The following is a 72,089-nucleotide window of genomic DNA, read 5'->3' as shown; positions in this document are numbered from 1 at the left end:
ATTGAAAAGTACGAAAGGTTTTCTAAAGTCGCTATCAATTCAAGGTGATTTGAACCACTTATCCAGACAACGTGACTCACACATTTCAGTACACTGGAACTTTAATCGCTTTCATTATTGTCACCATTCTTCTGCATTTCTTGCTGAGATCCGGCACTACTTTCATTCATGTATGACGTCATACCTAGATTTTCCAAATATTTACGAAGTAGGTCACGGCCTTTATGCAACAGGTTTTACGGTGTTTCGTAGAGTATGGCCGTTTCGTAAAAAAGTTAAGATCTACTCCGGTGGCGTAAATCTTATGTTTATGCAATAGCGCTCTGGTCGATGAAAATCGTGATGCAAAATTGACAAAAAATGTGTATTTCAAAATTCCTTAAAATTTATTTTTCTTTTTACCTTAATGCATCATATTGCATATCATTCGACTCGGCTGATGAAGAAGAACACAACGACACCATTTTTGAAGCTCTAGCTTCATTGTCTGTCGCGTTATCTGCAAAAACGTAGTTTGACCCTAGTTGACCTTAAGTGACATGACTGGCTTTGTCTATGATAACATGTTTATTTTCGAAATTTATCTTTTATCTAGGTGTAAACCAAACCTGCTCAGTACCTATTATCTCATGGAAAACAGTGGTTTAGTGGCATTGCTCTCGGTTGGGGGTAAGCTTGGCCACTCGCCCGGGGTTACCCCAATATGCTAATTTTTATTTTAGAACAGCGATATTCGAAAAATGTCATACTTAAGCCAGCCTGCCTCGTCACCCCTCACTACAAACACTTTAACGGTCTTTACATAACATTCGTATAAATATTAGTACTGTATGGTATAACATTAACAGTGCAACATATCTCACTTTTTAGCTAAAAACCCTTAAAATATCATTTTTGCGCTATAACTTTAACAATGTGCAATTTTTGTCAGCCTTAACTTTTTTGCTGGCGTTACCTTAGCTGCCACGCTGCAAGGACAAACAGTTGAGCATTTTATTGTGAATAATTTAGCCGGAAATGGGGTGGCCGGGCTTCCCCCGCGCCCGGGCTTCCCCCGGCTTCCCCTACATATAATTTGAAAATAACTGCTTTATGAATTTGGCTATACTCTTCAGAATGGAATACTCTATTATTTCCATATTCAAAAAATATATCACCTACCAATGTAACTCATCCAGGTAAAATGGGCGCTTTCCGCGTCGTTGGTGTACCCGTTGTTCTATATACCCTGTGCCCGACCAGCCACCACTAGCGCCACCTACTGCCCGTTACAGACGCGGCGCGACCGGCGCGCCACCAACGCGACGGTGGCGCCGCCCGCGGCCGGAAACCAAACTACTCCCGAGGAGGCCGTGCCCTCGCCGCCGGAAATCCAGGTCAGCAGCCAGCATCGGTAAGTGCGTGTGCACTGTATCGGTATATACATCACCCGTCCGTCGCTTCCATCCTCAGGATGCTGAAATCCTTCTCCTCCACGCCGCAACCCCCTCCGGGCTGGACAGGCAACTTTATATTATGCGGGCTGCTCCCTTGGAGCGACACCGGTACCGCTGCTCCCAAGGGAGCGCACCCCGTAGCCGGGTGCAGAGAGTGCTTGGTGTGTGTGTGGGGGGGGGGGGGGGGGGGGGGCTGGTCGGCCTGTCCATTCGGACGAGCTCAGCCCCGGCGACTCTCTAGGGTGTCTGCATACAGAGGCGGATCCAGCTCATAGTTTTTTTTTTTTTTGGGGGGGGGGGCAAACCATAACAATTTATCGATTCTTTCCATGCCTCTTCCAGATAGGCGTAATGATAAAATTATGCCGTTTGGGAGGGGCAAATGCCCATTTCCCCCCCCCCTGGATCCGCCACTGTCTGCATAGACCAATGTCTCCCCTTAATTCCTATCATCCTGATCCTTCCAGCTCTAAAATGGTCTTGTTAGACCGAAAGTGCCTAACCCAACAAAACAAAACAAACAATCGGTATACATATGTACATATAAAACTACCAGAAGGAGTATAAATCTGACTTCCAAAGTAGCACAAATTGGGAAAGTTTTTGCTTGCTTTCCGACATTTGTATTGGATCAACTAAATTTCATGTACGGGCAGGCGTAATATATTAGGCGAGTTTTTTTAAGCAAAGGAAACGGTCAAAATTTTATAAGCAATAATTTTCCTACGTCCCATCGTGTAATGATTTTTTTGTCTGAATCACAAAAGAGTTTGTTACCCGTAATTAAACCCTCGCACTTAGGGGCAGGAGGTCGAACGGACCCAGCTTTCGGTTTTCGCGAATAACTCGAGCAAAAAGCGGCTAATCGCGACGAAACATTCAGAACCCTCGCTTTTTTCAATTTCACACATACCCTGCACACTGTATCACTGTGACCCAAATAACCTTTGACCTGTGACCTGTTTCTCGAGACTATGTTTGGCCGGAATCGCGTTTCGGAATATGTCGGCCCACACTATCCGCGCGTTTGCAGTCTTTCTGTGGTTTTTAACGTTCAACGTGAAATGCTGTTCTCCCATATATTGCGGTGGTTGTTCAGTATTGTAAGACATGTTTATAAAGTCTGATGGCCAAGAGTTGCGAACGAAAATTATAATTAAAATCTAAATCTTTTTGTATTTCAGACGTTTCGACAACACTGTGTCATTGTCAGTAATTGATATAAAATATTTCCTGAATTCACAAATCACATTTTAAAAATAACATCAGCATTAACCCTCGCATGTGTGCGGCGTTTGCCAGCTTCTAATGTGTAGAGGGGGGGGGGGGGGGGGTCGGTTGGACCCCCCCCCCTTGCCGTTTGGCCCCTGATCGAGCTAGAGCTTCGCGGAAAAAACGAGCGTGTTGCCCGTGACGAGAGGAAGCCGATGATACCCAATTTTAAGGTCCTAGGTCATTGGTTGACCTTCCAGGTCAGGTCAATGACCCAAAGTCGGGAAAATCGGAACCTGTTAGAAAGTCGTAAAGTGTGGCTGCTAAGGGGTTCTTCGGGGTGCTGATCACGAATATCGTGTTAGTTTTGATCACAGATGATGTCTTGAAGCATTTAGACCAGGTCGGGTCAGGTCAGGTCAGGTCAACCAGTAGGCGTCGTGACGGGTATTCGTAGTACGTGTCAACCGCCTCTGACAGCTTCGTAACATGTTACGAAGTCACCAAAACTACTTCGTAAATGTTCAAATGGTTGCTAAATTCGAATTCAGCTCCAAAAACTAGCCTAGAAACATGTAAAACTCGAAAAAGTGACCCGAGGTCACCCGAGGTCACCAAAGGTCAATGACCTGACCTGACCTTCAGGTGACCTTGACACACACGGGAGTAACATCAAATCACATGTTTGAACGTTTGAAACCACGAAAAGCTTGCAAACACGCGGCTAGTGCGAGCCGACATACGCGAAATCGCGATTCCGGCCAAACATGGTCTCGGAAAAGAGGTCACAGGTCAAAGGTCATTGGGGTCAGGGTCATGAAATTTTCAGGGTAGGTGTAAAATTGATTAACGCGAGGGTACTTAAAGTTTCGTCGCGATCGGCCGCTTTTTACGCGAGTTATTCGCGAAAAACCATGGGGGGGGGTCCATCCGACCCCCCCCTACACATGCGAGGGTTAAGAAATTACACATGGTAATGACATTTCAGATACCGTGCGCTGTTTGCGAAAAACAATATGTAGGCGAGACAGGTAGGGGCCTAGGTACCCGTGTCGGGGAACACAGAAGAGACGTGAGGGGGCACGTGTTAAGTAATGCGATAGTGGTTCATGTGGATGAGGTCGGGCACTTACCAAGGTGGGAAGGGGCTGAAATTTTAGAGAAAGGTAAACTAAAATATCAGGAGGGCACTAGAGGCTGCACACATCAAGACCAAGAACACACTTAACACAAGAGGGGGATTTTATTCGATGGCAGTAGCGACAGCCAGATTATCAGATAGGCGTTATTACAAGTGTATTCGCGGCCATTGGGGCGACGTAAGAAAAGAAGAAAACAACTGACCCGAAGAACTTTAAACTATCAGTTAGCATGCATCTTTTCCTTGACCTGTAGAGAATTTATCATTAATTGCTAGAGAAAATTGCATTTAAAATATTCCATCTATGCTTTTTTCAACGTTTGCACAATATATTCTTGTATTAAGCTAGAAACACTAATTAGAAATAGTTCCCGCATCATCAAGAACAATAGGGAGCATATTTACGTCTGGACAACGAGTTGCGGGGAAAAGTGCTGATTTTGTTGCAGTTTTAGGAGCCGGTGATTAGGCTGGATTTTTCGGTTACTTTTTCGTTCCGATTCATGTATTTCATAGTGTTTGGCTTTTGAATATTTTAATTCTTTCAGATAAATATTACTTGCCTTACAACTTTTGTAAAAACGTTTCATTTTTTATAAGCCGACCTTCAGAGTCCTAAAAATACATCAGCACTACAATCATTGTAAACAAGCAAATGGAGGACCACTTGGCTCTGTTCCAAGGCGCTTTTTAAGTTTATCTAGTGGTTTCCGTACTCTTGTACGTCGTTTTGTTGGATGTTTTGGATCCATTAAGATTGACTTATATCATATTTAAGAAGCATGTGACTGAAAACAATCCGAAGTATCCAGGAGGCTGACAGAGGTCAAGGTCCTGACTAGTGACTCCTGAGCAATATCAATATCAAGTTGAACTTTAAGCTATTAAATTTTGGTTGATAAACGCAAGTTGATCGGGCTCATATATCAGCAAAAACAAAGTAAAATTAAAAGAGCTTATTGGCCGAAAACAAGCTATAATATTGCAGATCCTGGAGCAATACTGAAGAGCACGCTGAGCAGGATCATGCCAGAAAATGTTGACTGATGAGTGCATATTGATGTATTGGTATGAATATTGAATGATAACTTACAACAGCAAGATAAATTAGTGCTAACTATCAAGTTAAAAATTTAGAATGAATGGACTTTGGCAGCTTTACTATGCTTAGATGCTGTGCAGATTGTAATGTGCATCCTACTCAGTGTCTGGCAAATGAAACATGCGATCATTTCATTGCTACTGCAACTGGAGGAGAAAGCTTGGATCACCAAATCCACTTAATGCTGATTTTGATGTTAATCATTACTGTATTTTTTGAAAAAAAATTGTTATAAAATTGTCAATGTGACAATCCATGCAACGATGTGATCATATGATGTGTTCATAGTCATTCATGATAGTGATTCATGATTGTTGGTCCAATATACAATGGCAAAGCTCTCAGTCTCAGCGTTTCTTCCTGTGGATGGCCAGCAGTGACTCACAGCTTAGAAGCATTAGTTTTCTTCACAGGGCTGGGATAAAAAGTACTGAGGGTAATCTTCCACCAAGGAACTCTACTTTGAGTTTTGACATGGTATGAGATGTAGGCACAAGTAGGTAGGTGCTTAGTTCCTATAGTCAGCAGTTGTGTAGGTTTAGTCGGGTTAGCTTAGATTAGGTTATGCTAGTTTTTTAATTTGCCAAGTGTCCATAAAAATGTGACCTGAGCAATGAGCATACCTGAATAACCTGACAGCTGACCTAACCTCAATCATCACACATATTTGCAGCCTTACCCAAGACCTGCATAGCAGAAGCACCCAGTTATAGGTAGGTACTCACCCTAACTCAATCTTACCTGCTAACCTTCAACTTGCCTATAGTTAGCTCACCTTGCCAAGCTGCATCCAGGGAAACAGTCAACTGAGGAACTGGCTCATTGGGTGGCTGGTGTGAGTCTGTGCATTTAAAGTGTTTCTTCTCTGAAGCTGCTCTGCACTGCTGTATGTCATGTTAGATGCTCAGAAAATGTGGGAAATGATTACTAAGCTACTTTAGTGCTTTGTTTATGCTCAAGACATGAACAAGTACAGATCCTGCAGGGTACAGCTATGAGTTAGGTGCTAGGTGAGTATGTTATGTGAATGTGCTGTTCCCTGTTTGACCATAGTAAGTATACAAACAAGCAAAGGGTCACAGTTATATTCAATCTCCACATAAACATACAACAAAAATGGCCATATAGCCTCACTCCGAACACACCACAAATAGCTTAAGCCTTTGTAAGCACAAAAATGCTTTGATTTACAGGACAGCTATACAATATAACCTCTGTCCTTGGGGATCTTGCTGCCAAGTTGAGGTACGATGACTGAACTTCAGGATTGATCAACTTTTTCTTCTTAGCCACTGCTTATATACGAGAAAGACCAAATGCTTGTTTGTAAACTGCCTTGAAAATTTAATGATCCACCTTCAATTCTGACATGAAGGCACAAATAAAATAGTTCCCACTCCTTTTGGAATACACAAAGCAAAATATTTAATAACTTCTAGTGGATGGACAAGAGCAATTAACATAGCTTCTCCTCAAGTTAACTTCTGGCACTGATGAATCTTCTTCTTCTTCTTCTTCTGACGCTTATTCGCTTCATATTTTGTAACAAACGCGCAAAAACTGCAATATAACAGCACTATATGCTTCTTGACAAAATGCAAAAGTAGTACAAATTTAGCCCCGATGGCATTCATTCTTGGTGGAAACGTAATAAAAAAATATTTTGTAGTAACTATTAAATTCCGGCCGAAAACAGTGCACGGTTTCAAAAAGAATCATTCCAATGGCGGTCCATTCTTGCGGTCCTGAAATCGCCACTATTTCCGGCCTCTCCAACGCAACTCGTTGTCCAGACGTAAATATGCCAATAGGGAAGGCTTGAAGTGAATACAATAATCTAAACGGTGTTGTAATCTATGTGAAGACACTTCTAAAATTGCCTGTAGAAATATTGAAGGCAAAAGTTCAACTTTTTCACAAGACGGATGTCTATTAACCCGCGCCCGGCTGGGGGTCCTGGATTTCCACGCCCTGCTGGGGGGGGGGGGGTGTTCAAACACCCCCCCCCCTTGTAACTCGGCTCCTGGGCCACGTAGCGATACGCGGAAGGCGGCGTTCGAAAGAGCGTCAAAAATAATGACGAAATCACTTCGGTCAATTTTTTGGTCAGGTCAAAGGTCAGGTCACCAGAGGTCATTGAAGGCAAAAATTCGCCGATTTCCAGGTCGAATGTCGAAAATTTCCAAGAAGCTAACGCATAACTCGAGAACCAATAGAGCTACAGCGCCGCGGAAAAGCGCATTCGATAGCCCTTTAAACGCGCTTTCTGAGTAATTCTCTCAGATTTGACCTAACGTCAACGGTTTTGCCTGCAGGGGGCAAAAACTGCAAAAATAGCCGATTTTTTCGGAAACAGTTTTTCTGCAATAACTTTTGACCCAAGCCTTGTACGAGCTTACTTTTACCGGCATTGTGTTCCTCTCGTCAAGACGCATCGAATGAACTATAAGTTGACCTTGAAAGGTCAACTTGAAAATTTGACCTCAGGTCAAGGTCATGACCTGACCGGAAAGGGTCATGTTGCATATTAGTCGATCCGTATCGTCGAGCTGAACACATCTAAGGCGTTTTCATCGCTCTAGCATGCCTCTATCAAAAGTTATTTGCGAAAAACTGTTAGATACCATTCGTGACCTAAGATGACCTCAGGGCATAAACAAGGGTCACAAACACCATTTTCATGTTCATTGTGTTTAAAACACTTGTAATTCGGTGTTTAGGAGTGTTTATAATGTCTTTTGTCCAAAACAGACGCTTTTCAATTTTCTCCCATTGACTTATAATGGGGAGGTCGCAAAATTGACCTGACCTTAGGTCATCGATATCAAAATTCTGAGATATACATTTTGTACATGCTATTACTCTTAGCAATCGCTGAAAGTTTCAAAGCGATCGGTCACTCGTCGTAGCTATGACAGACATTGAAACTTTTTATGAGGTGAGGTCACTTCAAGTAACCTGGTGACCTGACCTTGAATGACCTTGGTCTGAAATTTTCACAACATGTGTAGAATTGATGTATGATAAGGTGTACCAAAAACGGCGGCGCTCGGCGCCGCTGTTTTTGAGATATTCGCGAAAAACCACAAGGGGGGGGTGTTCAAACACCCCCCCCCCCAGCAGGGCGCGGGTTAACCTATTCAACGTGTGACAACTCAGCCGGTATTTCGTCGCCTACAGCCCAGCTTTCCCTAGTGACCGATAGAGGCGCTGCTATCGATGTCCGCCCGTGCCGCCTAACGCCTTGCTGAAACGGAGCACGCTTGTGAGGAACGAACGTGATCGAATGTAAAAACACCGAAATGTCATTACCATGTGTAATTTCTTAATGCTGATGTTATTTTTAAAATGTGATTTGTGACTTCAGGAAATATTTTATATCAATTACTGACGATGACACAGTGTTGTCGAAACGTCTGAAATACAAAAAGATTTAGATTTTAATTATAATTTTCGTTCGCAACTCTTGGCCATCAGACTTTATAAAAATTGCGGTGGTTGTCAAGGTCACGTGGAAGCCAGGTCAGGGCATTGACTTTGAGGATCTTGATTCACTTTTTCGACTTTTACATGTTTCCAGGCTAGTTTTTGGAGCTGATTTCGAATTTAGCAACCATTTGAACATTGACGAGGTAGTTTTTGTGCCTTTGTAACATGTTAAGAAGCTGTCAGTGTTGGCTGACACCTATTATGAATACCCGGCAGTAACCCTACTGGTTGACCTGACCTGACCTGACTCGATCTGGCCTGAATGCATCAAGACATCATATGTGATCAAAATCAATATAAAATTCGTGATCAGCACCCCGAAAACTGCATAACCTCACTTTACGAAGTTTTAACAGGTTCCGTTTTCCCCGACTTTTGGGTTATTGACCTGACCTGGAAGGTCAACCAATGACCTAGGATGTTAAAATTGGGTATCATCGACTTCCTCTCGTCACGGGCAACACGCTGGTTTTTTTTCCGCGAAGCTCTAGCTCGATCAGGGGCTGAACGGCAAGGGGAGGGGTCCAGCCGATACCCTCTCCCCCTATACCTACGTTCGCGGCTGGTAAAACACCAATACGGGCAAAATTTAACCATATTCAACAATGAACAAACAAATGCATTTAAGCGTGCCACAAATCGTTGTATTTATTCCGACCCGATTACAATTTCGCAGCAAATGTTCTTGAAATAACCAGCCTTCTCGGCTTCAGTGCAGTGGCATAATCACGCTCAACAGATTGGTGCGGACAAACTGTCATAGGGACGCCATCCCTCAAGGGGGCGCCACCTGTGGCAGTTTATGATCGGGTCACGGGGAGGCCGTCTGACCAGCGGCCGGTGAGACGCCGCCGCAGTCGCTGCCTGGCGGGGGCCGCGTCTCGCTGTGGGGGGCTGTCTGGGCCCGTAGGGGTTGCGTCCCCCCGCCGCACGAGGCCGGCAGTGCCGCGTCTCGCTGCGGGGGCTGTCCGCGGGTCCGCGGCCCCCTCTTTGAGGACGCCGGGAGTTCCGCTGCCTGTGGTGGGATCAGGCGCCCGTATGTGAGCACGTTGCCCTCCTGGGCCCGCACCTATTTCCGGCGGTGCGAGGGGCCAGTCTGGCTGTAGGTTTGGTGCAGTGTGCACGTGCAGTGAATATACTGGTATACTGGTATCACTATTGCCTAAGTGAAGGGGGCACTTCCCTGTGAAAGAGAGGGGATTCACGAGAGGCCTGCATTCACGAGAGGGGCGCTAGTGAGGCCTATAGGGGTCACGAGAGGCTAGTGAGGCCTATAGGGGCCACGAGAGGCTAGTGAGGCCTATAGGGGCGCTTCTGATGTCTATACGGGCGCCCACATACAAAAGAGATTCGTTGCTGTACGAAAATGCATGCCAAAGAGCGGCGCCCCTAAATAAAGCCTTTGCCTTATGGGCCTATGAAGCCCATAAGGGCGCCTAAGTGCGAAGTCTTCAGGGGCGCCTGTGATGGCAATAGAGGTGCCTCCATGAGAAAGAGGGGTGCCTGTGAGGTCTATGAGAGGCGCCTTTTATGGTCATAGTGGCGCCCCCATGCAAAAGATCCACATTGTCCGTACAGGGGTTTACGCCCATGCAGATCTCATTAGAATTGAATTGAGTAAATGCTGCCCTCCGATCGACGTTCTGCGTCTGCTGTGCTGTGTGCCGAGCTCTCCTGGCGGCGCGAGTTCCGCGGTTGGCCTCCGGCTCCGATCCTGGCCGAGCTGCCGGAGCTGCTGACGCCGTCTGTGGCTCCTTCGTCAGTGGTGCTGGCAGTGGCGCGAGATTCGCGGTCTGGTCCGGTGGTCCCCCTGCGGTCTGGTGTAGCGGTCCCAGGACGTGCGGGTTCGGCGGTCTGTGTGATGCCCCGCCCGGCGATCGCCGCGATGATGGTGTCGACCACGGAGAGGACTGAGACGCCGAGCACCAGGCTGACAAACCCTCCCATCTCGCTGAGTAGACTGGGCAGCCGGTACGAGCGGCGCTCAGTACTCACCTCCTCGGCGACCGAGGCGGCCGCCACGCGCACCACCAGCGGCCTCTTCTTGGTCCAGGTGGACGACACGGGGAACGTCTCCACGCCAGTGTCAGCGACGAAGCTGCGGGTGTGGCAACTGGCAGGCCGGCAGGCAGGGGCACTCGGCCGCGCTGACGGCCAGGGAGCCGTCGCGCTGCGCCCGCCTCAGGACGGTCTTGGAGCACTCGACGAGCTGCGGGTAGTCGCGGAGCATCTCCGGCGTAGAACAGTTCTTCCGCTCGGCCCACTGGTGGTGCGCGCAGTCCATGATGCAGGACTCGTAGTAGTAGTCGTTGGCGGGGTGGCACGGGGCGCGGTTCAGGCTCTCGCGGTCGAGGACGCGCGAGATGAGTTGAACGCTGACGCGGTCGGACGTCTCGGCGTGGCAGAGGTAGTGCAGTCGCAGGTCCTGCTGCACGCCGCGGACTCCGAGACCGGACACCACCGGCGCCCGGCGCGGGTGGACAAACAGCCGGTAGTCGCAGTCGGACCTCTTGGTGTTCAGCCTCAGCTCCAGGTCAACTCTCTTCTGGTCCGCCGCCTGCGCCAGCTGGCTCCACGTCACGTTCGGTGTCAGCGTGTGGCAGAGAGTGCTCTCGCTCAGCGACGGCCACGACTCCCACGAGCCGATGCCGACCTCAACCCGTCCTCCGGGATAGGGGACGCTCTCCTGGGGACGACACGCCGGTTCGCAGCCGGAGATCACCTCGCGGAGCCTCCCGCCGGCGTACCAGAGCGTCTGACCGACGGTGCTGTCCTGCGGCAGGCCCATGGTAAACTCGTGTCGGTACAGTTGGTAGGGTCTGCCGCAGACGGTGACGGACGGCACGGGCACGTCCTCCCGCGGCGTGAACGAGGTGACGACAGAGACCGGTTCCTCGACGAACATCCGCACCAGCATCCAGCACTGGTAGACGGAGAGGGCTGCGCAGCCGGCGACCAGCGCGAGACGCGCCAGCCGCGGCCCCGCTCCCGGCGCCATGGCTGGGCCGCGGGGCACGACGGACAGACACAGCGGACGGACAGACGGGCACAGCGGCCAGCCGCGGCCCAGGCACCGCCCGCGGGCTCTGAGCGGACCCAGGGTCCCTCGGCCTCGCTGCGTCTTCACCTGGATCAATGGCGTACCACCAGCCGTCAATACGCTCCTTCAAAACCATGGGTTCCAGCGCGCGCCGTTAATGCACCATATAGCACTCGTGGGCAGTCACTCAGTTCATTCGATTTGCGAGTCATGGCCTGCAGCGTTAGTGCTCGATCAGGTGGTGTTTGAGGCTGCATCTACGTTCCACCACTTCTGGCACTCCCATACATTGAGTTGGTTGGTCGACCTTAGCGGCTGCATCCACCTTTGACGCTCCGAGGCGTTGAGTGAATGTATTGGCAAGGCGATAAAACGCCATATGACGTCATTGGGACCTCTGCGCAGGCCGAGCGGGCTGGTGCAACTTTGGAGCAGTTGAGGGAGCTGAAAGAACATATGTAAGATAATAATTAACCATTTTATAATTGTAGGTATCTGTTTCTTTTAAATATTTGACAATCGTACCGTACAATAGTTGGTCGTTTCCTCACACATTGTTCATATTTTATTCGCACGGCTTTCTATAGGCAATTCAGGATCCCTTTGTAGTTTGTTAGTAAACGATTCATCATCATCATCACCATCATCATCATATATTGCGAGAAAAAAAAAACAAGTAGGTATCAAACAAGATATGCAGGGCGGTGCAAAAGCACACCGTGCTTATATCGAGGCACCGCTCCCGTCACCCATACATGAATACTGAAGAACTGAAGCCATGACGGATACAAATTGGACCTGAGACCTGGCCATGGAATGAAAAAATGTTGAATACTTCAATATTACAGTTGTGTGCTTGCATCAACCCTCGCCCGTATCGGGGCGGGAGGGGGGGGGGTCGAACGGATCCTTCCTCAGTTTTTCGCAACTAACGCGTAAAAAGCGCCGATCGCGACGAAAGTTTCAGTACCCTCGCGTTAATCAATTTTACACCTACCCTAGAAATTTCATGACCCTGACCCCAATGACCTTTGACCTGTGACCTCTTTTCCGAGACCATGTTTGGCCGGAATCGAAATTCGGCTTATGTCGGCTCGCATTAGCCGCGCGTTTGCAGTCTTTTCGTGGTTTCAAGCGTTCAAACATGTGATATGATGTCAGATGTTGGTCCCATGCATTAGGGTGGGTTTCAAGGTCATCTGAAGGTCAGGTCAGGTCATCGACCTTTGGTGACCCCGATTAACTTTTCGCGTTTTACATGTTTCAAGGCTCGTTTTTGGAGGTAAATTCGAATTTAGCAACCATTTGAACATTTTAAATATTATTTAGTTTTAAATATAAATACAGTTTAAAAAATTGACTTCGGTACTAAATGGGCTATCCCGTCGGAGCTCTTTTAAAATAAATAAATAGATAAATAAATAAATTTACGAAGTAGTTTTGTTGCCCTCGTAACATGTTACGAAGCTGTCAGAGGCGGTTGACACGTACTACGAATACCTAGCAGGACCCTACTGATTGACCTGACCTGACCTGACCTGACCCGAACTGGCCTAAATGCATGAAGACATCATCTGTGAATGTGATCAAAACTAACATGATATTCGTGATCAGCACCCCAGAAACACCCTATAGCAGCCACACTATACGACGTTCTAATAGGTCCCGATTTTCCCGACTTTTGGGTCATTGACCTGACCTGAAAGGTCAACCAATGACCTAGGACCTTAAAGTTGGGTATTATCGACTTCCTTTCGTCACGGGCACACGATCATTTTTCCGGGAAGCTCTAGCTCGATCAGGGGCCAAACGGCAAGGTGGGGTCCAACAGCCCCCCCCCCCTTTATACATTCGCGGCTGAAAAAACACCAATACGGGCGAGGGTTAATTAATAAAGATCGTTAACAATTTTTTTATGTAAACACGATGTTATTACTTTTAACCCTCGCCCGTATAGGGGGGGGGGGGGGTCGAACGGACCCCCCATGGTTTTTCGCAAATAACTCGCGTAAAAAGCGGCCGATCGCGACGAAACTTTTAGTACCCTCGCGATCATCAATTTCACACCTACCCTGAAAATTTCATGACCCTGACCCAAATGACCTTTGACCTGTGACCTACTTTTCGAGACAATGTTTGGCTGGAATCGCGATTCGGCGTATGTCGGCTCGCATTAGCCGCGAGTTTGCAGTCTTTTCGTGGTTTCAAGCGTTCAAACATGTGATATGATGTTGCCCCCATGCATTAGGGTGGGTGTCAAGGTCACCTGAAGGTCAGGTCAGGTCATTGACCTTTGATGACCTCGGCTCACTTTTTCGAGTTTTACATGTTCACATTGCTCCAACAGACGGTAAATAACTTTTGAAAATACCTATCTCCAATTTTAGTGTTTTCTGAACCAAAATTTTGCGAGGAATCCGATGGTGTGGTCCCTGAAATCTGAAAAAATTCCATTTTGGAGATAGCACCTATTTTTTGAAAAGTAAATATTCGTCATGCACAAAAGTCAAATAAATTGAAAATATAATGAGTGAATATTTATGCTAACACTAGAATGTATCGAACATGAATTAGTGATATGTTTTAGCTGAGATGATACTATATCTGCTCATACATGTACATGAATTAGTACATTAACCCTCGTCGGCCGAGAAGGGGTGGGGCGGATGCCGCCTCATAGGTTTTTTTCGCGATAGCTCAAAACACGCTGAGGGAAAACAGCTGAAACTTGGCATACCTAATATTTCATTCAAGCTGGATCTTTTGACACCAACTGCGTTTTCAGGTCAGGTCAGGTCACTGACCTATGACGTCATAAATGAACCTCTGCACAGTCCTCAGAAGTTGCAACTTTGCAACGCCCTCAGTGCCAGAGGAACTTTCACAGGAAGATGAAACTTACAGGACGTGGTATCCTTTAGAGGTCTCACAAATTGTATATCTCAGATTTTTCCCAAATGTCACATGAGGTCAGTTCGGTCACGTGACCTCACCATAATAAGTCAATGGATGGAAATATGAAAACTGTTATTTTGACGCCGGAAATTGTCTAAAAACTGTCCCAAGCACATGAAATCGTGGTTTCATGCACTCTTTGTAAGGTCCGATCATGAAACCACGATTTCATGTGCTTGGGATAGTTTTAGATCTTTTCCGGCGCCAAAATAACAGTTTCAATATTTCCCCCATTGACTTATAATGGTGAGGTCACGTGACCGACCTGACCTCATGTGACATTTAGGTTAAATCCGAGATAAACAAGTTGTGAGACCTCAGAAGGATACTACGTTCTGTAACTTCCATCTTCCTGTGAAAGTTCCTCTGGCACTGAGGGAGTTGCAAAGTTGCAACATCTGAGGACTTCGCAGAGGTTTATTTATGACGTCATAGGTCAGTGACCTGACCTGACCTGAAAACGCAGTTGAGGACAAAAGATCCAGTTTGAATAAAATATTAGGTATACCAAGTTTCAGCTGTCTACCCTAAGCGAGTTTTAAGCTATCGCGAAAAGCCCTATGAGGCGGCACCCGCCCCACCCCTTCTCGGCCGACGAGGGTTAATGTACTAGTTCATGTACATGTATGCGCAGATATAGTATCATCTCAGCTAAAATATATCTCTAATTCATGTTCGACACATTCTAGTGTTGTTACAAAAATTAACTCATTATATTTTCAATTTATTTGACTATTATGCCTGACGAATATTTATTTTTAAAAAAATAGGTAATATCTCCAAAATGGAAATTTTTCGGATCTCGGAGACCACACCATCGGATTCCTTGCAAAATTTTGGTCCAGAAAACACTAAAATTGGAGATAGGTATTTTCAAAAGTTATTTACCGTCTTTTGGGGCAATGTGTGTTTCTAGGCCAGTTTTTGGAGCTGAATTCGAATTTAGCAACCATATGAACATTTACGAAGTAGTTTTGGTGCCTTCGTAACATGTTACGAAGCTGTCAGAGGCGGTTGCTACCTACTACGAATACCCTTACTGGTTGACCTGACCTGACCTGACCCGACCTGGCCTAAATACATGAAGACATCATCTGTGATCAAAACTAACATGATATTCGTGATCAGCGCCCCGAAAACCCCCGTATCAGCCACACTTTACGACGTTCTAACAGGTCCCGATTTTCCCGCCTGTGAGGTCATTGACCTGACCTGTAAGGTCAATTGGGTATCATCTGCTTCTTCTCGTCACGGGCAACACGCTCAGAAAACGGCATCGTCATCGGTATATGATAAGCAGCGCACTTGATATTCAACGGTGACCCAAAACAGCAACATTTTTTAGTTTGACCTGACCTGGAAGGTCAATGACTGACCTGAGAAGGTAAAACTGGGTATCATTGGATTCGTCTCTTCCCAAAGAATCTTTTTGGTCTTTATCGCTAAGCTCTATCTCCAACAGGAACGAAATGGCGCGGGGGGGTGGCAACCCCCCCCCCCCCCCATGTGCGTTCTAGGATGGGAAAATGGCATGTGCGGGCGAGGGTTAACGTGAACGCGGTGGGCATTGGGCACGTAAGCGGATATGGCTTTACCCTTTACGCTCCGTATGTGAAGCGGTCCTTAGGCAAACAATTCCGGCAGGCGACCATTTTTTTGTTGGTAAAGCTGGCCTCAGGCCATGTTTGTAATAAAATGTGTAAACGGTTTGATTAATTTATTAATACATAGAATTGATATAGTGTTTTATCCCAGACGAAGGCACCCTGAAGCCAGAATGTCGGCCGTCGGGTTATTTCAAATATTTGCTTTGATTTTGTATGTGTGTAACTGAACATTTGAAATGCATTCCATGACATCCTGATTCCAGCAATGCCCATGACGTTTGTCATAGCCAAAATGTGGGTAAAATTTGTGGCTGCGGTGAGAATTCGAACCCGCGCTGTCCGCTGACGGCACTGTCGGTCTGTCGCAGCGTGGACAGCTGTGAGTCCAAGGTGGAGATCATCACTCCATTCTGGGCCAACAACACCAACAACGAGCTGCGCGTGGTCGTCAACACGCGGCACTTCCCGCAGGCCATCCAGGCCGAGATCTGCACGTGAGTGACGTCACTGGGGGGGACCGAGAGTGACGTCACTGGGGGGGGGGACCGAGAGTGACGTCACTGGGGGGACCGAGAGTGACGTCAGCCGTACCCAGAATAGTGTCTAAAAAAGCCATAGCTTCACATGAAAATACCTATGTTGACTACCACAAAAAACTTGAGTATTTTTGTTAACACTGGCATTAACTGACGTCTGCGAAATTAAGCAGCACTCAAGTTTACAAGTTGACAGTTGTTTTGATGTTACCTGTGTTTATTTGCAGTACCTACTTTGTTAACATTTTAATTGATTTTTAACGTCTTAGGCGTCTCTTTTTGCAAAACAGACGGTGGCTTAAAAGAGTATGTTTGATTGTTCTGATTACGAGGAGGCTGGTGTATTTTGACTCCTCTTCTTGGCGTTATTCTCAGGAGCACCACGACCGGCTGTTGTTCGAGGGACTGCATCTGTGAGCAGAAGTACACCAATCACAGACTCTTCTCTGTTCGCAGGAACACCACTACTAGCTACTGTTCTGGGGACTGCATTTGCGAACAGAAGTACACCAATCACAGACTGTTTTCTGTTCGCAGGAACACCACCACTAGCTACTGTTCGGGGGACTGCATTTGCGAACAGAAGTACACCTATCACAGACTGCTAGCGTACGACCCGAATAATGACTGCAAGGGAATTTACATTGATTGGTTCCTGTACCCCTCCTGCTGCATTTGCCGCTGCAAACCATAAGATAGGTACCTATACCTAGTTCTTTTTTCCTATGACGGTGAATTCGTAAAACGGAATTGGGGAAAAAGTGTGAGGCGTTATTTTCATAAGTTTACGGAAACATTTTCATGTTTTGTTTTCATTTCTGCTTAGTGACCTCGCTCAGCTGATAACATCTGAGCGAGTGATTATCTGAGTGATATCTACGGGCAGCGCTATCTTAGGTGGGTGTTTTTGGTGGTTGGTAGTTATTTATTCAGATTATTTGACCAGTTACCACATTTTTAATAGGTCAATTTTGACGTTATTTATGTATATAAAGTGTGTGAGTGATGTTTGTAATTCCATGTTACACAATTGGGGATAATTTGTTGTCTGTTTCTTTGTTCTCGTCGTAAAAGATTTGTCGTTCCACGACAAATCGACAAATAAAAAATTAAATTTGCACCCTCATATTTTATTTTTCGTTGAAAACTGGTGTAAGGGTTTGTGATGGGCGGGGAAGCCAGCTGTGGCAAGGATTTTTTTCTCCGAACAACGGTTTCCGAGATATAGCCTCGGGCAATTCCTGGAGGTCGCGCTGCAGCCCTATGTTTGGCGGCCTATAACTCAAAAACTATTGGATTTCTACGATAAAAACTTAATATGGTTCAACTCACAATCAGCCAACAAACATTTTGGCTATCTCGGATTTTCATTTTTTGAAAATTTTGATCACGTGACCTTTTGACCTATTTTTCGAAGAGTGACCTTGATATTTTCCCCACTGAAAGTTGCAATTTTGTCTGATGACGATTAAAGCCTTATCGATTGTCATTCATATGCGAAAATAAAAAAAGTGGATATCGCCCTGCGTTGACCTCAGGTCAGGTCATTTTTATGACCTGTCCATTATTACGAGCGGGAGCGACAGCGAGATCTCGAGAATAAAGCAAGATAGCGACAAGCGGGAAACGGTGCAGGGTACACACGGATAAGGTCTATAATTTTTACTGAGGTCATTTTCAGGTCAGGTCAAAGATGACGTCACAGGAGCAAAAAGGAAGTCAAAATTGCGGCACTACATATATATGAAGTTTTTCTCGAATAACTTTCAAGGTATCCCAGCTAGGAACAAACCAATAGCACCATCGTGATCCTCTCGTCGATCCGCATCGAAACACATGTATGTTGACCTCGAAAGGTCGAAAGGTCAAAAGTTGACCTTAGGTCACGTGACGAGCGGGAGCGACAGCGAGATCTCGAGATTAAAGCAAGATAGCGACAAGCGGTAAACGGTGCAGGGTACACACGGATACGGTCTATAATTTTTACTGAGGTCATTTTCAGGTCAGGTAAAAGATGACGTCACAGGAGCAAAAAGGAAGTCGAAATTGCGGCACTACATATATATGAAGTTTTTCTCGAATAACTTTCAAGGTATCCCAGTTAGGAACAAACTAATAGCACCATCATGATCCTCTCGTCGATCCGCATCGAAACATATGTATGTTGACCTCGAAAGGTCGAAAGGTCAAAAGTTGACCTTAAGTCACGTGACCTAAGGTCAACTTTTGACCTTTAAACCTTTCGAGGTCAACATACATATGTTTCGATGCGGATCGACGAGAGGATCACGATGGTGATATTAGTTTGTTCCTAGCTGGGATACCTTGAAAGTTATTCGAGAAAAACTTGATATATATGAAGTGCCGCAATTTTGACTTCCTTTTTGCTCCTGTGACGTCATCTTTGACCTGACCTGAAAATGACCTCAGTAAAAATTATAGACCTTATCCGTGTGTACCCTTTACCGTTTACTGCTTGTCGCTAGCTTGCTTTATTCTCGAGATCTCGCTGTCGCTCCCGCTCGTAATAATGGACAGGTCAAAAAAATGACCTGACCTGAGGTCAACGCAGGGCGATATCCACTTTTTTTATTTTCGCATATGAATGACAATTGATAAGGCTTTAATCGTCATCAGACAAAATTGCAACTTTCAGTGGGGAAAATATCAAGGTCACTCTTCGAAAAATAGGTCAAAAGGTCACGTGATCAAAATTTTCAAAAATTGAAAATCCGAGATAGCCAAAATGTTTTTTGGCTGATTGTGAGTTGAACCATATAAAGTTTTTATCGTAGAAAACCAATAGTTTTTGAGTTATAGGCCGCCAAACATAGGGCTGCAGCGCGACCTCCAGGAATTGCCCGAGGCTATATCTCGGAAACCGTTGTTCGAAGAAAAAAATCCTTGTCACAGCTGGCTTCCCCGCCCATCACAACCCATTAGACCAATTTTAAGCAAAAAATAAAATATGAGGGTGCAGGGCACTTGTCGATTTGTCGTGGAACGCCCCAGATGCGAGATGACGCTCCTCTGCTCAACAACAAAAAAAAAAACGCGTCAAATCTTCAATTTTTTAGGATCTTGGAGCCGCTTTTACCATTACCTACTGTTCAATGCGCGTTGTGCAATGTGGAATATAGGGCCCTCCAGCAAAAGAGTGGTTGGTTAGCCTATGTGCTTTTGGTGTAACAACTTCAAAATGACAGACACACTCCTGTAAAATGACTCAATAGAAATGAGAAGAGGGTTCGTGCACACATTTCGGCAGTGGTTTTCAACAGCCATTAGACGTATTCATCAATGCAGATCGATTATTGTGATGTTGGGAACCAACCACTACCTACAATACCTACAATACCTGGAGGGCCGTACATTGCAGATCACCTAATCTATTTTGTTTGCATTTTGTGTGGTGATGTTCATTGTAGGGATGCATTGGAATGTAAGAGGGCAATATCCGAAAAAGGATATCCCCAACATCCTTAGAAAAAAATGACGTCCGCGTAGGAAATGTGCTGGCTGGTATTGGGTTCAAATAAATCATCAGTACATCTCGAATGGTGTTTTTACTTTGGCACTAGACCTCATGCACCTGAAATGCACCTGAAATGCGCCTAAATTTCAAATGCATCCCTTTGAAACAGGTTTTGCCATATAGCCTCGCAGTCATTCCCTGCTGTCTGCTTCCTACCTCTCATTTTCCATCCGCACGCGCCGCGGGTACTGAGGTGACCTTGGAAAGGAAGTGGGCCACCTGGCGACCTAGTTGGCCCCAGGCGATCGCCCCGCTCCGGGGGGGGGGGGGGGGCTGGGCAGCGTGCCAGCCCCGTCTGGTAGAGCGGTGCGTGATAGGAAACATGTTGGTTTAGGCCGCGAGGAGCGGCATGACTGACGGCGCGACTGACTTGCGTCTCTGAGTCAGTATGATCTCTTATCACTGAGAGATATCTAGGTTTAATGTCGTCAGAATACAGACTGTCAGAGCTGCTGTGAAGTCGTCAGGTTATTTGACAGGTGCCTGAAAGGATGGCTCGCCAGTCGCCACCCTCCTTTATATCAATTACATTATTCCGAACATTTACCATTTTCTGTTGTAGGACCCCGGTGCGACCTCCTGAACTGCTGATTGTGCTGTTGATGCTGTTGTTGATGCTGTTGACTGTTGATGTGTACAGCACCACGCTAAGGCAGCAGCAGCACCCACAGATCTGTACCTAATCCAATCTTCCCTATCCTTATCCTTCTCTTTGCCTTATAGTATCTTGTTCATCCAGCTCATAGCTGTTCGCCGATTCTTTTGGATGACGTTGTAGTTATATTTAAATTTAAATATACACACGAAAAAACTCTGATGCACGTTTGAAGTGTCCACTGTTCATTACTTACCACCATGTGACAATTGACAAACAGTTGAAGAGAATCTGTGGCCTGTGGGATTCCAACCGCTTAGCTGCAGGGGCTGGGGAACAGTACAATATCTGGTCCCCGTAAAAAGTTCAGTTTTATCCTTCACAATTCCTCCACAGAACTCTCCTCCCTTCAACATGAACCGCATGCAGCTGAGAGAAGATGGGCGAAAAACGAGGGGCGCGAAGTACATAGATGGTTAGTGGTAGGCGGAAAACGTTCTTCAGGCGGACCAGAGCCCGGCCGGGCGGACTGATGTCAGGCGAACGGATATCAGGCGGGCGGATATCAGGCGGGTGGATGTCAGGCGTACGGATGTTAGGCTCGTGCCGGGAGGCCGTCCCACCGCGGCAGTCCCTCTGGCCCCACTGCACTGGTCAGGCGGCCCCTTCCTCTGCGAAGGGTGCCCCGCAGGTTCAGGCGCCCCTCGCTCTGCGGAGGGCGCCCTGTAGGTTCAGGCGGCCCCTTCCTCTGCGGAGGGCGCCCTGTAGGTTTCAGGCGGCCCTCGCTCTGCGGAGGGCGCCCCGTCACGGCAGTCCCACTGGCCCGGCTCGCGGGTCAGGCGGCCACCTCAGCTCTCTGTAGGTCGAGTCAAACACGCCCCAGTTTTGGCGCCGACCGCCGGCTGTTGGCGCCAAAAATAGGCGGCCCGATGGCGCGCCGCCGCCGCCGCCGGTGGCAAAGTCGGTGTCGACGCGAGCCAGAGTCGGTGTCGACGCGAGCCAGAGTCGGTGTCCGTGAGGTCTGCGCCTCCACCGGATCCCGCGAGTCAGTCAGTGAACCATTGGACCAGCCCGAGAGCGGGACCCAGCGGAGATAGGCGTGAACAAACCGGCGCGAAACGGCGCGAGGCAGTGAGGGTGGTGCGGAGAGTGGTTTCAGAGGTTCAGCGTAGCGACGAGTGAGGTGAAGCGAGTGACGAGTGAAGTGAGTAAAGGGGCGAGTGAGAAACGCGAGGAGTTTGGCCACCGATCTTGAAAGGTCCAAAGCTCCAGAGTCCAGACAGCCTTTGGATTCAGTGCTTGGAGTCCAAGGTTCCTGAGTCAGGGAGTCCGGACTGTCCTCAAGTCCCGGAGTCCGGAATCCACCAGGAGCCGGCGCAATGGAAGACGGCAGGTGAGTTCACATGTCCGCGGACTTCCCTTGGATTCTCGGATTCCATCATAGCTCGTGGGATATCACCAGACCCGGCGTAAGACACAGCATTGCATGCAGAATAGCGGGAGTACAGCTTGTTTTCTGTCCTTATCATGAAGTTGAGGTGAAAGCTGAAATCCGCATGAAATTGACACATTTTATATTATATCATTAGACTACCGACCATGGGAATCCGATTATTGCTTGTTCATCAGTCTCGCCCGTATGTATGTACAGCCCACCGCTAAAGTAATGTAGGGTTTTACCAATCTCAACGGTTGGCTTTGACTGGCGATTGTTTAATGCGGAGTGATCGAAAAGAAGATGTCAATAGCTAAAGTTGCAGCTGCAAGGGTGACGATACATATAAGCTACATTCAAAGTTTCACTGTAGTCTGGCTAATCGTTCCTAAGCTTCAGAAGCAGAACATACCCATGACTGAAACCCCACATTACTTGTGCTGTGGACTGTACAATGCGCGTCTCCCAAATAGCTAAATGGCCATCTTGTATTCACACTTTTGACCTTGCAACTGCGTTCCCGGAGAAAAGGACTCGTTCCAAGGTGAAGGATCAGGCATGTGCGGCAGTTCAGTCACGCAGGAACGTGGCGACAGGTAGAGGACTTGTTCTGTGATCGCGCTCATTTCGCGTTTCTACCTCGGTTCTTTCATCGATAAATATCTCCAGCAGCTACCTCACCACCTGGCCCCGGGTGTTATTTGGCCAAAGTTGGCAGCCCGGGCCAGATGTGACTCACCGCTGCTGAGACCGCTAAAACGCTGCCAACTTTACCGTTCTGCCGTCTGCGAGATAAAAATATACGGGACAATGCTGCTGGAATGTGTCATAGTGTGTGTCAAGTACCTATGGTAGTTTCAGGAGAGTTTGAGACAATACCTATACAGGGTGGGTATACCTTTTCATCAAATGGTTTCTCCAATTTACAAAAAAAAGAATCGTTGAATTTCACTTCCTTTTGTCGTTCTGCGCGGTTAACAACCAACTTTTTTCTTTGGTTTTTAAGCTTTCTTTCCATGCGAGGAACACCGGTAACTTCCGTCAATGTTGGATGTTGTGTGAGGGGTAGAAGCCCCAACGCCCCCACCCTTCCCTCCTTGGATCCGCCATTGCGCGAGTACCTATGCAATACTTTAGTCAGTACTTATTAGGTCGTCGTCACTACTAAACACTCCTTCATTTGTGATTTTTTTTTTGAGATTTTATGCCTCACGTGTTCTTTTCTGTTTAGATTTTCGAATGCGCAGCCAATGCGAACGTGTCACCATCGGTGGTAGTGTCCAGTTTGGAATTACGTCTATTGTTTGTTTGTTTGTTTTGTTGGGTTAGGCCCTTTCGGTCGACAAGACCATTGCAGAGCCGGAAGGATGTTAGGAATTAGGGGGAGACATTGGTCTGGGCAGGCACCCTAGTGAGTCGCCGGGGCTGAGCCCGTCCAGAGGACAGGCCACCCAGCCCCAAGGCACTCACTGTACATGGCTGCGGGGTGCGCTCCCTCGGGAGCAGCGGTGCCGCTCCAAGGGAGCAGCCCGCATGAGATAAAGTTGCCTGTCCAGCCCGGAGGGGGGTTGCGGCGTGGAGGAGAAGGATTTCAGTATCCTGAGGATAGAAGCACGGATAGGTGAATTACGTCTATTGGATTTCGGGTCAAGAATTGGCTTCGAACGGTCCTCCAAGTTCGTGACAACCTGCTGCTGAAAATGTTGCTTCACATCGGACATCCAGCAATGAGCACACCCAGTACCCACACGACGATTTCCACCCAAAATCAGCAGGAGTCTGCACGCTGATGGTGAAGTTCACACTACATGACAAATCCACCATCTGGCAAATGACTCATCGATCCCGGGTATCCGGAGCCAGCCCTTGGCGCATTGCCAGTCCAGTCGGCACAGAACCTTGGCGTAAACCCAGTCAGGGTTTGGCGAATTTTTGGTGCTTGGCCAAAGCATCATTCCGTTCGGGCGGCGGGCGAATGTCAAATGCCACGATAAGGTGACGCGGATGTATCGGGATAAGCTTGCATTAGGTTTTCACTAAGAATCCCTAATAAATGTTCATTAAATTAGTAGTGTATATCACACCAATAAACAATGCAATATTTTGTGTGCTGTGTACCTACCTATTCACTTCGCCATACCGTTACTGAAGTCAAGGACCAGTAGGCAGCATTCATAAGCCCTCCCATTTTCTTTTGTCAGTGAAATTATTTTGGCTTTCCTCGCTGTGCAGTCACAACATTTGAACGTGACGCATTCCTGAATGGAAGTGACGCATTCCTGAATGAACGTGACGCATTCCTGAATGGAAGTGACGCATTTTAATGGAATGTCGGACACTGTGCTGTCTGGTATTGTTGTACGTTGCAATAGATTGCAATCGGAACAAAACTTCAGGTACCCTGGAATGTGCCAAAAACGACCGAACAAGTTATTAGTCATGTTACGGCACATAGTCTAAAGACATAGTGTACGGTGTACGCGTGTTGCTCGAGGTGAGCCGCGAAGGTGCCGCCGATTTCACGAACACTGGTGGATCGAACAAGACACCCGGTGCACATGCTTCTCAGCGTTTGAAGTTGGTGATAATTTACCCCTTTTTGCCTAGGACAGGAAACCAATAGGTAGTTTTTATAATGATAAAAAATAGCCAGCAATGTTTATGACTGCAGAACAAAACAAGGCGAATTTGGACGTATTCCTGAAATTACGAGAATTCCGCCCTTAGTGTCCAATAGCTTTATTGTTCCCTATTATCCAAAGCGGACCGACTGGGAAATGTTGATGTGTTACTTTGGATATTAATAATCAATCTTTGGATAGTTGGTTCATAACATTTGCTTTATCACCTGTTAACCCGCGCCCGGCTGGGGGTCCTGGATTTCCACGCCCTGCTGGGGGGGGGGGGTGTTTGAACACCCCCCCCCCTTGTAACTCGGCTCCTGGGCCACGTAGCGATACGCGGAAGGCGGCGTTCGAAAGAGCGTCAAAAATAATAACGAAATCACTTCGGTCAATTTTTTGGTCAGGTCAAAGGTCAGGTCACCAGAGGTCATTGAAGGCAAAATTTCGCCGATTTCCACGTCGAATGTCGAAAATTTCCAAGAAGCCAACGCATAACTCGAGAACCAATAGAGCTACAGCGCCGCGGAAAAGCGCATTCGATAGCCCTATTAAAGCCCTTTCTGAGTAATCCTCTCTTATTTGACCTAACGTCAACGGTTTTGCCTGCAGGGGGCAAAAACTGCAAAAATAGCCGATTTTTTCGGAAACAGTTTTTCTGCAATAACTTTTGATCCAAGTCTTGTACGAGCTTGCTTTTACCGGCATTGTGTTCCTCTCGTCAAGACGCATCGAATGAACTATAAGTTGACCTTGAAAGGTCAACTTGAAAATTTGACCTCAGGTCAAGGTCATGACTTGACCTGAAAGGGTCATGTTGCATATCAGTCGATCCCTATCGTCAAGCTGAACACATCTAAGGCGTTTTCATCGCTCTAGCATGCCTCTGTCAAAAGTTATTTGCGAAAAACTGTTAGGTACCTTTCGTGACCTAAGATGACCTCAGGGCATAAACAAGGGTCACGGACACCATTTTCATGTTCAGTGTGTCTAAACCACTTGTAATTCGGTGTTTGGGAGTGTTTATAATGTCTTTTGTCCAAAAGAGGCGCATTTCAATTTTCTCCCATTGACTTATAATGGGGAGGTCGCAAAATTGACCTGACCTTAGGTCATCGATAGCAAAATTCTGAGATATACATTTTGTGCATGCTATTGCTCTTAGCAATCGCTGAAATTTTCAAAGCGATCGGTCACTCGGTGTAGCTATGACAGACATTGAAACTTTTTATGAGGTGAGGTCACTTCAAGTGACCTGGTGACCTGACCTTGTATGACCTTGGTCTGAAATTTTCACAACATGTGTAGAATTGATGTATGATAAAGTGTACCAAAAATGGCGGCGCTCCGTGCTGCCGTTTTTGAGATATTCGCGAAAAACCACAAGGGGGGTGTTCAAACACCCCCCAGCAGGGCGCGGGTTAACCCACGCGGGGCTGGGGGAGGTAAATTTTACCCCCCCCCTCGCGAATTTTTGCGATATCTCAAAAACGGCGGCGCGCAGCGCCGCCAAACTTTCATTACCTTTTCTTACATCAATTTGACACATTCCCTGAAAATTTGAGCGAAATCCGTCGGAAAATTTTTGAGAAATTGACGTTTTAGTGACGTCATGTTCGCCATTTTCGCCTCAAAAACGGCAAAAGTTCAAACGCCGCTAACATCTTCATTTTTAAAGGGATCAAGACGTAACAAAAAAGGTTATACGTAATTTTACTTTATCTATCAAATGGCTATCTCGTTTTTTTTTAAAAATTTTGGAAATTTTTTGAGAAATTGACGTTTTAGTGACGTCATGTTCGCCATTTTCGCCTCAAAAACGGCAAAAGTTCAAACGCCGCTAACATCTTCATTTTTAAAGGGATCAAGACGTAACAAAAAAGGTTATACGTAATTTTACTTTATCTATCAAATGGCTATCTCGTTTTTTTTAATTTTGGATTTCGGCCTAAATTTTTTTCAAAAGACTGACTTTTTTGGGAAAATCATTATAAAATCCAAAATTTTGAGCCTATCGAAAAAACCGGAATATATGTCAGAGAAGTGGTCTATTTGCACCTACATACCAAATTTTAGAAGAATCGGTTCAAAAATGTGGGAGTTATTCGAAATTTTATGACGTCACGACACACAAAATTTTTGAACAATGACTTTTTTGGAAGTTCTAGACCTCGTACGGAAACAAAAATAGCACCATTCGATTTGCCGTGAAAAACTGCATCAGATAGACACCTTTTTAAGCCTTAACAACCAACTTCAAAATTTGACCTCACTTGACCTGACCTTGACCTGACCTCGACCTAAAATTCATCCAGAGGTGGTCCATATCACTTATTGAGTGTGCCTATTGAATTCTATGAGTAAAATGACCCATAAAACATGTGTCGCACATGCCCTTTTCTATATTTTGTTTTTTGGTGACCTGACCTGACCTGACCTGACCTTGACCTTGACCTCTGAATGATATTGTATGCAACGAATATTGTCTTGGTAGCCTAAGAACACGTTTTGGGCGATCAGTCTCAGTCCATGACTCCATTCTTCGGCAACTACGGTGCAAGGCCGATACTGTAGAAACTTGCAATTTGTACCCTTGACCTGACCTTGACCTTGACCTCAAACTTTAAATTAAAGGGACCCTCCCACCTTCAAAAAAGTTAATGAATTGGCACGAAAGTGATGTCGCTCGGTTCAGAAAGAGCGAAAACGAAAATCTACCAAATTTCATCGAAAAATATTCACCGGTTTTCAAGATATTAGACATTTACTTTTGTTTACTTTTTGGGATCTCCGCTGTTCCTAGCGACTTTATTTGAAAGTGCGGCATTTGTTGCGCGCAAAGCAGCATATACCACCGCGTGCTACCAAACGTTTTAGTAAAAGATTTAAAAATCGTTAGATCTCCGCTGACGTCACAAATTCTAAGGGGGCATACCAATGCACTAGCCCCTTAGAATCCGAAAACTGCAAGTTTGAAATTCCATATCTCCGAATTAAAGCATTTGTCGATGTTGTGAGTGCCCAAACCGGTATTTGCAGGCCATGGCCACCAATTTGGCTATCTCAACTCAAAACTAATGTTAAGGTGGGAGTGTCCCTTTAAGTACATGTTTTTAGTAGTTCGTGATGAGAGCTTTCGATTGGCGTTTGAATTTTCCAAATCGGACCGTTAGTTCGGGAGATAACAGGGGGGGGTAAAATTTACCCCCCCCCCCCAGCCCCGCGCGTTCGGCTGGAGACCCCAGCCCCGCGCGGGTTAAGTGGATGCCTTTATTGTTTTCACAATACTTACAGCGGCCAGAAGTTATATGATATTTGACCGCACTACGAGTAAGTATGAGTTGCCCGTATATAATCGCTGTGATCAGCGAGGCACCGCGAGGTGCTGCGTGTGTTCTTTAATCAGCGCGCGCGCTGTATCAACGCCACAATACCAGCGAACCAGCCATGTCAGGATGTGTAATATTGCTGTAAAAATGGCTTCCCGCTAAGTGCATACTTCTGTATTATTGTCACAAACTGAAAGCGCTTCTTGCCGTCCGGCAACTTACACATATAGTATCTTCCTTCATTCTTCAGCCGGATAACTGGTTCAGTCGAGTCAGAGTGATAGGTAACTGTATACACGCGTCACGCTCATCACTTAACATTAAAACGCATTACTTTGTTTTGCATCATGGAAGCCGACCAGCGCAAAAGCAAGAGGGTGTGAACCTTACACGTGCGGAACTGCGTGGGGGTACTTCGAACTGACTCGTGCACGGCACCCTACTAATCGGTCTCTAGCGGGGTGCCAAATTTTAGCGCAATCGGCACGACCGTTCTTGAAATATGATAGCGCCACCCTACACGTGCCCACGTGCAAACTGGGTCCCCATTGGCTTGTGCAGTGACATGTGCACGGTAGGTAGTAGGTACCCTTCTCTTCGGTCTCTAGCAGTTTACCAAATTTGTGCGCAATTGGCCCGGCCGTTCTCGAGATCTGGAAACGGCCCCTGCCCGTGCGCACGTGCAGCAGCACCCCAACCGTCGTGATCGGTTGGGGTGCTGTACAATTCACATGCTCGTTAGAAATTCGAAAGTTGTTTGATACATTGTCGAATCCGGTTATCTAATAGATATAAATGATAAATGAGTTCATCACTGAACTGTTCTCCATCCTGAATCAGCTTCACCCTCGCCAGCTTAGATCTCCTCTGCCAGCCCAGCCAGTTCTGAATCAGCCACACCCGTCTGACTGTGTGCCCAGTGACAGACTGGAATATAGTGACTCAACCGTGTGAGACCCGGACCGGAAATACTGACACTAGCTGAACCGCCATCGCAAAATACTGACACTCCTGTGCGTGAGCTTTCTAGCTCCCTGCTGCAGCATCACGTACTATGAAGAAAAGAGAAACAAATCGATGAATGTAACAATAAAAGAAGTTTTAAAAAATCAAGGCACTAAGCAATGCATAGCTCAAATTCAGTATTGTCCAAAGATGCAGAACTCTCCTTGCTCTAGTTTTTTTTTGTGTGTGATTTAATCTGATTCAACTCGAATTGGCAATTAAAATGTTAGCACGGCTACCAATACCAATTGCGATCAGCGCATCATCAGCTAATAAACTCCCTGCTCTGTTGAGCCCCCCTCCCTCCCCCAGGTTTGACCCAGTGTGGGAGGAGGGGTAGGTAGCCAGCTGAGTCGGCCACATTCTTTGGCGGTTGTCCAGGGCTGGGTCCGGCGAGGGTGGAGGAACTTCAAACGAAGCGCCGCACCGCCGCGCCACTGGGACCAGAGGGCCCAGGTAGTTACGGTCATCTCTCTGGGATAGGGAATAGTACTGGGGTACTAGGGAAGCTCTGATTGCTCCTTTCTTGACGGTCAAACACAATTATGTTATATTATACTTGTAGCTGGATTTTGAAGCGTTATCAAAGATCATCTTTCAATGAATTTGAACTAGCAAACTACATATAGACAACGTGCAAATGAACATTGCGGTGAAGTATGATCCACAAAACTGGAACCAATCTGGAATTTAAGTTCTAACCTCCATTCGTGCACGCACGACATACACAATTTTCCACAAAGTCGATTCACTTTTTTGTTACCTATCTGCTGCCTTTTCGAATATTCTAACCTTTTAAAACATGTCATTACCTGGCTATCTAGCGGTTGAGTAAGCTGGCGTCCCACGGCCGGGTGTTGGCCCGTTTCCTGCCGTTTGCAGTCTCAGCAGGGTCGCGGGAGCCGCGGTATAGGTATTTCCGGTACTCGGTGATAAGGTCCGACCAAGATGGCGCCCATCAGCACTTTATAGCCGGAGAGGGAGGGAAGAGACCGGGGAGAGTTTGATGCATGGGTGTGGGCATCTCAGGAGGGGACGGGGAAGACCAAGAGGGGCGTCCTTATCTAATATCCAGCGCAAGGGATACTCTGTTTGAGGAAAAATTACGGTAGGATAGCTTTTGATCTATGTTCGTTATGCATGTTGAAGAACGATTCATAACAGATCATATGTACCTAAATGTATGGTTTTATGAAATTGTGTATACCTATGCGACAATAGGCGGATTACAAGAATGAACATTGCGAATGAACACTCTCGAAGTCACGCCGGCGACTTCGGAGCTTCTCAGCGAAGTTTCACTTTCATCTCAAACCTGTTTGCCTGTCATCTGCTTGGAATCTTAACCATTCTATTCCGGCTGAACCCGTTACTGGACCACTGTGCAGTGGGCAGCGGAGCTGGCCAGCCAGACCAGACCAGACCCAGTGGCTGGCGCCTGGCTGAGCTGACCAGCCAGACCAGACCAGACCCACTGGCCAGCGGAGCTGATCGTTTAGTAGACCTAATCCGCTGGCCAGCTGACCGCACAGATCAGACCCAGTGGGCAGCTGGCGGTGACTCACCCCTCGATGACTCATCGACTCATTACTCCAGAGCCCCATTTGAAGGAATGTCGTTCGACATACCTCTGTGACCACTCCGCACAGCGGTGATGGGCCGTTACTATATCACAGACAGAGCGGAGAAAGTCTCGCCTGTCTGTCTGTCTGTCTGTCTGTCTGGCTGGCTGGCTGGTTAGCTGTCTGTCCACCGTTTTGCGGCGCCACAGATATTTCGTAAAAGGACGTGAGGAGCAGAGGGGACAGGCCGTATGGAATATGATTTGTGGGGAGTGTGAGACAATCTGCGGAGGTGATTTGTGATGATTGTTGGATGATTTGTGGTGATTTCGAGTGCTCACGGATGCGAAGGGTTCTGGACAATGGGAATGTCAAGAAGCGCTTAACATTGGTGACAAGTTTGGGAAGGCGCGTATGGAAACGAGGAGTGATCTGATAACTGATCACGCGCACAGTGACTGAAAGCAAAGGAGCTGGACAAAAATGGCGTGCAGACTACAGAAATGCAGAGAAGTGTGTTAATCAAAATTCGAATTTAAAATGTGTCTTCTCCTCTGTCTTGTGCTTATTCTTAAGATGACTTACTATGGTTGTCTTTAAACCCTGACGGCTGTTTGTTTTTAGCTGTCATGCTTGACGAATCGTGTTCAGGTTCACGCATGTAATAATGTTGCAAATGCTTGTTTTGAATAGAACTGTCAACAAATTACTATGAACTAAACAACTAGACTACGGAAATTTTGAATGCGCCACACACGTACAGATACCCGTCCTGAAGGAAAAGTAATTTTGTAAAAGATGATAAGTGAATAGCATCGACAAAAACGCTCGGATTTGTCCAATATTTAATCAGTTCCATGAGTGATTAGCCGAGCATCACTCCGGCCTGCCCTGGCCACGCGTACCATTACTGCGATATTTCCGCTCTGTGGGCCACAAATCACACTCCCTCCCCTGTCCACCGCGACCGGCCGCACCGCGCCCCTGTGGACCGGCCCTGGCGGGTGGCGATACCGCAGGGGATGGCTCGGGACGGGACGGGCTGCCCGTCTGCACACTGCCGGCGGCCCGTGAGGGAAGCACAACCGCCTCTGACAGTGACACACATCAACATTGATGCAAATTGTGCAGTGTGTGAGTCATCTTATCAATCGTAAGAAAATGCAGCATGTGATAGAGCAGATTTTGTGTTTTAGCTGTCATTGTTCATAGAAAACTTGCTATTTGTGAGAATTCGCTTGCACCATGATCCACAATTTACTGACCAGATACTGAGAGCTTTGCGTGGTAAAAAGGGCGTATATAATGATGAGTGCAAGCACACTTACATGCAATATTTCCATGACCGAGTGAAAGCTGCACTGCATACTTGACCACCAATAAATTAAGGCAGAGCATCAAGAGAATCTCACATGTGCGTAAAAAGTATGCAACTCTCCGCGGTGAAACTCTCAACTCTCTCTCTCCCTGCGGTTACTTGTAACGGGGGACCAGTGGGTTAAAATCTGCATATTTAGTTCTTAGTGCAGCTGCTTTTGGTTTCTGCAGCGCTCCCCAGCTGTCCCTCCCTCCCTCTCTCCTCCTCCCCTGCTCTCTCCTCTGGGACCGTCTGCCGGCAGCTGTGAGTCGGTCCCAGTGCCAGGCCGCGTGGAAAGCCACGTCACTGGACTTTTGGCGAGTCATGTGGGCTGAGAATGCTGGAGTCATACCTTGAGTCATGTTCGGAGTCATGCGACGATATATTTGGTACCGAAATTATTTTAACATTTCTTGTAATCAAATTCATTTTTGAGTAGTTTGCATGTGTTTGCTTCAGTGTCTATATGTATGATTGAAATTTGAAGTAACATGAGCGACATGTTAGTATGAATTACAGCTTATTGATCGAGTAAATAGCCACTCTTGCTTTCAAACGTCATCTAGCCTCAGCGAATAAACTATCTCACATATTTACCGATTCTATAGGCAAACATTTTTGAAATAGTGCCATGACCTGCACGGTATATGCCATTGATGACTGAGCGGATGGCTCGGTGGCTCTGTTGGCAACATTCGGTCAGTCGAGTCATGGGAGGTCAGTCCTCGTCTGCTCCGTCCGACACTGCAGTCCAGGCAGACAGAGGGCGCGGTTTGTGGGAAAGGAGTTATGAGCGTGTGGTTGGGAGAGAGGGAGGGAGGGGCAGAGGGGAGAGGGCTGGACGGAGCAGCTGGGGTGTTGCAGGCGAGAGGGAAAACTGCTGTGAAATATGCAAAATGGTCTGGGAAATCCAGACAAAATTGATGACCCTCAAGGTAGGCGCTATTAAGTTCGAAGATGTCGACCTCAGCGTGAAAAGCGTTTGTATAAGGCAAACAGTGTAGTTTTTCTAAGTGAAAGCTTTTCTATATCACTGACCAGTTTTGCAACTCGTTTTGTGATCTGGTAGGGAAGCGCTGCATTGAAAAAAAAAAAACACCAGCCGACATCCAGGGAAATGCAACTGCAATCCACGGTCCGACTCGTTAGTCGACAGGTGGAAGATGGAGTCGAGGGAACACAGATGTTTGTTCAAAGTTCAAACACTTTCGTATTCCATCTGTCGAGGTGCAGTGCCGATCTGTCAAGATTGGGTCAACATCAACCAGTTCTCTTCGCGCCAGATGGCTCTAAGTGAAAATTCTTACGATGCCTATATTTGAAATCATGTCACAGGGCTGAGTGAAGCCGCTCTCACCACCTCACCAAATCGACCTCCTTAGTCGCCCGGTGCTCCCCGTCAAACATTGCTGAGCGCCTGGATAAACACTCCAAAGCAGCAGCTCTGGTGCGCGGGTGCGTTCTTGGCAGAGGCCACACCTCAACCCTGCTGACAGGGTGCCAGGGGTGGGTACAGGCAGCAGATCATTGGGACTTTTCCACGCACAAAACTCGAACGGTTATATCGGTACTCGAACGGTACTCATGACATTTGTGGTTATTTTAATGGCTATCAATGAATTCTTTATCGTTGTTGCAACCCCTGAAGCTTTTACCTGGAGCCGCCCATGCGGGCGTTGTCAGCTGGCTGGAGGCCCCCCTCCCTCCGCCTGACCCCTGACCTCAGGTATTGTGTCTGCGTCGGACGCCGGCCGTCAAAGGTCAGGGGTCAGCTGTCAGCTGAGTGACCTGAACAGCCCCAGCGCTCAACGCGAGGAGCGGGGGACTGGGAACGAAAATGTGAACCGCAGTCAATGCATCGACTGGATGGACGCAGCAGGCCTTCACTTTTCATGCTGACACCTCACACGCTGAAATAAACAAGAGGTGGACATAGTCACGGAAATTTATTTTGAAAAAGTGTTTTACACTCTACATTAGTCCATTATTCAGAAGCTATCATTTCATATCTTTACCTACATGAAGTAGGTAATGAATTCCATATTTTTTGTTGTTGATTAGTAAACATAGTGAAGTACAACTTACGTCAACACATTCTTATGACTACAAGATTCATAACTGACATCACATTCTGTTAAAAAAGGACAAGTCACCTCTGTAGCTGTTCTTCTTTTTGTTGAAGCCTGATTCCAATAGATATCGAAGCACGTTGACCTTTGACTTTTATCTTTTTCCATAAATAGCAATGAGAGCTAGCAACTGCACCGCCCTCCCTTGCCTACAGGCATCATAGCCCGTGCGGGGCTGGGGGGGTAAATTTTACCCCCCCTCCCGAATTTTTGCAATATCTCAAAAACAGCGGCGCGCAGCGCCGCCAAACTTTCAGTACCTTTTCTTACATAAATTTGACATGTTCCCTGAAAATTTGAACGAAATCCGTCGGAAAATTTTTGAGAAATTGACGTTTTAGTGACGTCATGTTCGCCATTTTCGCCTCAAAAACGGCAAAAGTTCAAACGCCGCTAACATCTTCATTTTTAAAGGAATCAAGACGTAACAAATAGGATATACGTAATTTTGCTTTGTCTATCAAATGGCTATCTCCGTTTTTTGAAAAATTTGGATTTTGGCCCAATTTTTTTTCTCAAAAAACTGACTTTTTTGGGAAAATAATTATCAAATCCAAAATTTTGAGTGTATCGAAAAAACCGGAATATATGTCAGAGAAGTGGTCTATGTGCACCTACATACCAAGTTTAAGAAGAATCGGTTCAAAAATGTGGGAGTTATTCAAAATTTTATGACGTCACGACACACAATGTTTTTGAAAAATGACTTTTTTGGAAGTTCTAGACCTCGTACGGAAACAAAAATAGCACCATTCGATTCGCCGTCAAAAACTGCATCAGATAGACACCTTTTTAGGCCCTAACAACCAACGTCAAAATTTGACCTCACTTGACCTGACCTTGACCTGACCTCGACCTGAAATTCATCCAGAGGTGGTCCATATCACTTATTGAGTGTGCCTATTGAATTCTATGAGTAAAATGACCCATAAAACATGTGCTGCACATGCCCTTTTCTATATTTTGTTTTTGGTGACCTGACCTGACCTGACCTGACCTGACCTTGACCTTGACCTCTGAATGATATTGTATGCAACGAATATTGTCTTGGTAGCCTAAGAACACGTTTTGGGCGATCAGTCTCAGTCCATGACTCCATTCTTCGGCAACTACGGTGCAAGACCGATACTGTAGGAACTTGCAATTTGTACCCTTGACCTGACCTTGACCTTGACCTCAAACTTAAAATTAAGTACATGTTTTTAGTTGTTCGTGATGGGATCTTTCGATTGGCGTTTGAATTTTCCAAATCGGACCATTAGTTCGGGAGATAACAGGGGGGTAAAATTTACCCCCCAGCCCCGCGCGTTCGGCTGGAGACCCCAGCCCCGCGCGGGATAGCATACCAACCGCATGTCAGTATGAGTCATCAAATGGTATTTCAATTATCGGAGTCTTTTACAGATGGCCGCGCTTACCATTGGTTCGCGTCTCCAACGGACATACCTGTCGTGTTTTGTTTACTTTTTTCTCTTCGATCCACTTCTTTCACCAAAGAAAGCTAAAAAATCCGATGACAGCCGCAGAATAGCTCCCTGGCGAACAGGATTTCAGAGTGTGACATTCCCTTAGCGGATAACCAGGTCAGATTTGGTCCCGGGCGACATTCCGGTCATTCAGACAACCATTCCCAAAATAACCCCCAGATCTCTTCCTTGTGAATCAGAGATCATCAAATACAAAAACAACGTCGACGTCCGGTCTGGCATGATCTGACCCTTTGATCGGAATCTGGGTGACTGGGTCACTGACCCCAGCGGCTCTATTTCATCTCTCCACGGGGGTGTTTCTCTCCACCTTCCCGCGTGGGTGGTCCCGTGTCGCCGCCGCGGATACCTCCGCTGCTGAGAAGAATCCTCCCCACTCGCTCAAACACGGCTAGAAACTCGGCCGGCGCAGCGGGCCGCGCGGTGACGTCACTCACCCACGTCACAGCGGGTGTCGGACCCGCCCCCGGGCTGACCGGCGCGGCTCCTGTCGCCCGGTGGGTGCCGGGCTTAGTCGGCGAGCGGCCGGGACGAGGGGTGTGTGAGGAAAGACCGAGTGGGTCTAGTGAGAAACGTGGTGGGAGCCGAGGGCGAGACGAATTCTCACACAGGTGGTGTGAGAAGTGTGAATCAGTGCCTTAGGAGAAAGAGACCCAAGTGGGCTTGTTGGCGAACATAAGCACCGGCGAAAGTATTTAAGTGGATTTTTCATGCACACCATGAAATTGAAAGTCGATTTTTAAGATCCCGCGAAGTGACTTCCAGTTGCAACTTGTGACTTGTGGAACCTGGGGTGACCTGCCCTGACCTCCGTTGACCCTCGGTGGCCTCTGGCGACGATTTGTAACCTGATCTTAAGCGACTCCGGAGAACCTCGGTGATCTACAGGGATTCTTGCTACCCTCGTGACCTGCAGTGACCTGAAGTGACCTCCGGTGACATCTGGTGACCTGTGGTGACCTCCGGTGACCTCCGGCGACCCGCGGTGACCCCCGGTGACCTCTGCTGACCTCCGGCGATGTCCCAGAGTGTTGACCTCTGTGACCCGCGTCTGCGCCACCACGCGGCCTACTCGCTGTACCGTGACCTGCTGGGGGCCTACCAGGGTCGCGGGGTGGCCCTCGTGGAGAGTGCGCCGCCCGGTAAAAAGGTGACGAGCGACAGCGGGGTCACCGCGCACATACTGAGCATCATGTGAGTGCCGGAATAAACATACTGTGAGTGGCTAGTGGAACGAATTAAACCAAGGATATCGTGATCGGTTAGCGACTGTAGGTAACCCAATTATCTAACTGATACTGAATCTTTCAAAGATGTTTAACTTGCAATAAAAATAAAAGCATCTTTTCGGCTAGTCCTTCGGATATCTTTCCAACAGTATAGGACATGCTAGCGTGTCTTATTCGGGCAATGATTTGACAGCCTTTGGCATAAATAACGATAAACCTATCGCATACATATAGCCGGTCCCGTACCTCAAGCCGGTCCCGTAGCTCAGTTGGTTGGAGCGTTGGACTCCGCGTGGTGAGAGCACGCGTTCCCGGTTATGACAGTTCGGGTTCGAAGCGCGACGGGCGCTCGACATTTATGGGCCTCCTGACAGGTATGGTTGCGGTTGGTGACAGGCCGTAGCCAGGCGAAGTCAGCGAGGTGACCGGCCGTGCGCGGCTTTGTGCGCACGTTAACCCTCGCCGGCACAGGCCATTTTGCGTCCTTCGACGGCACAAGGGGGGGGGGGGTTGGTACGACCCCCCATCGCGTTTGGCCGCTGATCAAGCTAGAGCTTCGCGGAAAAACGAGCGTGTTGCCCGTCACGAGACGAAGCCGATGATACCCAATTTTAAGGTCCTAGGTCATTGGGTGACCTTCCAGGTCAGGACAATGACCCGAAAACCGGGAAAATCGGGACCTGTTAGAAAGTCGTAGAGTGTGGCTGCTATGTGGTTTTCCGGGGTGCCGATCACGAATATCGTGTTAGTTTTGATCAGAGGTGATGTTTTTAAGCATTTAGACCAGGTCGGGTCAGGTCAGGTCAGGTCAACCGGTAGGGGTTGTGACGGGTATTCGTAATACGTGTCAACCGCCTCTGACAGCTTCGTAACATGTTACGAAGGCACCAAAACTACTTCGTAAATGTTCAACTGGTTGGTAAATTCGAATTCAGCTCCAAAAACTAGCCTAGAAACATGTAAAACTCGAAAAAGTGAACCGAGGTCACCCGAGGTCACCAAAGGTCAATGACCTGACCTGACCTTCAGGTGACCTTGACACCCACCCTAATGTATGGGAGCAACATCAAATCACATGTTTGAACGTTTGAAACCACGAAAAGCTTGCAAACGCGCGGCTAATGCGAGCCGACATACGCCGAATCGCGATTTCGGCCAAACATGGTCACGGAAAAGAGGTCACAGGTGAAAGGTCATTGGGGTCAGGTTCATGCAATTTTAAGGGGACGTGTAAAATTGATCAATGCGAGGGTACTGAAAGTTTCGTCGCGATCGGCCGCTTTTTACGCGAGTTATTCGCGAAAAACCTTAGGGGAAGGGGGTTGCATCAACCCCCCCCCCCTGTGCCGGCGAGGGTTAAACTTTGGACTCTAAATTCTGCCATAGAATCGGAATTGCGCGATCGGAGGGTAGAAGGCAGGGTCATCGCAACAAGTTTCGCTTAGCGGTGGCTCTGTCCTTGTGAATCCTTCCCATCAAAAGGTTCGGACTAGATTTATAAAAAAAATATATCATGTTATCTATGCCTATTGGTTTTTAATTTTCATGCGCAAACATACTATCGCTACACGATATTAGCGATTGTTGCGACTTTTCATTTATCGGTGGCCGTGTTTATGCTTGAAAGTTGATTTTATCTTACGATCACAGATATGACTTAAATTTGTAAGTTTTTGTTTGTCTGTTCATTGTTCAAGCATGCAAAAGGCGAGCCGATTAACCCGCGCCCCGCTGGGGGGGGGGGGGCAGAATCTGCCCCCCTCCCGTTTTTCGCCAATAACTTCTAAACGCGTTACGGCAGCGACGTCAAACTTTCAGTACCTCATCATACATCAATTTGACACGTTCCCTGAAAATTTGAGCGAAATCCGTCGGAAAATTTTTGAGAAATTGACGTTTTAGTGACGTCATGTTCGCCATTTTTGCCTCAAAAACGGCAAAATTTCAAACGCCGCTCACATCTTCATTTTTAAAGGAATCAAGACGTAACAAAAAAGGTTATACGTGATTCTACTTTGTCTATCAAATGGCTATCTCGGTTTTTTGACAATTTTGGATTTTGGCCCATTTTTTTCCAAAAACTTACTTTTTTGGGAAAATTATGATACAATCCAAAATTTTAAGTGTATCGAAAAAACCGGAATATATGTCAGAGAAGTAGTCTATGTGCACCTATATACTAATTTTTAGAAGAATCGGTTCAAAAATGTGGGAGTTATTCAAAATTTTATGACGTCACTACAAACAAAAATTTAAAAAAATGATTTTTTTTTTGGAAGTTCTAGACCTCGTACGGAAACAGACATAGCACCATTCGATTCGCCGTGAAAAACTGCATCAGATAGACACCTTTTTAGGCCTTAACAACCAACTTCAAAATTTGACCTTACTTGACCTGACCTTGACCTGACCTCGACCTGAAATTCATCCAGAGGTGGTCCATATCACTTATTGAGTGTGCCTATTGAATTCTATGAGTAAAATGACCCATAAAACATGTGTCGCACATGCCCTTTTCTATATTTTGTTTTTGGTGACCTGACCTGACCTGACCTGACCTTGACCTTGACCTTTGAATGACATTGTATGCAACGAATATTGTCTTGGTAGTCTAAGAACACGTTTTGGGCAATCAGTCTCAGTCCATTCTCCGGCAACTACGGTGCAAGGCCGATACTGTAGAAACTTACATTTTGTACCCTTGACCTGACCTTGACCTGACCTCTGACCTACTTAAGCAAAAAAAATTGGACTCTTTAGATCCGCCTTGTTGAGAGCTTTCGATTGCCGTTTTCCCCGTCTTTCTACGACCATCGGTTCGGAAGTTAGACAGGGGGGGGCAGAATCTGCCCCCCCCCCCCCCAGCAGGGCGCGTATGGCTGAATAGCCCAGCGGGGCGCGGGTTAATATGGGCTGATACGATAAGGACCAAACAACAAAAACAAGTAGGGGAGAGTGGGGCAAAGCGGCCACCCGGGGCAAAGCGGCCACCCATCGTTTAAGCCCTTCATAGCTGGCGTCAGTTCCAATTTATGGTTTCCAATTATACTTCTCTTCACGGTCGTTCGAATGAGCCAGACCGGGGTTTCAGGCCCATCACCATTGTTCTGTGAAACACGGAAAAGCATTTCTTGCCAGGTTACCAACTATGTTTACAATTTTTAAATGTTATGTTATTCCATAACCGTTTGGAATTTTTATAAGCGTTCTTGTCCATGCATTGCATGGTTATCGTACATGTATTCTACCAATTTTAATGTTTTTTACCCCATTAATAGCTAAGCTGGAATATTTTTGCCTCGGACGGTATGCGCGGGGCAAAGTGGCCGGGGCAAAGTGGCCACCCCCCAATTGGCCATAAGTTGCTTCCATCTGGATAAAAAACATTATTTATATTCAAATGTGTCGTCATGCATTCATCTTGGCCACTTTTCAGTTGCATGAGTTACCAAATAATGCAATTACCTAAATGTTTATTTTCATTAAAACCCTTTCTTTGTTTACCTACAGGTGGAAGATGATAAAGTAGGTAAACATCCATCCTCGCTTAACCTTGTCACCATCAAATACCCTAGTCGTACACGAGGCAACTATTTTGTTTCTCATATCAGGACTTGAGAAGACGCCGGTGGCCGCTTTGCCCCAGGGTATGGGGCAAAGTGGCCAATATGCATAGGTTTAAAGTTTTGTCAATATCTTTCATATGTGAACGCCTTCGGAAATAAAACGCAGTTGAAATAAAAGGCAACTTAATAGGGATCACATTGGTATAGAAAGAATCTTTCCAAGTTTAAAAATCAAGCGTTGGCATCGTGAGAAGCGTTAGGGTGGCCGCTTTGCCCCACTCTCCCCTAAAACGCAAGAGAAGGCACAATTCACCATTGTAAGTACCGGTGGAAGCTTTTCTAAGAACTATTCAGATCGGCAATTCATTGCCAACGGGTTCATCAGCACAGTTGATGATATGTAACTAGTATGCGCCAATGTTTGCCACAGCATGTAATAAAGCAGAAAGGTGAGGTTATTGTCAGCTTTGAAACGAACAGACAGGCGATGGTGGCCTAACTGAAAACGTAACTACATACATTTCACAGATGTCGTATCCCTGAACCTTATGCGAACAGTACGCGCCTCCCCCGTCAGCGATTTTCATATTATCACATCCTTTCTTTCATAATTATCCCTATTCTCCGTGCGACATTTGTCATACTCGGTATATTAATCTGGCACGCTGCCAGCGGCTCCGAGTACTCCGAGTACTCAGTACTCACCCATCACATGCGATATATACTCGTGGTACGGATTACATGGTCATAGAGGGATATATCCCTAATCCCCGGAATACTTTTGGTCACATAGGGGACACATGTGCTGGTGAGCAGGCCTTGAGGTTTGCAAGGGGCAGCGTGAATTCTGAAAACCCGTTGATGACACGTGGGACCGCGTTGGGTGACATGACGGACGCACAGCATGGTCACACATAGGGTCTCGTGCAGTAAATAACACGTGTGACATGGGGTCGAAGACAGGCACCATAAAGAGTCCCAGGTATGATCCTGAAGTGCGGGAACTACATGTGACAGCGGTCTGACAGGACTATCTGGCAAACAAGTTAAACAGTGACAGTCTGGGGCTGTGCACGTAAAGGTCGTAATGGCACTGACATCACCGTGTCTGTATCTGCCACGATAAGCTCCAGGTGTGTGCGTGCCGATCCCTCCTGCACAGAGCACATGTCTCCGTCATAAGCTGCTGAGCCCTACCGGAAGACAGACGTTCCTATCAGAGGAGCCTCCCCAGATGACACCTCAGATTGGTCCAAGCCAGGCTGTGACGTTGTTACTTGTCATATCTGCTCAGATCTAGTCTGAGACGACGTGTGTGATATCCGCAGTGCCAGTTACGGGATATTATTTCATTAGAGGTGAAAAATTCACTGGGCTGGGTGTCGATAACGCAGGCTGCAGGGGTGGCAACAGGCTAGGAAACGAGCATTGTTACTATGGCTAGCCATATTATTCCACTCTACCCTTGATTTGCCTATATTCAACATGTTTTATAATTGGCGCCTCAAGTCAGTCATACCTTACGCGGACAATGGGCATTGCACGCAAGAAAAAAAGAAAGTTACGCCGGTTAGCAGACAACAAAATCAAGCCGCTTTGTAGAAATATTGTTTTTGAGCCCGAGAGTCCCTGCTAGTATTCGCTGTTAGACCCAGTAGTCCATAAGTGCATGATGCTGCATTTCATCAGTTCCAGGCCCTTTAGTATAAACCCATCAGTCACTGTCACCTCTCCCCATCTTTGATCCGCCCCTGATCCCAGACTGTCTGGACGACAGTTTCACCTCAATGTTGATCCATATCGCTCGGCTCTGGCATGTGACAATGTTAACGAGCTACACTACCGCTAACGGACATTTCCAGACCGTATCGCCAGATCAGGACATGTTCACGGTATTTGCAGCGTTTTAGCCGGTTATAACCCCAACCTTGAAATGGACGGCGGCGTCTGAATGTACGATAAGAAACCATGAAGAGGGTTGATGGCTTGTGCTGCAGTGATGACGTCATTGGTTGCTAGGCAACGGGTGAGGGCGGATGATATGTGAGGGCGGGGAAACATTAATGAATAAACATGCGGTAAAGTTCCCATGTGTAGGTACAGTTTGTTGGTGTGGGAAATGGTGGGGTATCATGCAAGGTATCATGCAACTGCAAGGGATGATGGCAGAGTATGAGGTTTGAGAGATGGCCGGAGGTCCAGCATGGGATCGGAGGCTGATGTCCTCTATTTCCTCTGCTGCTGTACATTATCTGATAGGTATGAGTACAGATAATTTCTCTGTAGGTATATAGCTACTCGTTTTCTTACGTACCTATGTTTCTTTTTTAGACAAAATAAAAGAGATAATGAAGTAAAGAAACAGAAAGAAAGAGAAGCTGTGAGGAGAGACAGGAATCGGGTAGAAGAGAAAAAGAGAGCCAATCATAATCACGTAGTAATTGCTTTCATATTTCTGTTCGTAGAATTAGAAACTAAAGCGATACGCCATCACCAAATTACCCAAATGTAACCCTACCGACTTACGTTTCTATGTACATATACCTTTTTAGCCCATTGCAATGGTAAAATAGCTGATATGGTTCTTCACGTCGGCACGGCCTTCAAACCGTGAGTTCGTGCGTCATTTGCGCGACACGTCAGGTTGCAAATATCAGCGAATTGGAGCGAACTCTTGCCACGACCATGGTTGTGTGTTTGTAACCACTGCACTCGATGCCGGGTGAGCCGACAATGGCCAATTCTGCTGTTCCTGCCCAGTGCCGCGCCTCCATTCACACGGGACAGGGACATACGACAATGGACATAGTCACAGCAAGTCACACACCAGCTACGAAATGACGGTATAAGTAACGAACATTGTGAAAATTGCCTGATTGAGGAATCGGTATGTATTTCTTTTTATGCAAGCTGTTTGATGCTTTTTAAGACAACATACAATTGAAGCGTTTCTTGTTCCAAATCTGTATCGAGATGATATCGTCTAAATAAACATCTTCGTTTGTTAATTTTTTAGTCACACAACGGTGACAGTACGGTTGCTTGCGGTTGCTGAGGAAGAATCGTCATTCATCTTTTTTGTGTGTGTAGGTATGTCTGTTGCCATTCGGTTTTTCAGTTGTCCCCATCTATTCCTGTAATATAAATAGGTATCTCGAGGCAACCTCGTTTCGTCAGAATACCAACTACTGACCGACAGCCAGTTTATCGTGTTTCCATTCCGCACCTGATCGTACAATATCAGTTCCCCGTTCCTCAGGCCCAGCCCTTGCTCCCCCAGTTCACCAAACACCCCAGTCCCCCCAGTTCACCACACATCCCAGTTCGCCACCCGGCGTCAGACGACCCCCAGTGACCGCTGTCCGTGACTGTGACTGAATCTGCAGTACGATGACTTCATGTCCCCCTGTGTTTCAGTCAGAGTCAGGCGGGATCGGACGGACCCGTGGGCGTGCCCCCGCCGCCGCCGCCGCCGCCGCCGCCCCCACCAGCGGCCACCAATGGGGGAGCGCCGCCCCCGCCCCCGCCGCCGCCGCCGCCCCCGGCCATGCCGGGAGGCGTGCTCCAACCCCGGCGAATTCCCACAGAGGTAAGTGGCCGGACTGAGGGGGAGCAGTGGGGAAGGGTGACACATTCGTGTAATGTTTTGTATACCTTCGTTACTTAATCGAATCTAAAGTAAATACTGATTTCAAATGCCATTTCGAACATTGCATTCAAGTCGAGAGCGAATCACTGCCTGGAAAAATTGTGTTCTTTTTTAGACCAGGCGCACTAGACTATGACGTCACTGTCAGTGGCTATAGGATATCCCGACTGAAAAACGTATCGTTGGCAGTCTGACGGGTCCTACTGGGCTTCTGACTGATCACACTGAGATTTCTCCGTAAAGCATTCGGGCCAGCCGGCTATGAGCGAATGTGCCGTCCACTTGTCGGAATTGATGCGAGTTTAAACTGTCAGGCAGTAGGTCAAATAAAGTCATTATGCATACCAACTACCGTTCTGATTCTCAGATCATTTGCATTTTATAGTCGTTTTCCTATCTCTCACGCTTTGTCACCTTGCCAGCTGCCGATTTCGTTCTACCTCGCAAAACAGGTGATAGTGAAGAAGTGTAAAGGAGAGCTTTCAAAGAGAACTTGGAAAGGGCATTTTGATTTGTCGTCAACGCCTCAACATAAAAATGTACTGTGCTCTAACATAACTCTAAAAAATCAGTGAGATAGGCGGAAGATAGCTATAGTAAAAATAAGTGGTATAAACGTATGTTTTCACCAGAGATAATTCATGCACAACGTTCAAAAAAGGCTCAAAACGGGCACGGAGCGCACACTACCGGGTGCACTGCCTCAATCCCATGTCCGCCCCGCCCGCCGGCTCGTCACCCGTCACAGCCCCCCACTGACAATACAGTAGCCCACCGGTCTAATGAAGCGCTCACACACGCCCCGGGAGTACAGAACAGGGCGGCGTCCGTGCCGGTGCGTAATGCGTGCGTGCGAGCATATACAGGGCGTGCGCTATCAGACTGACATGTGAACCATGATGGCTTGGTGATTGGCGTCCGTTGTGCGCTACGATTTGATACTACTTGTGGTTGTGTTATGCAACACCTAGGCAACATAAGAAGGCAAGCTGGAAAAAGGCTGAAAAAAATAGACGCATAAAGCACGAGCAAATAAAATGCGAAATCCCGCATTCGCGGGAAAACGTTAGGAGTCATTCAAAATTTATTTCTTCCGTTCTGGTAGCTTCGCCATTTTTAAAAGTTACATTGCTTGCTCCTTTTGATACGAATGCAGCATCAGCTATTTTTTTTTTTTGTAGTGACTTTAAGTTCGCCGACGCTATGCCAACAGAAATGTCTGAGAGGTCACAAACTCTAATAGCCGGTGCAACTAACAATTTGCTTGAATTGGCTGAATGGTGCTTTCAGGACATAATAAACCAGTATAACGCCTTTTGGGGCGACTAACGGAGCGAGCGAGAGGGTGGGCCTTGCACGTGCAAAATGGCGAGGGGGTACCTCCAACTGACTTGTGCACGGCACCCTACTAACCGGTCTCTAGCGATGTGCCAAGTTTGAGCACAATCGGCCCAGCCGTTCTCGAGATCTGGAAGCGGCACCCTGCACGTGCGCACGTGCAAAATGGGTCCCAACTGACTTGTGCACGGTACCCTACCAACCGGTCCCTAACTGTGTACCTAATTTGAGCGCAATCGGTCGAGCCGTTCTCGAGATCTGGAAACGACCCCTGCACGTGCGCACGTGCAGCAGCAACCCAACTCTGGCACATGGATATGCAGTGCCTTGTGGGTGCCTACCTACATGCCAACTTTCAGCGCAATCGGCCAAGTAGTTACCGAGATATTGCAACAATTACAAAACTGACACCTCTTCGTTTTGCACGTGGCACGTGCATAAGGGGTCACCCACATGCATCGGGAATAGTCCAATACTTGGTAGGAGGAATGAAGCTACCCTACAAAAATTACCGCATGTAAATCGGTCAAGTGGTTGCTGAGATATAGGTAAGCCTCGCCAAAGCGTCCGCACGGTCGGCCGGCCGGCGCTCATACTCAGAAATTTCCGTTAAAGGGACTATCCCACCTTTAACATGGGGTTTGAGTTGAGATAGCCAAGTTTGCGGCGAGGTTCAGAAACCACTATCTATCTAGGTCGCAACCCCCGCGGCCTCTTGGTGTTGAAGAAATTCGTTCCCTTCATTTGAAAATGGGCCTTGTACAAGGCCCTATCTTCAACATGGAGCGACCGTTAGTGTGACGTCACCTCGTTTAGTCATTCTGATTTGAATGGGTTTGTTCATTGAAAAATCGCTTAAAACTTGGTCTGAACTTTGTTGTGGTGCCTACAGAGTAAAAAGAATCAGCTTGATGACAGTAATGTGGCCTGGGGAAGGAGGTAATTTTGGGCTGTGACGTCACATATTTGAAAGTTTGTGTTTGGAATATGGGAAGCCTAAGATGTTTAATGAAAAATAAATGCCAGAACCGTGTTCCTGGTCATCCAATCTATAAAGTCGGGAACAATTTAACCCGGCAGTTGCTGGGGTATTTCGCCACACACCGTTTGCTGGGGGGGGGGGGCGTTAAACGCCCCCAGCCGATAACTCGAGAACCAATAGGCGCAGCGAAACGCACGAGGCGGCAAACGAAAGAACGCGACGAGACGCTTCAGATGAGTACTTTAAAGTTGAATTTTGAGGTCACAGGTCGGGTCAAGGTCAGGTCAAACACCTGAAATCGGGCTTTCAGTAGCATGGACTTCAGGACTTCGCAATGGGCGCCTCTCGTCACAAACTCTGTCAAAACGGTGCACAATCCATCATATAAGGCCTACAAGAGTGTCAGCTCCATTTAGGGGTCAGTCAACCATAGGTCAGGGTCAAGGTCAGGTCAACCGGGTAGGCATATATCCCCGAAAATCAAAACTGATATTCGCAGCCTGTGACACATGTTTTATGGGTAATTTGGGGCGTAGAACACGATGGTGACATTCACTTTATCATATGTGTACGTGTTTGGCTCAAAAAGTTCAATTTAAGAAATGCATGTATCACGTTCGTGAAGTAGTCACGAGAAATTGCCAAGATTCAGTTCAAGATTTTGGAAAATGCGGAACGATAATCAATAATCGAAGATAGCCATTTTATTGGTCATGATATTGGCAGTCTAATGGCGTTTATGGCATGTGTCTATGTCTATTTTATGATTTTATATGATTTTTTGAACATATGCCGTTTTTGGTCGAAAACTCAGAAATCATGACGTCACTAAAACCTCGATATCTCAAAAATTTTCCGACCGATTTTTTTGAAACTTTGTCACAATAAATTTCAATCAATTTCCTACAGGTACCCAAAATGCAGGCGCGCCGTTTTTATGCTATGGCCCGGCGAAAAAAGTGGGGGCGTTTAACGCCCGCCCCCCCCCCCCAGCAACTCGCGGGTTAACTGGTTTTAACAACATTTTAGAAGGTGGGATAGTCCCTTTAATCTAAGGAAAGACTACGCTTGCTTCGCTCGCTCCGTAATGACCAACTCAAACGTTATCGGTTATTTTTCCGAGATGTGAGCGATAGCGCATATCTGAGACTGAATAGAGGCAGGGCGTGTCCGTTCAGAGACGTGGTGACAGCTGGCTCCAATAAATCAGAGAAATATAGCCAGATCTGTGTCTGTCCGTCTGTCCGTCTGCCAGCACCGCAGTTTTGGTAAGATCCAGCACTTCTGGAAACAAATCGCTGCACTTCTGGAGACAAATCGCTGCATTGAAATGGCATATATCTTGCTGATGGACGGCATAGGCGTAGGAACAGGGGGGGCCAGGTGGGCAAGTGCCCACCCACTTTTCGAGGTGGGGGGGCCAACCATGTGTTTTGGCCCACCCACTTTTAACTCGAGGCCCCTCGTCTCGATTTGAGAGGACGTCGTCAGTGTCACCTTCCAGAATCTCGGTAAAAATAAGTTCCACGAATCCCCACGCACGGACTCCAAGGGGCCATGATGGATCCAAGGAGGCCCTCTGTTCATACTTGTCAGTCGAAGCCCCTGAGACTGATGGCCTGAGAGGCCCTAGTGGATCTGAGGAGGCCCCAATTTCCACACTAGTCTGGGGAGGCCCCTGACACTGGCGGTCTGGGAGGCCCCTCTATCCACACTTGTCAGAGGTCTGAGACTGGTGGTCTGGGAGGCCCCTCCATCCACACTAGTCAGAATAAATTTAGGCCCCTGACACTGGCGGTCTAGCCGAGGCCCCCTACCCTCACTAGTCAGAGGAGGCCCCTCTATCCTCAATAGTCATAAAAGGCCCCTGAGACTGATGGTCTGGGAGGCCTATCCATCTACACAGTAGTCAGAGGAGGCCCCTGAGACTGATGACCTGAGAGGCCCTTATAATCACACCAGGCAGAAGAGGCCCATGATACTGATGGACTGAGAGGCCCTTCTATTTATACTGGCCACAGGAGACCCCCAAAATTTTCGGTCTGGGAGGTCCCTCAATCCGGCACCAGTCAGAAGAGTCCCCTGAGACTGATGGCCTGGGAAGCCCTTATATTCACACTAGGCAGAGGAGGCCCCTGAGACTGATGGTATGAGAGGCCCTCATATTCACACCAGTCAGAAGAGGCCCCCGAGGCTAATGGCTGTGAGGCCGCTTCTGTTCATATAACTGGCCACTGGAGGCCCCTGAAACCGGTGGTCTGGGAGGGCCCTCTATCCACACTAGTCAGAAGAGGCCCCTGAGACCGATGGTCTGAGAGGCTCTTATATTCATACTGGCCACAAGAGGCCCCTGAGACTGATATTCAGAGAGGTCCACTCCTAATGAATCTGAGGGGGCCCTCTATCCATATTTACACTTTTCTAGGGAGGCCCCCGAGACTGATGGTCTGAGAGGCCCTTTTATATATACTGTCCACAGGAGCCCCCTGAGATTAATGGTCTGAGAGGCTCTTCTATTTATACTAACCAGAGGAGGCCCCTAGGATTGATGGTCTAACAGGCCCTTCTATTTATACTAGCCAGAGGAGGCCCATGAGACTGATGGTCTGAGAGGCCCTTCTATTCAAACTAGGCAGATGAGGCCCCTGATAATGATAGTCCGAAGAGCCATGCGGCGGCAACTGACCGTGGCCATATTTCGGCTCGGTAGGGCCCCACAGAGCTCATGAGAGCACCTCAAGGGCTCCTAAGTAGACACGCTTATCCCCACGTGCCACGCCGGCTTCTGAAGGCTCCTTGTAGGCATCTAAGGGCCCTTTCCGGCCTCTAACGGCTCCACCCGCCTGTGATGGCTCCACACCAGTGTTTATGAGCGCCACACAGCGGCGCCTTTGAGGGTCATACTAGTGTCTCTTAGGGCCCTATATCGGAGGCTCTGGGGGCCCCACACCTGCGCCTCTGTGGGCCACCACACCTGTGCATCTCAAGGCTCTATAGGTACATCTGAAGGACCCACACCGACACCTCTGAGGGCCCCAGACCAGTATCTCGGAGCTCGGAAGGCCCCACACCGGTGACTCTGAGGACTCACCGGCTCCTGAGAGCACCATGTTGATGTCTAACGGCTCCACAAGGCCACTGAAGGCACCACACAAGCTCTCACTGAGCTCTTATGTCCATGTACCGGCCTCTGAGGGATTTAAGCCAGCGCATTCATAGCTCCACACCAGCAATTGTAAGGGCTTCACACTGAAGTATCTGAGGGTTCCACACCGGTGTCTCTAAGGGCCACATACCTACCTACCGGCACCTCTGAGGGCCCATACCGGCATCTCTGAGGGCCCCATACCGGCGTCTCCGAGGGTCCACATCTGGCGGGCACCCATCAGCGACTGAAGGTCCCACACTGTCGACTCCGAGAGCCCCATCTGCGTCTGGGAGCAACATGCCGTCTCTAAGAACCACAGCGGCTCCTCCGTACGAAAGATGGGCGTCTCCTGTCTCCATGCCAAAGGGGAGCGGTTCTGAGACAGTAGGGCACCTACGTGCAATAGAGGGGCGCCTATGAACCCCATAGGGGCGCCTCAATGCGAAAGAGGTGCGTCTCTGAGGCCTACATAAATGGGCGCCCACATGCAATAGAGGTCTGCAAATTGCAATTGATCAATGTCATGGGGGTGCATTCATAAGAAACAGGGGGCGCCGGCATGGCAAAGAGAGGTGCCTTCAAGTGTCCATAAAAGAGAGACGCCTATGATAAGCGCACATTGTATGCGACAATGGGGCGACTGTGGGACATATAGGAATGTCTCTGATGGCTATGCATAGGGCGCTTATATGCCAAAGACGGCGCCTATGAAGCTAATGGGGGCACCTGGGAAACGAGGAAGACATTTGTGTAAGGGTTTTCAGGGGTCATGCGCCGTTTGCGGCAAATACATTCTAAAAAAAATCAGAGGGGGAACAAGTTTTAAAAATGGTGCGGACTTTCTGCACTATTCGCTTAAGCGGTTACGCCCCTGGGTACATCTGCCCAATCTCAGAAGCTAGATTTGGAGGTCATACTTGAAAGCAGCCAGCAGGACGAGGCAAAAGTTGGAGGCCCCTGAAAATAGGAGGCCCCTGGAAAAGGAGGCCCCTTGACAGAGTGGCCCACCCACTTTTCATGACGTTCCTACGCCCGTGATGGACGGTACAGACGGATAATATTGCTGAAAATAGCAGTTAATTGCGACGGACTTATCTAATCAAGCTTTTAAGTCACGACAAGACATTTTGTGGAACGTTCAATTGTATATATATATTTTTTTGCAGGTGCAGTGGTGAAGGGAGCCCTGGAGATTGATAAGATAGTTGCATCCTGCTTTTGAGTGAATGTCGTTAAAAGCGTAAAAGAGCGATGTTCTAGGTTATTGGGACATATTTGATGGGGTGTTTGAACATATCTTGACCATGTGGAAACACAGCTAAAGCCGTAGCATGCCCTTCAGAACATGAAGACCCCACGTCTGTTAGGGGCCGCCGTTTTCTGGGTGACTGATTGTCTTTCGTTGGTCCTTGACTTCCGAATTCATTTGTTTTGAGAGCACTAACAGCTCTCGGACCATTTTTGGAACTCCACGGGTCTTGTGACGCCTATCGGACAGGGAATTTAGATTGTGCTGCCATATTTGTGCGTGGCTGTAACCTTGACGTTTCTCGTTCAGTTTTATCGGCCCACGATCGGAAGTGGTTTTGGAAGACGGACTTCTCGAATCTACGTTACCCGATTAAATCAATTGTCTAATTTTACTTTAACCCGCGCCGTGCTGGTGGCCTGAACTTTCCGCCGAGTGCTGGGGGGGGGGGGCGTTTTCACGCCCCCCCGTCTAACTCGGCTCCTGGGCCACGTAGCGACACGCGGTAAGCGGCAATCGAAAGAGCGTCAAAAATAAGGACGAAAACACTTCGGTCATTTTTTGGGTCAGGTCAAAGGTCAGGTCACCAGAGGTCACCAAAGGTAAAATGTTGACTATTTCAACATTTTGGAAACTGCCAACGGCTATCTCGGGAACCGATAGAGCTACAGCGCCGCGGAAAAGCGCATTCGATAGCCCTTTTACAGACCTTTCTGAGTAATGTTCTCAGATTTGACCTCAGGTCAACGGTTTAGCCTCCAGAGGGCAAAAACTCCAAAAATAGCCGTTTTTACGAAAAACGTTTTTTCGTCAATAACTTTTGACTCATAAGCGCCATGACATTACTTTTGCCAGCATCGTGTTCCTCTCGTCGAGACGCGTCGAATGAACTATTCGTTGACCTTGAAAGGTCATTTTGAAAATTTGACCTCAGGTCAAGGTCATGACCTGACCGAAAAGGGTCATGTTGCATATCAGTCGATCCGTATCGTCGAGCTGAACACATCTGACGTGTTTTCACCGCTCTAGCACGTCTCTATCAAAAGTTATAGCCAAAAAACTGCTGGCGACCGTTCATGACCTGAGATGACCTCAGGGGCACACAGAGGGGTCACAGGTGCATTTTTCCAATTCAGTGTGTCATGTTTACCTATGAACCGATGTATGAGAGCGTTTTGAACGATATTCGTCCAAAAGAGGCGCATTTCAATTTTCTCCCATTGACTTATAATGGAGAGGTCGCAAAATTGACCTGACCTTAGGTCACAGATATAAAAAATCCGAGATATACATTTTATACATACTGTTACTCATATCAATCGCTGAAAGTTTCAAAGTGATCGTTCAGTCGGTGTAGCTATAGCGAGCCTTTGAACTTTTTCTGAGGTAAGGTCACTTGACGTGACCTGGTGACCTGACCTTGAACGGCCTAGGTCTGAAATTTTCACAACATGTGCGGAAATGATGTAGGAACACGTGTACCAAAAACGGCGGCGCTGCGCGCCGCCGTTTTTGAGATATTCGCAAAAAACCTGAGGGGGGGGGGCGTAAAAACGCCCCCCCCAGCACGGCGCGGGTTAATAACATTATGTGATTGAAAGCTGAGCAGTGATTTTCCATATCATCAACTGATTTCAGCTTCAGATTCAGATTCATGTGTTTACGTTGAATCCGCTATTGCGGCTTTTTATCAACGCAACGTCAAACGTTCACGGGCGTAGGAACGTCATGAAAAGTGGGTGGGCCACCCTATCAAGGGGCCTCCTTTTCCAGGGGCCTCCTATTTTCAGGGGCCTCCAACTTTTGCCTCGTCCTGCTGGCTGCTTTCAAGTATGACCTCCAAATCTAGCTTCTGAGCTCGGGCAGATGTACCCAGGGGCGTAACCGCTTAAGCGAACAGTGCGGAAAGTCCGCGCACCATTTTTAAAACTTTTTCCCCCTCCGATTTTTTTGGAATCTATTTGCCGCAAACGGCGCATGACCCCTGAAAACCCTTACACAAATGTCTTCCTCGTTTCCCAGGTGGGGCATTCCACGATAGATCGACCAAAAAAACTTAAAATTTACACCCGCATATTTTATTTTTTGCTTAAAGTTGGTCTAATGGGTTGTGATGGGCGGGGAACCCAGCTGTGGCAAGGATTTTTTTTCTTCGAACAACGGTTTCCGAGATATAGCCTCGGGCAGTTCCTGGAGGTCACGCTGCAACCCTATGTTTGGCGGCTTATAACTCAGAAACTATTGGTTTTCTATGGTGAAAATTTGATATGGTTCAACTCGCAATCAACCAACAAACATTTTGGCTATCTCGGATTTTCGAATTTTGAAAATTTTGATCACGTGACATCTTGACCTTTTTTCGAAGAGTGACCTTGATATTTTCCCAACTGAAAGTCGCAATTTTGTCTGATGACGATTAAAGCCTTATCAATTGTCATTCATATGCGATAATAAAAAAGTGGCTTTCGGCCTACGTTGACCTCAGGTCAGGTCATTTTTATGACCTTCCCATTATTACGAGCGGGAGCGACAGCGAGATCTCGAGAACAAAGCAAGATAGCGACAAGCGGTAAATGGCACAGGGTACACATGGATAAGGTCTACAATTTTTACTGAGGTCATTTTCAGGTCAGGTCAAAGATGACGTCACAATGGTAAAAAGAAAGTCTAAGTGGCGGCACTACATATATATGAAGTTTTTCTCGAATAGCTTTCGAAGTATCCCAGCTAGGAACAAACTAATAGCACCATCGTGATCCTCTCGTCGATCCGCATCGAAACATGTGTATGTTGACCTCGAAAGGTCAAGGTCAAAAGTTGACCTTAGGTCACGTGACCTTAAGGTCATCATATATATCATTCGATGGGCCTTGGCGAGCTGAACACAATGAGCCTATCCTCGCGGCTGTATCTCACACCTGTAAGGAGTTATTAGCAAAAAACATTTGGTGACCTTTAATGACGTCACATGACCCAAGAGCAACGTCACAGTTGACCAAGAGCAAAAAAGGTCTCAAGGTAGTCAAAGTTAGTCGCATATGGAGTCACTCATGGTATATTAGGCAATTCCGACGCGTTTTAGTGTAAAAATAAGGGAGCTGATTTTTCCCCAATTGACTTATAATGGGGTGGTCAAGAAATTGACCTGACCTCAGGTCATCGGTATCGAAATTCAAAACGAACTGGCGCTAGGCGAAAGCAAACGGATTGGTGCCTATTCTACGTCTCTTTCTTTATTAGATCAAAAGGTACCGCCAAAACTATTTTGACTTCCTTTTTACCCATGTGACGTCATCTTTGACCTGACCTGAAAATGACCTCAGTAAAAATTGTAGACCTTATCCGTGTGAATCCTGTATCGTTTACCACTTGTCGCTATCTTGCTTTAGTCTCGAGATCTCGTTGTCGCTCCCGCTCGTAATAATGGACAGGTCATAAAAATGACCTGATCTCAGGTCAATGCAGGCCGAAAGCCACTTTTTTATTGTCGCATATCAATGACAATTGATAAGGCTTTAATCGTCATCAGACAAAATTGCGACTTTCAGTTGGGAAAATATCAAGGTCACTCTTCGAAAAAAAGATCAAGAGGTCACGTGATCAAAATTTTCAAAAATCGAAAATCCGAGATAGCCAAAACGTTCGCTGGTTGATTGCAAGTTGAACCATATAAAGTTTTTACCATTGAAAACCAATAGTTTCTGAGTTATAAGCCGCCAAACATAGGGTTGCAGCGTGACCTCCAGGAATTGCCTGAGGCTATATCTCGGAAACCGGTGTTCGAAGAAAAAAATCCTTGGCACAGCTGGCTTCCCCGCCCATAACAACCCATTAGACCAATTTTAAGCAAAAAATAAAATATGAGGGTGTACCGCTTTGGTCGATCTATCGTGGAATGCCCCAGGTGCCCCCATTAGCTTCATTTGCGCCCTCTTTGGTATATAAGCGCCCTATGTATAGTCATCAGAGACATCCCTATATGCAGGGGTGGTCAAAGGTGCCGAGTTGGGGTAGCACGGGCGTGGCAAATCCGCCGCCGCCCTATCGGTGACCTTGACCTCCGCCGTCTGTTGCGGCTCCAAAGCCAAGCCGGCGTGGAATTGGGAAAGCTCGTGCTACCCCAACTCGGCACAAATATCCACCCCTGCCTATATGTCCCACAGTCGCTCCGTTGTCGCATACAATGTGCGCTTATCATAGGCGTCTCTCTTTTATGGACACTTGAAGGCGCCTCTCTTTGCCATGCCGGCGCTCCTGTTTCTTATGAATGCACCCCCAGGCCCCATGGCATTGATCAATTGCAGTCTGCAGACCTCTATTGCATGTGGACGCCCATATATGTAGGCTTCAGAGGCGCCCCTCTTTCGCATTGAGGCGCCCCTATGAGCTTCATAGGCGCCCCTCTATTGCACGTAGGTGCCCTACTGTCTCAGAACCGCTCCCCTTTGGCATGCAGACGCCCATCTTTCGTACAGAGGAGCCGCTGTGGTTCATAGAGATTAGACTTAGAGGTGCTCCCAGACGCAGATGGGGCTCTCGGAGTCGACAGTGTGGGACCTTCAGTCGCTGATGGGTGCCCGCCAGATGTGGACCCTCGGAGACGCCGGTATGGGGCCCTCAGAGATGCCGGTATGTGGCCCTTAGAGACACCGGTGTGGAACCCTCAGATACTTCAGTGTAAAGCTCTTACAATTGCTGGTGTGGAGCTATGAATGCGCTGGCTTAAATCCCTCAGAGGCCGGTACATGGACATTAGAGCTCAGTGAGAGCTTGTGTGGTGCCTTCAGTGGCCTTGTGGAGCCGTTAGACATCAACATGGTGCTCTCAGGAGCCGGTGAGTCCTCGGAGTCACCGGTGTGGGGCCTTCAGAGCTCCGAGATACTGGTGTGGGGCCCTCAGAGGTGTCGGTGTGGGTCCTTCAAATGTACCTATAGAGCCTTGAGATGCACAGGTGTGGTGGCCCACAGAGGCGCCGGTGTGGGGCCCCCAGAGCCACCGATATAGGGCCCTAAGAGACACTAGTATGACCCTCAAAGGCGCCGCTGTGTGGCGCTCATAAACACTGGTGTGGAGCCATCACAGGCGGGTGGAGCCGTTAGAGGTCGGAAAGGGCCCTTAGATGCCTACAAGGAGCCTTCAGAAGCCGGCGTGGCATCCTTATGGGGATAAGCGTGTCTACTTAGGAGCCCTTGAGGTGCTCTCATGAGCTCTGTGGGGCCCTACCGAGCCGTAATATGGCCACGGCCAGTTGCCGCCGCATGGCTCTTCGGACAATCATTCTCAGGGGCCTCATCTACCTAGTTTGAATAGAAGGGCCTCTCAGACCATCAGTCTCATGGGCCTCCTCTGGCTAGTATAAATAGAAGGACCTGTTAGACCATCAATCCTAGGGGCCTCCTCTGGTTAGTCTAAATAGAAGAGCCTCTCAGACCATTAATCTCAGGGGGCTCCTGTGGACAGAATAAATAAAAGGGCCTCTCAGACCATCAGTCTCGGGGGCCTCCCTAGAAAAGTGTAAATGTGGATAGAGGGCCCCCTCAGATTCATTAGGAGTGGATCTCTCTGACTATCAGCCTCAGGGGCCTCTTGTGGCCAGTATGAATATAAGAGCCTCTCAGACCATCGGTCTCAGGGGCCTCTTCTGACTAGTGTGGATAGAGGGCCCTCCCAGACCACCGCTTTCAGGGGCCTCCAGTGGCCAGTTATATGAACAGAAGGGCCTCACAGCCATCAGCCTCAGGGGCCTCTTCTGACTGGTGTGAATATGAGGGCCTCTCATACCATCAGTCTCAGGGGCCTCCTCTGCCTAGTGTGAATATAAGGGCTTCCCAGGCCATCAGTCTCAGGGGACTCTTCTGGCTGGTGCCGGATTGAGGGACCTCCTAGACCGAAAGTTTTGGGGGTCTCCTGTGGCAAGTATGAATAGAAGGGCCTCTCAGTTCATCAGTCTCATGGGCCTCTTCTGCCTGGTGTGATTATAAGGGCCTCTCAGGTCATCAGTCTCAGGGGCCTCCTCTGACTACAGTGTAGATGGATAGGCCTCCCAGACCATCAGTCTCAGGGGCCTCATCTGACTATTGAGGATAGAGGGGCCTCCTCTGACTAGTGATGGTAGGGGGCCTCGGCTAGACCGCCAGTGTCAGGGGCCTATTCTGACTAGTGTGGATGGAGGGGCCTCCCAGACCACCAGTCTCAGAATCTGACTATTGTGGATAGAGGGGCCTCCCAGACTGCCAGTGTCGGGGCCTCCCCAGACCAGTGTGGATATTGGGACGTCCTCAGATCCACTAGGGCCTCTCAGGCCATCAGTCTCAGGGGCTTCGCCTGACAAGTATGAACAGAGGGCCTCCTTGGATCCATCACGGCCCCTTGAAGTCCGTGCGTGGGGATTCGTGGAACTTATTTTTACCGAGTTTGTTTATTCTGGAAGGTGACGACGTCCTCTCAAATCGAGACGAGGGGCCTCGAGTAAAAAGTGGGTGGGCCAAAACACATGTTTGGCCCCCCCACCTCGAAAAGTGGGTGGGCACTTGCCCACCTGGCCCCCCCTGTTCCTACGCCTATGCAAACGTTAAAAGGTTGTCATAGCAAAATAAATACACACAACTCAAGCACTGAACACACATGTATTTCCATCACTCAGCTTAAATTGCTGGTCACCTGACCTGCCTCTCGCTCTCGCCTCTCTCTCTCTCTCTCTCTCTCTCTCTCTCTCTCTCTCTCTCTCTCTCTCTATCTCTATCTCTCTCTCTCTCTCTCTCTCTCTCTCTCTCTCTCTCTCTCTCTCTCTCTCTCTCTCTCTCTCTCTCTCTCTCTCTCTCTCTCTCTCTCTCTCTCGCATAGCTGGGTCCCCGCAACCCCTGAGCTGAGGCTCTGGTGGCCTCCTGCCGTCATTTAACCTCCCTTCCCTCCCTCCCCAGCTCGGCCCCCGCGCTCCGGTGCAGAGGGCCCCCGGTGAGCCGCCGGCCGTCATCCAGACCGCGATGGCCACCAAGGACAAAAAGCCGTTCACCTACCTGCCCGGCGGCATCGACCTCTCAGAGATCAAGAGCCCCCGCATGCAGAAACGCATTATGATGAACGCGAGGAGTGACGGCGTTCAGGGCCCGGCGGTGGCGCAGTCGGCGGCCCCGGCGCCGGCCGCGGCGGCGGAGACGGCGCCCCAGGCCGCCCCGCCGCCGCCGCCGCCGCCGGCGCCGCCGGCGCCGGCCGCGGCCGCCGCGCCTCCGCCGCCACAGAGGCAGGCCGTGCCCCTGGCGTCCATACTGACCGCCTCCACCAAACCGGCCCAGCCTCAGCCCCAGGGACAGCGGCCGGGGATGCCGTCGTCTCCGGTGGCGCCTCAGCCGCCGGAGCGGGTGCAGTCCCATCGGCCGCAGTTCCGCAACGACCAGGGCGCGCAGATGGCGCCACCGTCGCTGGCCAAGATGGCAGCACATTCGCCGCTGGCCGAGGGGCCGCAGTCCCCTGTAGGATCGGTGCCGAGTCCGACGTCGCCGCAGACACAGCCGATCCGGTTCTCTGCCGAGTCGCAGCGCGCCTCGCCGCCGCAGCAGCTCCCGTCTCAGCGGGACGCCTCCCCGCCCACCCCCGCCGCCGAGCGGATGGCCTCCAACCCGCCCTGGCGAGTCACCAAGAAGCCGGCCACCCCGGACTGCGCCGACGGTGGCGCCCCCTTTACCGGCGCCGGTGGCGCAACCCGCGGCCAGGGCGAGCTCTACATCCGGCCGGTGTCCAGTGAGCCGGATCCGGCCGCTCCCGGCGTCCAGCTCCGCTCGGCTCCCGTGCCGTGGCTCAGCGGCTCCCCCACGGTGGCCGAGCCCGCGCCGCAGTTCGCCGCCGCCGCGCAGCAGATCGAGGCGGCGCGGCAGGGCCGACTGACTCAGATTCAGAGTCCGGCGCAGAGTCCGGCCGCCGCGGCCAGCCCCCAGCCGCGGTTCCCCCAGCCGCCGGCCGCCCAGGCTGTGAGGCCGCAGGTGGTCCCTCTGCAGTCGCAGTTCAGCCAGGAGGGCCCGTCTCGGCCGAGGATGGGGTATACGCAGCAGATGCTGCAGCAGCACATGGACCAGGACCAGAACTACCAGCGGCAGCAGCGGCAGCAGCAGCAGCAGCAGCGGCCGCAGCAGCAGTTCCAGCCGCAGTTCCAGCAGCAGCAGCCGCCGCAGAGGCAGATCTCTCAGCAGGCACAGCCGCGGGAACACATCATCTCTATCCGGCTGGAGGGTTCTCCGCCGAGAACCGCCCCTCAGCAGCCTCAGCAGCAGCCTCAGCAGTCTCAGCAGTTCCAGCCGCAGCAGCAGCAGTTTCAGCCGCAGCAGCAGCCCCGACCGGCCCACCCGGGCCCAGCGAGGCAGCACAGCACCAGCGCGCAGGTGGGAACGGCGGCCATATTTAAATAGTACCTATGTACGTCACTTAGGTGTGCTAAATTAATCCAGATGAGATCAGTTATTCTAACTACTCTTTTCGCTAGCCGTATTGTGCTTTAATTTTGGTATTGCTTATGTCATGTGCTCGTTTAGTTGTCGCCAAAGGTCTGGAAGGCTTTTACCCAGTAACTTGGTCGGTCCTGTCTGACGTTAGTTCCCGTTTCTGCCACCAGAGGGTGATCCCCGTCCAGCTGGTGGCCACTGAGGACGGTACCCCGGTCCTGTCTGACGTTAGTTCCCGTCTCTGCCACCAGAGGGTGATCCCCGTCCAGCTGGTGGCCACTGAGGACGGTACCCCGGTCCTGTCTGACGTTAGTTCCCGTTTGTCCCGCCAGAGGGTGATCCCCGTCCAGCTGGTGGCCACTGAGGACGGTACCCCGGTCCTGTCTGACGTTAGTTCCCGTCTCTGCCACCAGAGGGTGATCCCCGTCCAGCTGGTGGCCACTGAGGACGGTACCCCGGTCCTGTCTGACGTTAGTTCCCGTCTCTGCCACCAGAGGGTGATCCCCGTCCAGCTGGTGGCCACTGAGGACGGTATCCCGGTCCTGTCTGACGTTAGTTCCCGTTTGTCCCACCAGAGGGTGATCCCCGTCCAGCTGGTGGCCAATGAGGACGGTACTCCGGTCCTGTCTGACGTTAGTTCCCGTCTCTGCCACCAGAGGGTGATCCCCGTCCAGCTGGTGGCCACTGAGGACGGTACCCCGGTCCTGTCTGACGTTAGTTCCCGTCTCTGCCACCAGAGGGTGATCCCCGTCCAGCTGGTGGCCACTGAGGACGGTACCCCGGTCCTGTCTGACGTTAGTTCCCGTCTCTGCCACCAGAGGGTGATCCCCGTTCAGCTGGTGGCCACTGAGGACGGTACCCCGGTCCTGTCTGACGTTAGTTCCCGTTTGTCCCACCAGAGGGTGATCCCCGTCCAGCTGGTGGCCACTGAGGACGGTACCCCGGTCCTGTCTGACGTTAGTTCCCGTCTCTGCCACCAGAGGGTGATCCCCATCCAGCTGGTGGCCACTGAGGACGGTACCCCGGTCCTGTCTGACGTTAGTTCCCGTCTCTGCCACCAGAGGGTGATCCCCGTCCAGCTGGTGGCCACTGAGGACGGTACCCCGGTCCTGTCTGACGTTAGTTCCCGTCTCTGCCACCAGAGGGTGATCCCCGTCCAGCTGGTGGCCACTGAGGACGGTACCCCGGTCCTGTCTGACGTTAGTTCCCGTCTCTGCCACCAGAGGGTGATCCCCGTCCAGCTGGTGGCCACTGAGGACGGTACCCTGTCCTGTCTGACGTTAGTTCCCGTCTCTGCCACCAGAGGGTGATCCCCATCCAGCTGGTGGCCACTGAGGACGGTACCCCGGTCCTGTCTGACGTTAGTTCCCGTCTCTGCCACCAGAGGGTGATCCCCGTCCAGCTGGTGGCCACTGAGGACGGTACCCCGGTCCTGTCTGACGTTAGTTCCCGTTTGTCCCACCAGAGGGTGATCCCCGTCCAGCTGGTGGCCACTGAGGACGGTACCCCGGTCCTGTCTGACGTTAGTTCCCGTTTCTCCCGCCAGAGGGTGATCCCCGTCCAGCTGGTGGCCACTGAGGACGGTACCCCGGTCCTGTCTGACGTTAGTTCCCGTTTGTCCCACCAGAGGGTGATCCCCGTCCAGCTGGTGGCCACTGAGGACGGTACCCCGGTCCTGTCTGACGTTAGTTCCCGTTTGTCCCACCAGAGGGTGATCCCCGTCCAGCTGGTGGCCACTGAGGACGGTACCCCGGTCCTGTCTGACGTTAGTTCCCGTCTCTGCCACCAGAGGGTGATCCCCGTCCAGCTGGTGGCCACTGAGGACGGTACCCCGGTCCTGTCTGACGTTAGTTCCCGTTTGTCCCACCAGAGGGTGATCCCCGTCCAGCTGGTGGCCACTGAGGACGGTACCCCGGTCCTGTCTGACGTTAGTTCCCGTCTCTGCCACCAGAGGGTGATCCCCGTCCAGCTGGTGGCCACTGAGGACGGTACCCCGGTCCTGTCTGACGTTAGTTCCCGTCTCTGCCACCAGAGGGTGATCCCCGTCCAGCTGGTGGCCACTGAGGACGGTATCCCGGTCCTGTCTGACGTTAGTTCCCGTCTCTGCCACCAGAGGGTGATCCCCGTCCAGCTGGTGGCCACTGAGGACGGTACCCCGGTCCTGTCTGACGTTAGTTCCCGTCTCTGCCACCAGAGGGTGATCCCCATCCAGCTGGTGGCCACTGAGGACGGTACCCCGGTCCTGTCTGACGTTAGTTCCCGTCTCTGCCACCAGAGGGTGATCCCCGTCCAGCTGGTGGCCACTGAGGACGGTACCCCGGTCCTGTCTGACGTTAGTTCCCGTTTGTCCCACCAGAGGGTGATCCCCGTCCAGCTGGTGGCCACTGAGGACGGTACCCCGGTCCTGTCTGACGTTAGTTCCCGTCTCTGCCACCAGAGGGTGATCCCCGTCCAGCTGGTGGCCACTGAGGACGGTACCCCGGTCCTGTCTGACGTTAGTTCCCGTCTCTGCCACCAGAGGGTGATCCCCGTCCAGCTGGTGGCCACTGAGGACGGTACCCCGGTCCTGTCTGACGTTAGTTCCCGTTTGTCCCGCCAGAGGGTGATCCCCGTCCAGCTGGTGGCCACTGCGGAAGGTACCCCGGTCCTGTCTGACGTTAGTTCCCGTTTCTGCCGCCAGAGGGTGATCCCCGTCCAGCTGGTGGCCACTGAGGACGGTACCCCGGTCCTGTCTGACGTTAGTTCCCGTCTCTGCCACCAGAGGGTGATCCCCGTCCAGCTGGTGGCCACTGAGGACGGTACCCCGGTCCTGTCTGACGTTAGTTCCCGTCTCTGCCACCAGAGGGTGATCCCCGTCCAGCTGGTGGCCACTGAGGACGGTACCCCGGTCCTGTCTGACGTTAGTTCCCGTTTCTGCCACCAGAGGGTGATCCCCGTCCAGCTGGTGGCCACTGAGGACGGTACCCCGGTCCTGTCTGACGTTAGTTCCCGTTTGTCCCGCCAGAGGGTGATCCCCGTCCAGCTGGTGGCCACTGAGGACGGTACCCCGGTCCTGTCTGACGTTAGTTCCCGTCTCTGCCACCAGAGGGTGATCCCCGTCCAGCTGGTGGCCACTGAGGACGGTACCCTGTCCTGTCTGACGTTAGTTCCCGTCTCTGCCACCAGAGGGTGATCCCCGTCCAGCTGGTGGCCACTGAGGACGGTACCCCGGTCCTGTCTGACGTTAGTTCCCGTCTCTGCCACCAGAGGGTGATCCCCGTCCAGCTGGTGGCCACTGAGGACGGTACCCCGGTCCTGTCTGACGTTAGTTCCCGTTTCTGCCGCCAGAGGGTGATCCCCGTCCAGCTGGTGGCCACTGAGGACGGTACCCCGGTCCTGTCTGACGTTAGTTCCCGTTTCTGCCACCAGAGGGTGATCCCCGTCCAGCTGGTGGCCACTGAGGACGGTACCCCGGTCCTGTCTGACGTTAGTTCCCGTCTCTGCCACCAGAGGGTGATCCCCGTCCAGCTGGTGGCCACTGAGGACGGTATCCCGGTCCTGTCTGACGTTAGTTCCCGTTTGTCCCGCCAGAGGGTGATCCCCGTCCAGCTGGTGGCCACTGAGGACGGTACCCCGGTCCTGTCTGACGTTAGTTCCCGTTTGTCCCGCCAGAGGGTGATCCCCGTCCAGCTGGTGGCCACTGAGGACGGTACCCCGGTCCTGTCTGACGTTAGTTCCCGTCTCTGCCACCAGAGGGTGATCCCCGTCCAGCTGGTGGCCACTGAGGACGGTACCCTGTCCTGTCTGACGTTAGTTCCCGTCTCTGCCACCAGAGGGTGATCCCCGTCCAGCTGGTGGCCACTGAGGACGGTACCCCGGTCCTGTCTGACGTTAGTTCCCGTCTCTGCCACCAGAGGGTGATCCCCGTCCAGCTGGTGGCCACTGAGGACGGTACCCCGGTCCTGTCTGACGTTAGTTCCCGTCTCTGCCACCAGAGGGTGATCCCCGTCCAGCTGGTGGCCACTGAGGACGGTACCCCGGTCCTGTCTGACGTTAGTTCCCGTTTCTGCCACCAGAGGGTGATCCCCGTCCAGCTGGTGGCCACTGAGGACGGTACCCCGGTCCTGTCTGACGTTAGTTCCCGTCTCTGCCACCAGAGGGTGATCCCCGTCCAGCTGGTGGCCACTGAGGACGGTATCCCGGTCCTGTCTGACGTTAGTTCCCGTTTGTCCCGCCAGAGGGTGATCCCCGTCCAGCTGGTGGCCACTGAGGACGGTACCCCGGTCCTGTCTGACGTTAGTTCCCGTTTGTCCCGCCGGAGGGTGATCCCCGTCCAGCTGGTGGCCACTGAGGACGGTACCCCGGTCCTGTCTGACGTTAGTTCCCGTTTGTCCCGCCAGAGGGTGATCCCCGTCCAGCTGGTGGCCACTGAGGACGGTACCCCGGTCCTGTCTGACGTTAGTTCCCGTCTCTGCCACCAGAGGGTGATCCCCGTCCAGCTGGTGGCCACTGAGGACGGTTCCCCGGTCCTGTCTGACGTTAGTTCCCGTTTCTGCCGCCAGAGGGTGATCCCCGTCCAGCTGGTGGCCACTGAGGACGGTACCCCGGTCCTGTCTGACGTTAGTTCCCGTCTCTGCCACCAGAGGGTGATCCCCGTCCAGCTGGTGGCCACTGAGGACGGTACCCCGGTCCTGTCTGACGTTAGTTCCCGTTTCTGCCACCAGAGGGTGATCCCCGTCCAGCTGGTGGCCACTGAGGACGGTACCCCGGTCCTGTCTGACGTTAGTTCCCGTCTCTGCCACCAGAGGGTGATCCCCGTCCAGCTGGTGGCCACTGAGGACGGTACCCCGGTCCTGTCTGACGTTAGTTCCCGTCTCTGCCACCAGAGGGTGATCCCCGTCCAGCTGGTGGCCACTGAGGACGGTACCCCGGTCCTGTCTGACGTTAGTTCCCGTTTGTCCCGCCAGAGGGTGATCCCCGTCCAGCTGGTGGCCACTGAGGACGGTACCCCGGTCCTGTCTGACGTTAGTTCCCGTCTCTACCACCAGAGGGTGATCCCCGTCCAGCTGGTGGCCACTGAGGACGGTACCCCGGTCCTGTCTGACGTTAGTTCCCGTTTCTGCCGCCAGAGGGTGATCCCCGTCCAGCTGGTGGCCACTGAGGACGGTACCCCGGTCCTGTCTGACGTTAGTTCCCGTCTCTGCCACCAGAGGGTGATCCCCGTCCAGCTGGTGGCCACTGAGGACGGTACCCCGGTCCTGTCTGACGTTAGTTCCCGTTTCTGCCACCAGAGGGTGATCCCCGTCCAGCTGGTGGCCACTGAGGACGGTACCCCGGTCCTGTCTGACGTTAGTTCCCGTTTGTCCCGCCAGAGGGTGATCCCCGTCCAGCTGGTGGCCACTGAGGACGGTACCCCGGTCCTGTCTGACGTTAGTTCCCGTTTGTCCCGCCAGAGGGTGATCCCCGTCCAGCTGGTGGCCACTGAGGACGGTACCCCGGTCCTGTCTGACGTTAGTTCCCGTTTCTGCCACCAGAGGGTGATCCCCGTCCAGCTGGTGGCCACTGAGGACGGTACCCCGGTCCTGTCTGACGTTAGTTCCCGTTTGTCCCGCCAGAGGGTGATCCCCGTCCAGCTGGTGGCCACTGAGGACGGTACCCCGGTCCTGTCTGACGTTAGTTCCCGTCTCTGCCACCAGAGGGTGATCCCCGTCCAGCTGGTGGCCACTGAGGACGGTACCCCGGTCCTGTCTGACGTTAGTTCCCGTTTGTCCCACCAGAGGGTGATCCCCGTCCAGCTGGTGGCCACTGAGGACGGTACCCCGGTCCTGTCTGACGTTAGTTCCCGTTTGTCCCGCCAGAGGGTGATCCCCGTCCAGCTGTTGGCCACTGAGGACGGTACTCCGGTCCTGTCTGACGTTAGTTCCCGTCTCTGCCACCAGAGGGTGATCCCCGTCCAGCTGGTGGCCACTGAGGACGGTATCCCGGTCCTGTCTGACGTTAGTTCCCGTCTCTGCCACCAGAGGGTGATCCCCGTCCAGCTGGTGGCCACTGAGGACGGTACCCCGGTCCTGTCTGACGTTAGTTCCCGTCTCTGCCACCAGAGGGTGATCCCCATCCAGCTGGTGGCCACTGAGGACGGTACCCCGGTCCTGTCTGACGTTAGTTCCCGTCTCTGCCACCAGAGGGTGATCCCCGTCCAGCTGGTGGCCACTGAGGACGGTACCCGGTCCTGTCTGACGTTAGTTCCCGTTTGTCCCACCAGAGGGTGATCCCCGTCCAGCTGGTGGCCACTGAGGACGGTACCCCGGTCCTGTCTGACGTTAGTTCCCGTCTCTGCCACCAGAGGGTGATCCCCGTCCAGCTGGTGGCCACTGAGGACGGTACCCCGGTCCTGTCTGACGTTAGTTCCCGTCTCTGCCACCAGAGGGTGATCCCCGTCCAGCTGGTGGCCACTGAGGACGGTACCCCGGTCCTGTCTGACGTTAGTTCCCGTTTGTCCCGCCAGAGGGTGATCCCCGTCCAGCTGGTGGCCACTGAGGACGGTACCCCGGTCCTGTCTGACGTTAGTTCCCGTTTCTGCCGCCAGAGGGTGATCCCCGTCCAGCTGGTGGCCACTGAGGACGGTACCCCGGTCCTGTCTGACGTTAGTTCCCGTCTCTGCCACCAGAGGGTGATCCCCGTCCAGCTGGTGGCCACTGAGGACGGTACCCCGGTCCTGTCTGACGTTAGTTCCCGTCTCTGCCACCAGAGGGTGATCCCCGTCCAGCTGGTGGCCACTGAGGACGGTACCCCGGTCCTGTCTGACGTTAGTTCCCGTTTCTGCCACCAGAGGGTGATCCCCGTCCAGCTGGTGGCCACTGAGGACGGTACCCCGGTCCTGTCTGACGTTAGTTCCCGTTTGTCCCGCCAGAGGGTGATCCCCGTCCAGCTGGTGGCCACTGAGGACGGTACCCCGGTCCTGTCTGACGTTAGTTCCCGTCTCTGCCACCAGAGGGTGATCCCCGTCCAGCTGGTGGCCACTGAGGACGGTATCCCGGTCCTGTCTGACGTTAGTTCCCGTTTGTCCCGCCAGAGGGTGATCCCCGTCCAGCTGGTGGCCACTGAGGACGGTACCCCGGTCCTGTCTGACGTTAGTTCCCGTTTGTCCCGCCAGAGGGTGATCCCCGTCCAGCTGGTGGCCACTGAGGACGGTACCCCGGTCCTGTCTGACGTTAGTTCCCGTTTGTCCCACCAGAGGGTGATCCCCGTCCAGCTGGTGGCCACTGAGGACGGTACCCCGGTCCTGTCTGACGTTAGTTCCCGTCTCTGCCACCAGAGGGTGATCCCCGTCCAGCTGGTGGCCACTGAGGACGGTATCCCGGTCCTGTCTGACGTTAGTTCCCGTTTGTCCCACCAGAGGGTGATCCCCGTCCAGCTGTGGCCACTGAGGACGGTACCCCGGTCCTGTCTGACGTTAGTTCCCGTTCTGTCCCGCCAGAGGGTGATCCCCGTCCAGCTGGTGGCCACTGAGGACGGTACCCCGGTCCTGTCTGACGTTAGTTCCCGTCTCTGCCACCAGAGGGTGATCCCCGTCCAGCTGGTGGCCACTGAGGACGGTACCCCGGTCCTGTCTGACGTTAGTTCCCGTTTCTGCCGCCAGAGGGTGATCCCCGTCCAGCTGGTGGCCACTGAGGACGGTACCCCGGTCCTGTCTGACGTTAGTTCCCGTCTCTGCCACCAGAGGGTGATCCCCGTCCAGCTGGTGGCCACTGAGGACGGTACCCCGGTCCTGTCTGACGTTAGTTCCCGTTTCTGCCACCAGAGGGTGATCCCCGTCCAGCTGGTGGCCACTGAGGACGGTACCCCGGTCCTGTCTGACGTTAGTTCCCGTCTCTGCCACCAGAGGGTGATCCCCGTCCAGCTGGTGGCCACTGAGGACGGTACCCCGGTCCTGTCTGACGTTAGTTCCCGTCTCTGCCACCAGAGGGTGATCCCCGTCCAGCTGGTGGCCACTGAGGACGGTACCCCGGTCCTGTCTGACGTTAGTTCCCGTTTCTGTCCCGCCAGAGGGTGATCCCCGTCCAGCTGGTGGCCACTGAGGACGGTACCCCGGTCCTGTCTGACGTTAGTTCCCGTCTCTCCACCAGAGGGTGATCCCCGTCCAGCTGGTGGCCACTGAGGACGGTACCCCGGTCCTGTCTGACGTTAGTTCCCGTTTCTGCCGCCAGAGGGTGATCCCCGTCCAGCTGGTGGCCACTGAGGACGGTACCCCGGTCCTGTCTGACGTTAGTTCCCGTCTCTGCCCACCAGAGGGTGATCCCCGTCCAGCTGGTGGCCACTGAGGACGGTACCCCGGTCCTGTCTGACGTTAGTTCCCGTTTCTGCCACCAGAGGGTGATCCCCCGTCCAGCTGGTGGCCACTGAGGACGGTACCCCGGTCCTGTCTGACGTTAGTTCCCGTTTGTCCCGCCAGAGGGTGATCCCCGTCCAGCTGGTGGCCACTGAGGACGGTACCCCGGTCCTGTCTGACGTTAGTTCCCGTTTCTGCCCACCAGAGGGTGATCCCCGTCCAGCTGGTGGCCACTGAGGACGGTACCCCGGTCCTGTCTGACGTTAGTTCCGTTCTGTCCACCAGAGGGTGATCCCCGTCCAGCTGGTGGCCACTGAGGACGGTACCCCGGTCCTGTCTGACGTTAGTTCCCGTCTCTGCCACCAGAGGGTGATCCCGTCCAGCTGGTGGCCACTGAGGACGGTACCCCGGTCCTGTCTGACGTTAGTTCCCGTCTCTGTCCCGCCAGAGGGTGATCCCCGTCCAGCTGGTGGCCACTGAGGACGGTACCCGGTCCTGTCTGACGTTAGTTCCCGTCTCTGCCACCAGAGGGTGATCCCCGTCCAGCTGGTGGCCACTGAGGACGGTACCCCGGTCCTGTCTGACGTTAGTTCCCGTCTCTGCCACCAGAGGGTGATCCCCGTCCAGCTGGTGGCCACTGAGGACGGTACCCGGTCCTGTCTGACGTTAGTTCCCGTCTCTGTCCCACCAGAGGGTGATCCCCGTCCAGCTGGTGGCCACTGAGGACGGTACCCCGGTCCTGTCTGACGTTAGTTCCCGCTTCTGCCACCAGAGGGTGATCCCCGTCCAGCTGGTGGCCACTGAGGACGGTACCCCGGTCCTGTCTGACGTTAGTTCCCGTCTCTGCCACCAGAGGGTGATCCCCGTCCAGCTGGTGGCCACTGAGGACGGTACCCCGGTCCTGTCTGACGTTAGTTCCCGTCTCTGCCACCAGAGGGTGATCCCCGTCCAGCTGGTGGCCACTGAGGACGGTACCCCGGTCCTGTCTGACGTTAGTTCCCGTCTCTGCCACCAGAGGGTGATCCCCGTCCAGCTGGTGGCCACTGAGGACGGTACCCCGGTCCTGTCTGACGTTAGTTCCCGTCTCTGCCACCAGAGGGTGATCCCCGTCCAGCTGGTGGCCACTGAGGACGGTACCCCGGTCCTGTCTGACGTTAGTTCCCGTCTCTGTCCACCAGAGGGTGATCCCCGTCCAGCTGGTGGCCACTGAGGACGGTACCCCGGTCCTGTCTGACGTTAGTTCCCGTTCTGTCCCACCAGAGGGTGATCCCCGTCCAGCTGGTGGCCACTGAGGACGGTACCCCGGTCCTGTCTGACGTTAGTTCCCGTCTCTGTCCCACCAGAGGGTGATCCCCGTCCAGCTGGTGGCCACTGAGGACGGTACCCCGGTCCTGTCTGACGTTAGTTCCCGTTTGTCCCACCAGAGGGTGATCCCCGTCCAGCTGGTGGCCACTGAGGACGGTACCCCGGTCCTGTCTGACGTTAGTTCCCGTTTCTGCCACCAGAGGGTGATCCCCGTCCAGCTGGTGGCCACTGAGGACGGTACCCCGGTCCTGTCTGACGTTAGTTCCCGTCTCTGCCACCAGAGGGTGATCCCCGTCCAGCTGGTGGCCACTGAGGACGGTACCCCGGTCCTGTCTGACGTTAGTTCCCGTCTCTGCCACCAGAGGGTGATCCCCGTCCAGCTGGTGGCCACTGAGGACGGTACCCCGGTCCTGTCTGACGTTAGTTCCCGTCTCTGCCACCAGAGGGTGATCCCCGTCCAGCTGGTGGCCACTGAGGACGGTACCCCGGTCCTGTCTGACGTTAGTTCCCGTCTCTGCCACCAGAGGGTGATCCCGTCCAGCTGGTGGCCACTGAGGACGGTACCCCGGTCCTGTCTGACGTTAGTTCCCGTCTCTGCCACCAGAGGGTGATCCCGTCCAGCTGGTGGCCACTGAGGACGGTACCCCGGTCCTGTCTGACGTTAGTTCCCGTCTCTGCCCACCAGAGGGTGATCCCCGTCCAGCTGGTGGCCACTGAGGACGGTTACCCCGGTCCTGTCTGACGTTAGTTCCCGTCTCTGCCACCAGAGGGTGATCCCCGTCCAGCTGGTGGCCACTGAGGACGGTACCCCCGGTCCTGTCTGACGTTAGTTCCCGTCTCTGCCACCAGAGGGTGATCCCCGTCCAGCTGGTGGCCACTGAGGACGGTACCCCGGTCCTGTCTGACGTTAGTTCCCGTCTCTGCCACCAGAGGGTGATCCCCGTCCAGCTGGTGGCCAATGAGGACGGTTACCCCGGTCCTGTCTGACGTTAGTTCCCGTCTCTGCCACCAGAGGGTGATCCCCGTCCAGCTGGTGGCCACTGAGGACGGTACCCCGGTCCTGTCTGACGTTAGTTCCCGTCTCTCCACCAGAGGGTGATCCCCGTCCAGCTGGTGGCCACTGAGGACGGTACCCCGGTCCTGTCTGACGTTAGTTCCCGTCTCTGTCCCACCAGAGGGTGATCCCCGTCCAGCTGGTGGCCACTGAGGACGGTACCCCGGTCCTGTCTGACGTTAGTTCCCGTCTCTGTCCACCAGAGGGTGATCCCCGTCCAGCTGGTGGCCACTGAGGACGGTACCCCGGTCCTGTCTGACGTTAGTTCCCGTTTGTCCACAGAGGGTGATCCCCGTCCAGCTGGTGGCCACTGAGGACGGTACCCGGTCCTGTCTGACGTTAGTTCCCGTTGTCCCACCAGAGGGTGATCCCGTCCAGCTGGTGGCCACTGAGGACGGTACCCAGGTGTCTGACGTTAGTTCCGTCTGCCACCAGAGGGTGATCCCCGTCCAGCTGGTGGCCACTGAGGACGGTACCCGGTCCTGTCTGACGTTAGTTCCCGTCCACCAGAGGGTGATCCCCGTCCAGCTGGTGGCCACTGAGGACGGTACCCGGTCCTGTCTGACGTTAGTTCCCGTCTCTGCCACCAGAGGGTGATCCCCGTCAGCTGGTGGCCAAGAGGACGGTACCCGGTCCTGTGACGTAGTTCCCGTTCTGCCCCAGAGGGTGATCCCCGTCCAGCTGGTGGCCACTGAGGACGGTACCCGGTCCTGTCTGACGTTAGTTCCCGTCTTGCCACAGAGGGTGATCCCCGTCCAGCTGGTGGCCATGAGGACGGTACCCCGGTCCTGTCTGACGTTAGTTCCGTCTCTGCCAACAGAGGGTGATCCCGTCCAGCTGGTGGCCATGAGGACGGTACCCCGGTCCTGTCTGACGTTAGTTCCCGTCTCTCACAGAGGGTGATCCCCGTCCATGGTGGCCACTGAGGACGGTACCCGGTCCTGTCTGACGTTAGTTCCGTTTCTGCCACCAGAGGGTGATCCCCGTCCAGTGGTGGCCACTGAGGACGGTACCCGGTCCTGTCTGACGTTAGTTCCGTTCTGCCACCAGAGGGTGATCCCCGTCCAGCTGGTGGCCATGGGGACGGTACCCGGTCGTCTGACGTTAGTTCCCGTCTTGCCACCAGAGGGTGATCCCCGTCCAGTGGTGGCCATGAGGACGGTACCCCGGTCCTGTCTGACGTTAGTTCCCGTTCTGCCACCAGAGGGTGATCCCGTCCAGTGGTGGCCACTGAGGACGGTACCCGGCTGTCTGACGTTAGTTCCGTCTCTTGCCACCAGAGGGTGATCCCGTCCAGCTGGTGGCCACTGAGGACGGTACCCCGGTCCTGTCTGACGTTAGTTCCGTTCTGCCCACAGAGGGTGATCCCCGTCCAGCTGGTGGCCACTGAGGACGGTACCCGGTCTGTCTGACGTTAGTTCCGTTTGTCCCACCAGAGGGTGATCCCGTCCAGCTGGTGGCCACTGAGGACGGTACCCGGTCCTGTCTGACGTTAGTTCCCGTTCTCACCAGAGGGTGATCCCCGTCCAGTGGTGGCCATGAGGACGGTACCGGTCCTGTCTGACGTTAGTTCCCGTTTGTCCCACAGAGGGTGCCCCGTCAGCTGGTGGCCACTGAGGACGGTACCCCGGTCTGTCTGACGTTAGTTCCACCGTCTTTGCAACCAGAGGGTGATCCCGATCCAGATGGTGGCCACTGAGGACGGTACCCGGTCCTGTCTGACGTTAGTTCCCGTTGCCACCAGAGGGTGATCCCGTCCAGCTGGTGGAACTGAGGACGGTACCCCGGCTGTCTGACGTTAGTTCCGTCTCTGCCACCAGAGGGTGATCCCCGCCAGCTGGTGGCCAATGAGGACGGTACCCCGGTCCTGTCTGAGTTAGTTCCCGTTCTGCCACCAGGGTGATCCCCGTCCAGCTGGTGGCACTGAGGACGGTACCCGGTCTGTCTGACGTTAGTTCAGTTTCTGCCCAACCGAGGGTGATCCCCATCCAGCTGGTGGCCACTGAGGACGGTACCCGGTCCTGTCTGACGTTAGTTCCCGTTCTGCCACCAGAGGGTGATCGTCCAGCTGGGGGCCACTGAGGACGGTACCCGGTCCTGTCTGACGTTAGTCCCGTCTTCCCAAGAGGGTGATCCCGTCCAGCTGGTGGCCACTGAGGACGAGTACCGTCTGTCTGAGTTAGTTCCCGTCTCTGCCAAGAGGGTGATCCCGTCAGCTGGTGGCCACTGAGGACGGTACCCCGGTCTGTCTGACGT

The 72,089-nt window shown here is 50.9% G+C and overlaps 1 protein-coding gene across 1 annotated transcript; it reads left to right on the top strand.

The window, feature by feature from the left end:
• Positions 1-21,725: 21,725 nt before the first annotated feature.
• LOC122364820 (formin-like protein 5) lies at positions 21,726-72,036 on the top strand (the record flags this gene model as incomplete). Its single annotated transcript, XM_043335577.1, has 5 exons — positions 21,726-22,041; positions 43,786-43,957; positions 57,655-57,854; positions 57,948-59,106; positions 71,887-72,036. Coding segments are annotated over exons 1-5 (1,695 nt in total), but the record flags the coding sequence as incomplete, so codon positions are not given.
• Between the last annotated feature and the right edge of the window lie 53 nt (positions 72,037-72,089).

This window comes from Amphibalanus amphitrite, unplaced genomic scaffold, assembly GCF_019059575.1.
Source record: "Amphibalanus amphitrite isolate SeventyFive unplaced genomic scaffold, NRLGWU_Aamphi_draft 000701F_arrow, whole genome shotgun sequence".
Classification (NCBI taxonomy): Eukaryota; Metazoa; Arthropoda; class Thecostraca; order Balanomorpha; family Balanidae; genus Amphibalanus; species Amphibalanus amphitrite.
This window is presented reverse-complemented; position numbering and strand designations above follow the sequence as displayed.